This window comes from Engystomops pustulosus, chromosome 1 (genome assembly GCF_040894005.1).
Source record: "Engystomops pustulosus chromosome 1, aEngPut4.maternal, whole genome shotgun sequence".
NCBI classification, from domain to species: domain Eukaryota; kingdom Metazoa; phylum Chordata; class Amphibia; order Anura; family Leptodactylidae; genus Engystomops; species Engystomops pustulosus.
Genome location: NC_092411.1, coordinates 103,004,628 through 103,060,861, shown reverse-complemented (window position 1 = coordinate 103,060,861; position 56,234 = coordinate 103,004,628). Strand labels below are relative to the sequence as shown.

The following is a 56,234-nucleotide window of genomic DNA, read 5'->3' as shown; positions in this document are numbered from 1 at the left end:
AACATGTATCACCAGTAAACTGGCTTCATTGGGGGTTTTAGGCTGTTTAGGCAGTTTTAATACAGAATGCTGCATAGATAAACAAGAAAATATATATAACCGGTCCCACTAAATGCCATCAGGAACAATCGGTATCCAGTAAAGGATGTCCAAGCATAACAATAGAGTCATAATGGTAGATAAAGTGTGACTGACAGGGAACACCTGCAATCAGACCTTGAAAGTAGTAACAGAGAACTTCTGCTCATCTGATAATGGCGACAGAAGTCACATTACTAAGAGTCTCTGCCTGAGTTCAAGTCCATAGTGATGTATATTATGACAAACCTTTGTCATAAACAAACTGATAAGTCTGCCCCAATCTCTGATGTCCAAAATGAACATTTTGCAGCCTATCCCTTGTACAACATCCCCCACCGAGGCCTAGCCTTTTCTTGGGGCCTGGAGGCAGTTGGGGCCCAGAATACTGGGGAGGGCGATTGCGGCCTAGGGCACGCTGATGTCACGATGCTTGGTATGAGGCAGCCTGGGAGGTTTCCAGCAGTTGGTGTCTGCAAGAAATATGGAGGGTGAAGCTGAAGCAATGGTTTCTCCCTGGGGCTACCCCTGAGGTGTCTGAAGGAGGAATCCCTGGGTGATGGATGGGGAAGCCCGTGGTGGTAAGCAGCCTTTTCCAGAGATTAGACGGAGGCAATGTTGTGCAAATCAATTTACAGTTCTTTATTCAACTTTAAACAGCAGGCAATGGCCAAACGGTAGCATCAGAATCAGTAAGCTGGTGAGCTGGTGGGAGATAGCTGGAAGGTTGTTCACAGCGTGGTGGTAACTTCAGGCTGGACTGTTAAAGATGGAGCAGAGTTCAGATAGTGGACCTCTGCTCTGGGGCTTAAGTCTCCTGACTTGCCCTGGGTGCTAGACAGTGGCCTGAGGCACCTCTGCTTCCTGGTATTAGAACACTGGCTGTTGCAGCACAGACATGTGCTGTTTCTTTCCTCTGCTTATTGGAGCTGACATGTGCTCCAAGATCGAGTCTCCACTCTGACTGACTCTGCAGACCAAGACCCTGTGCTCCCGCCCACCAGGGGATTTTATATTCAGGTGGTAAAGCAAGCTTCCAGCTTGCTTTACCTTATCACATGACATATCATTGGACAAGAACATTTCACAGTGTTAACTCTTGCCTTACCAGGCAGCGGTTGCATCTTACTTAGCAGTAGCTTCTGGATGAGTTGCACAGGCTCACCAGATAGATCCTGACAAGGAAGGGCCAACCACCTTGCCTATGCATTGGCAGGGGTGTTGCACTTGCTTTGAAATGAGCATCTTGCAATTGTAGGATCTGTTTGCAGCACAGAGAGGAGTTTAGTGTACACAGAGCTGAACTTACTGGATTAAGCATGGAGGTTCAGGGTGAATTGTAGATAGCTGGGTACAGGGCCGGCTCCAGGTTTCAGTGGGCCCCTGGGCGACAGCGCCTCACTGGGCCCCTTAGCAGTGAACTCATGTGGTGGCATTAAAAACGCAGAACCTTAAGATACCAATATTGATATACAGCCCCCCATGCGCTGTTAATATACAGCCCCCCAGGCTCCATTAATTAATATACATTCCCCCCCCCCCAGGCTCCATTAATATACAACCCCCCCAGGCTCCATTAATTAACATACCCCCCCCCCAGGCTCCATTAATTAATATACACCCCCACCCCCAGGCTCCATTAATTAATATACATCCCACCCCCAGGCTCCATTAATTAATATACATCCCCCCACAGGCTCCATTAATTAATATACACCCCCACCCCCAGGCTCCATTAATGAATATACATCCCCCCCCAGGCTCCATTAATTAATATACACCCCCACCCCAGGCTCCATTAATTAATATACATCCCCCCCATGCTCCATTAATTAATATACAACCCCTCCCCCCCAGGCTCCATTAATTAATATACTTAATATACATCCCCCCCAGGATCCATTAATTAACATTCCCCCCCAGGCTCAATTAATTAATATACCCCCCTCCCCCCCCCCCACCCATACACACACAGGCTCCATTAATTTATAAAATACACATTATTAGTGGCCAGAAAAAAAATAATAAACGCTAACTTACCTCAAGGGCTGCTCGCATCTTCTTCATCTGCTACATCTTCCGAGTGACAGCAGCGTCTACTGTGCAGCAGCAGGGACGCTGGCGGCGTGACGTCATCACGTCGGCACCGTCCTGCACAGTATCAGACGCTCCGCGGCAGAAGTACATCGGCCGCGCCGATGCTATTATGTTTTGTGTGGGTCCGCTTGCGGTGCCGCCCCCTGTCAGACGCGCCGGCAGTGTGAGTGCAGCGCTTATCTCAATTACATCGGCAACAAGTATGCCGATGTAATTGAGTTTACTTATGTTGCCAGTTGGTGCCGTGGGCCCCTCTGGGACCTCTGGGGCCCCGGCACTTGCCCGGGTAAGCCGGGTGCTGGCGCCGGCCATGGCTGGGTACATGTGGGAAGAGTAGCAAGGAGGTTGCTTCTCAGTGCCCTAGTTTGGTTTATCTTGAATCCATATTACAAATTACTGGGAGGAGCTGGAGAGAACCCATCGGTCATGGTGCACAGTGTTATAGGTGCTGTATTTGAAAGGTCCTTATAAATATACATACCGTATATTCCGGCGTATAAGACGACTTTTGAAGACAGAAAAATCTTCTGTCATCTCTGGGGTCGTCTTACTGTATACGCCGGTAATCCCGCCCGCCCGCCGTGTATTCACGGCGGCGGTCGGGTCGCGCTGCATGGAGAGGGCTCATGGGCTGAGCCCTCTCCATAGCCGGAAAGTCTTTGCTGCATATTGCTAGCACCGATCGCGGGTGTTTTCACAGCGTGGGCTGCCGGCAGCCTCAAAAGGATAGTGGAGCATGGGCGCCGCCATCTTACCTGGGATCGCCGCTCCCCGTGATGTCATCGGGGGCGGCGATCCGTCTCCATGGTAGCCTCGGGTCTTCCGAAGACCCGAGGCTATTTCGTTTTAACCCCTTCATTACAATGTGCTGATAGCACATTGTAATGAATGAGGAAAATCCCATATACTGCCATACTGTAGTATGGCAGTATATGGTAGGATCGATCAGACAGCCTAGGGTTAAAGTACCCTAGGGAGTCTGAAAAATAGTATAAATAAAAATAAAAAAAATGATAATAAAAAAACCTAAAATTTCAAATCACCCCCCTTTCCCTAGAACTGACATAAATATAAATAAACAGTAAAAATCATAAACACATCAGGTATCGACGCGTCCGAAAATTCCCGATCTATCAAAATATGATAACGGTTTTTCAATGCGTTTAACCCCGTAACGGAAAATAGCGCCCAAAGTCGAAAATGGCACTTTTTTGCCATTTTAAAAAATATAAAAAAATCTATAAAAAGTGATCAAAAGGTCGTACAGTCCTAAAAATGATATCATTGAAAATATTATCAAATTTCGCAAAAAATGACACCACCCACAGCTCCCTACACCAAAGTATAAAAAAGTTATTAGCGCCAGAATTTGGCAAAATCAAAAAATTAATTTTTGTACAGGAGGTTTTCATTTTTGTAAATGTATGAAAACATTATAAAACCTTTATAAATTTGGTATCTCCTTAATCGTACCAACCCAAAGAATAAAGTAGACATGTCATTTGGGGCGCTCAGTGAAAGACGTAATATCCAAGCCCACAAGAAAATGGCGCAAATACGTTTTTACACCATTTTCATTGCATTTGGAATTTTTTTCCCGCTTCTGAGTACATGGCATGGAATATTTAATAAAATAAAAATTTAAGGTACAGTATGGTAACATTTACAGTAAAATGGACGATGGTAATGTTGTTGTTGTATGCCTTATGTTTATGAGCTACAGTTTTCCTGCTATATGCCTGCATGTCATAAGAATTTAAATTAAAAAAGGACCATGTTAAATTCAAATCTGTTTTTTTTTTAAATTTTTACCGGTGTTTTGTATGCGTTGGAAAAGGGGTAGTCTTATACAGCGAATATATCTTAAACTCTATATTTTAAACAGGAAAGTAGGGGGGTCATCTTATACACCAGGTCTTCTTATACGCCAGAATATACAGTACCATATTTTTTGGACTATAAGACGCACTTTTTAGCAAGAAGAAAATTTTCTAAAAAGTGCCTGCATCTTATAGAACGAAGGTCAGGAGGATCCAGGACTGCTAGACCCTCCTGACCGCTGTAATGGAGATCGGGTGATGCCCTGATATAGAGCTGCACCCGATCTCCCAGAGAGGAGAGCCTCTGCACAGCTCACCCCTTTCCCGGGTGTCCTACAGGACCTGCGGTGCTGTCAGAATTATGTGACTGATCACATGCTTCTTACATCACCATTTACTACTGAGAATGGGGACATGCTGCCCTGGGACAGGGTAAGAAGTAGGGGAAGAGGGAAACAGGGGAAGTGTGTGTGTGTGTGTGGGGGGGGTTGTATGTATAGCTGGGCTGTGTGTGTAACTATGGATGAAGCAGGCTGTGTGTGTAAATATATGGATGATGCAGAGCTGTGTGTGTAACTGTATGGATGATGCAGAGCCATGTGTGTAAATGTATGGATGATGCAGAGCCGTGTGTGTAAATGTATGGATGATGCAGAGCCGTTTGTGTAACTGTATGGATGATGCAGAGCTGTGTGTGTAAATGTATGGATGATACAGAGCTGTGTGTGTGTGTAAATGTATGGATGATGCAGAGCTGTGTGTGTAACTGTATGGATGTAGCAGCGCTGCATGTGTAACTGTCTGGATGATGCAGAGCTGCGTGTGTAACTGTATGAATGATGCAGAGTGGCGTGTGTAACTGTATGGATGATGCAGAGCTGTGTGTGTAACTGTATGGATGATGCAGAGCTGTGTGTGTAACTGTATGAATAGAGCGGATCTGTGTGTGCTGTGCTTTAGTGCGACCAACAGGGATTTATGTGAAAAGGACGAATGGAAGAGTGGTTTCGCAAAGGTGTGTGGGGGGGGGGGGGCTGCTCCTTTACGGTCTCCTGGTGGCAGGTTCCCTTCAACGCAAGTGGAATTATATACTTAACAAAAAAGTGTGAAACAACTGAAAATATGTCTATATTCTAGGTTCTTCAAAGTAACCACCTTTTGCATTGATTACGGTTTGATGAGCTACAAGAGGTAGTTACCAGAAAAGGTTTTCACTTCACAGGTGTGTCCTGTCAGGTTTAATAAGTGGGATTTCTTGCCTTATAAATGGGATTGGGATCCTCAGTTGTGCAGAAGTTAAGTGGATACACGGTTGATAGTCCTACTGAATAGATTGTTAGAATTTTTATTATGGCTAGAAATAAGATGCTAAGTAAAGAAAAAAGAGTGGCCATCATTACTTTAAGTCAGTCAGTCTGAAAAATTGGGAAAACTTTGAAAGTGTCTCCAAGTTCAGTTGCAAAAACCATCAAGCACTAGAAAGAAACTAGCTCACATGAGGACCGCCCCAGGAAAGGAAGACCAAGAGTTTCCTCTGCTGTGGAGGATAAGTTCTTCTGAGTCACCAGCCTCAGAAATTGCAGGTTAACAGCAGCTCAGTTTAGAGACCAGGTGAATGCCACACAGAGTTCTAGCATAATGTATATATATAAGTATACCCCAATAAATACAAGTAAGAATGGTAGCTATTCCACAGAAAAAAAACTGTTAAAATATGTCATATTAACTAAAAAATATGAAGAAAAAAATTACTGACTAAAAAGTGGGGAGATATGAAGCGATTGATATGAGATATGAAGAGATATGATACCAATTATAACATGACTCCATATGTGTTCCTCTATTATCCTTGACAGTAGGTACCTCTGGAGTCTGTTCCTGTGCAACTGGAGGTCTCCTCTTGAAATCTCGACTTCAGCGGAGAGACTGTCCCTAACTAGGTATAGCTCACAATTGTTTCTCCAGGAAAAGAGGATTTTTACAGGTATGGCGGTCAAAGTACTGCTTTTGCTTGCTCTGCACATTCTCGACCCTTGGGTCTACAATCTCTCTGGTGTCCACCAGGCGTCTCAGGTGCTCTTGGACCCCGTAAGTTTGGGGAAGCAGAGATTGGGAGTCAGGGGTGTCCATGTCCTGGGCCATATCTGCTGCCAAATGAACGTGCCTCCCGCACATAAGGTAGTAAAGGGTATATCAAGTGGACCAGTGAGTGGGGTTGTTGTAAAGGTACATAGGCTTAGGTAGGAGATTTGCTTGTCAACCCCTTTGGCAGGTGGCAGGGTCTGGTTCATCTTTTCGCAGAGCTCGTTTCCCAGTGGATGATACTCAGTGGTCCTCAGCTTCTTGCAGCTATTGAGAGCACACAACTCTTGGAATGGCTGGGACTCAAACGCTGACCTATGCTCTGTAAGTATCTTATCCCGACCCCTAGAGTAGGATGAAGCTCTTCCACAGGGCCGCCCCCGTGGTTCTGTCTTTGACTGGAACAGCCACCCCAAAATCGATGAAATGGTCTATGATGGTCAAAGTATAGACATGGCTGGACCGACTTGGCTCCAACTTCACGTGATCTAGGGCCACAATCCTGAGGGGGGCGCTGTCTCACAATGGGAAATAATGGAGCCCTTTGGTTATGTTGCTCTCCTTGATCAATGGCACAGGACAGACACTCTCGACACCAGCCTTTGATGTTATGCTTCATATTCACCCAGTAGAACCGCCTCCTGAGGGTAGCCTAAGTCTTCTGAAAGCCAAAGTTGTCCGGACTGATCGTGGTACATGTCCAGCACTATCTTGGCATCCCTCTTGGGGATTACAATCTGCTAATGTTGGTCATAGGTGTCAGGGTCCAGAGTTCTCCTCTTCAGTAGACCCTGCTGCAGACTCCGAGTCTTTCTCTGGTGCATAGTACATGCCCACTGGAAAGATAATCCATTACCTCTCTATTCGCTCAGCTTTCAGCCTGGAGACTTAACCAGAGGTCTTTTTACGCTGGTAGCACGGACCCTTCTTGCTGTGGTGCAGGTGCCACCTAAGAGGGCAAGGAGTAGACTCTCTGAGCATCTTGCCAGAAAAATCGGGCATAAAAGGCAGGCATCTCAACGTCTTCCCACTGGGCATCTGTGGAAAGTCCAGTTTCCTGGTCAGGGAGACGGGATAAGGCGTCTGTATTCTCATTTGTCTTGCCAGCCTAGTACTTGATGGTGAAGTTGAAATTATCCAGTCTGGAGGCCCACTGCTGCTCTAATGCCCCGAGCCAGGTGTTCTCGAAATGTGCCAAAGGGTTGTTGTCCGTATAGAAGGACGTAAAGACCGTATAGAAGGAAGCAGCCATGTAGTCCTTAAACTTTTTGGTCACTGCCCAGAATAACGCCAGGAACTCCAACTTGAACAAGCTGTAATTTTGGTCATTCTGTTCTTGCTCCCTGAGGGAATGGCTGGCATAGCCTATGACCCTTTCGGTTCTGTTTTGGAGCTGGGATAACACAGCCCCTAGGCCCTGTTTTCTGGCATCGGTGTAGAGTATGAAAGGCAGATTGTAGTCGGAATACCCTAACACCGGAGGCTCTGTTAGCCTTTGCTTTTGATGGGCCCTTGTTACCCCTGACCATCCTTTAAGGAGCTCCCTTTAGGAGCTCTAGTAGGGGCGCAGCAAGCTGGGCAAACTGCCGGTAGTAGCTGGCAGATCCTAAGAAGCTTTTTACATCCTGAATTGTAGTCGGAGTAGGCCAGTCATGGACAGCTGAAATCTTCTCGGGGTCTGGCTTGATTCCATCAGCACTCACCACGTGTCCTAGGTACTTTACATTAGGCTGTAGCAGATGGCAGTTAGATGGTTTCACCTTTAGACCATGCTGGGTCAGGATTTGGAACACTTCAGACAGATGTTGGAGGACAGTTTTTGGAGTAGGGGTTGAATCGTCCTCATGGGGCAACGGTCCACTAATGGGGATGCTCTATATCGTCTTGCGTCCTTAAGCAGTTAAGGCACAGTCACTATTCCCTGGGAAATTGAGCCAATATACACTTAACTTTGGATACAATCACTTCCCCCTTTTACTTCCCCAGCGGGACACACTCATCAGTAGCAATGATGGAACAGCTCCAGTGCACAATCGAGTTGACTGGTGGAGGTAAGCGTTGCTCCTCTCCGGTTGCAGGATACTAAGATCAGCGCTCTGGCAGGTGCACACCTGTTCGGCTGGCTCCTCGGCAGCATGCAACGGAAATACGAGGCACAGCAGAGCGGACACAGTTCTTTGCTGGGGGTTAATAGGGTAGGTGCTAGAGCAGTGCTCGACAGCACAAAGCAGCAGAATAACAAAGTCTGGATCACAGTAGTGGCCTTAACCCGAATAGCAGCAGGGTTAGGCATCACAGTTCCATATGCCAGTATAAGGCACAGAAGTAGATATCCTGTTCATGACGCTACTTGCAACATCCCCCACTGGGGCCTAACCTTTTTCGTGGCTTGGGGGAAGCCGATGCCCTGGGTACTTAAGTGGCTGGCTGAGTGCGGCCTAGTGCTTGTCTTTGGTCACGGTGCTGGGTACCAGGCAGGGCCGGCTCCAGGTTTCAGTGGGCCCCTGGTCGACAGCGCCTCACTGGGCCCCTTAACAGTGAACTCATGTGGTGGCATTAAAAACTCAGAACCTCAAGATACCAATATTAATATACAGCCCCCCATGCTCCGTTAATATACAGCCCCCCCAGACTTCATTTAGTAATATACACCCTCCAGCCAGGCTCCATTAATTAATATACACCCCCCAGCCAGAATACAGTAATTAATATACTCTCCAGGCTCCATTAATTAATATATACCCCCCCCCCCCAGGCTCCATTAATTAATATAGACCCCCCCCCAGCCAGAATACAGTAATTAATATACCCTCCAGGCTCCATTAATTAATATATACCCCCCCCCCAGGCTCCATTAATTAATATAGACCCCTCCCCGCCAGCCAGAATACAGTAATTAATATACACTCCAGGCTCCATTAATTAATTTACACCCCCCCCCAGCCAGAATACAGTAATTAATATACCCTCCAAGCTCCATTAATTAATATATACTCCCCTCCCCCAGGCTCCATTAATTAATATACCCCCCCCCCCCTAGGCTCCATTAATTAATATACACACACACCCCCAGCCAGAATACAGTAATTAATATACCCTCCAGGCTCCATTAATTAATATATACCCCCCAGGCTCCATTAATTAATATAGACCCCCCCCAGCCAGAATACAGTAATTAATATACTCTCCAGGCTCCATTAATTAATTTACACACACTACCCCCCAGCCAGAATACAGTAATTAATATAGCCTCCAAGCTCCATTAATTAATATATACCCCCTCCCCCAGGCTCCATTAATAGACACCCCCTCCCCAGGCTCCATTCATCAATATACACCCCCCCCCCTCCATTAATTAATATACAACCCTGACAGGATCCATTGATCCACACATTATTAGTGGCCAGAAAAAAATTATTAAAGCTAACTTACCTTAAGCGTTGCACGCATCTTCTACATCTGCTTCCTCTTCAGAGTGAGAGCAGAGTCTCCTATGCAGCAGCAGGGACGCTGGCGGCGTGAAGTCATCACGTCGGCACCATCCTGCACAGTATAAGGTGCTCTCCGGCAGAATTACATCGGGGGCGCCGATGCTATTATGCTCTGTGTGGGTCCGCTTGCGGTGCCGCCCCCTGCCAGCCGTGCCGGCAGTGTGAGCGCGGCGCTTATCTCAATTACATCGGCGACAAGTATGTCGATGTAATTGAGTTTACTTATGTTGCCAGTTGGTGCCGTGGGCCCCTCTGGAACCTCTGGGGCCCCGGCACTTGCCCGGGTAAGCCGGGTGCTGGCGCCGGCCATGGTACCAGGGAACAGAGGCCTCATCCGCAGCCTGGCAGGTCTCCAGCAGGTGGAAGTACATGAAAATGGATGGTGAGGCTGAAGGTGTAGATTTCTCCCTCGGGCAACCCCGATGGTATAGATAGGGATCCCTGATGACGGAGGGTGGGGCACCTTTGATGGTAAACAGCCTGGCACAGGGATCAGGCAACGTTGGTAAAACATTCAACTTACAGTCCTTTCTTGGAACTAGCCAACAACCACAACAGCAGCAACTTCAGCTGAATAGAGATGGCTGGTTGGATACTGGTAAGGTAGCTTAGAGCTGGAGGGAATAGTTGGCTGCTTCAGCAACAAGGTAGGGTAGACTCCTAAGGGTGGGGGTCTGCTTGGGGCCTGGTATTCTCTCACAGGCCATTGTGTCAGGGCAGCAAATGATAGACACCTCTGTTTCTCAGGGAACTCTCCTGGACTCACCTTTGCACTGAACTGAACTTTCCTGCTACAATGGCAAACTTGTTATCCAACCAGCTTTCTCCTGGCATTACAAATGTTACAACACATCCTATTGGTCAACATTATTAACATTACTCCTCAGGCAGAGAGTTATCAGCCGCATTACCATTATCTAGCACTTGAGACCTCCAGTGAGTTGATCAGGCTCCTTAGAAGCTCTATGGCATGGAGAAGGATTTAGTTTTGCAACAGCAGGTTTAATCCTTGCATTGGCAGGGTTGTTGCAGTAAAAGGATCACTCAGAGGCAGAATTTGTAAAGCATTTAACTTACAGTTTGTTTATTGGAAATCAGCAACAGCCACAACAGAAGCAACTCCACAGGATGGAGATGGCTGGTTAAATATAGTTCCCCTAGGCTGTTTCAGCAGCAGGTTAAGGCAGACTACTGGTGGTGGAGCTCTGCTTGGGGCCTGGTTTCCAGACAGGCTAAATGTGTCAGGGCAGCTTGCCACAGACACAAGTTTTAAATCTTTTGAACTGGGCCACCAGAGCCACCGGGGAGTTTTATGAACTCCCCACTGGGATGGGGAGTTCAGGGGTTATCCAACCAGCAATTTGATGGGTCAAAATACAAACTTTTGCCTTCTGGGCAGAGATAGACCAGCTGCAATACCGACTATAGTCAGTAGACGGTGACAAAACCCTGGAAATATTTAGTATGCACCTACCGAGTAAGCCGCTACAGATACAATGCTCGGGGACAGATTAGTATTGACAGGTTCTTGGATTCACCTAGTAGCTGTATCTGGCCCGTGTGTCCTTTTACAGTGACCCTGGATATCATGTCTTCCCCCATCTTGGCTTTCACTTATTTGTTTATGAGGATGGATCTACCCTTATCCGTTACCCGTAGGTGCCTCTGGGTGCTTGGGGTTGAGCCTGATGAGTTTGGGACTCATTGGGGCACATTGACTTACCCGTCCGAAGGAGTTCACCGTTCACCTAATGCATCATGCGCCCGATATCCTGCAGGTGTTGCTTCACTGCTCAGGTCCGAGGGAGTTCACTTTCTTTAACGTGGTGCCTGTAAGCATTGGATTGCGACATAATTTGAAAGTTAAATCCCATGCTCAGTCTGAATCAGTCAGATTGTCCAATGGCACGCCCCCCAATTTGTGTTGCATGGAAGCCAGCGCAGCTGCGCCTGAAAACAATTCCGCGCCACACAATCCCAGTGCAGATACCTGTTATATAACTGTTGGAGCCGTGCAGTTAAGAATCTAGCCTCCGGGGCCGCACCTCCTACTGGACGAGGGGGAAGGTGCTCCCGCCCACCAGCACCCTGCTCCCGCATGCCGACTCCATGTTCCCCCCGGGAGCTGGCCGGCACTGTGCTCCCGCCCGCCCGGTGGCCGGCACCGTGCTCCTGTCCGCCAGCTGGCCAGCACTCTGCTCCCGCCCCCCGCCACTGTGCTCCTGTCCCCCACCAGCCGGTACCGCGCTCCCACCCCTGCCCGGCCAAAAAGCTCTCGCCCTCCGCCCCCCCGACCGTCATCACCATACTTTGCCCCCCCACCTCCTCCCTGGACCAAGCTCCTGCCCCCTCCCCCACCGGGCCGTATGTATATGCAGTGTCCAATTGGCATACAGCAGCCTGAAACTAATGTGTTTGGTACAGTTATTCATAGTGTTCATAATGTTCTGTTTTACAGGTTGTCTGAGAGAAAAAATAAAAGCTGTGGCCAATTTACCACTCTGCATGGAGTTTTGTGTTTTTTTTAAAAATCCATTTATGTTAGTTAACCCCTTACCGACATGTGATGAGTAATGTGTACTACGTCACTTACCGGTAACACCCGCTGATCGCCGCCGGCAAAGGTGCCGGCGGCATCAAAAAGACGGCGGCGCGCATGCGCCGCCATCTTTCCGTGGATCGTCGCTCCCCGTGACGTCATTGGGGAGCGGCGATCCGTCGCCATGGTAGCTTCGGGTCTCACGAAGACCCGAAGCTACTTCAGGTTAACCCATTCATTACCATGTGCTGTCAGCACATGGTAATGTATGAGTAGTAAAATCCCCATATACTGCCATACTGTAGTATGGCAGTATATGATAGGATCGTACAGACACCCTAGGGTTAAAGTACCCTAGGGAGTCTGAAAAATAGTAAAAATAAAAATTAAAAAAAAGTTAAAATAAAAAAATTATAATAAAAAAACCTAAAAATTCAAATCACCCGCCTTTCCCTAGAATTGATATAAATATAAATAAACAGTAAAAATCATAAACACATTAGGTATTGCCGCGTCCGAAAATGCCCGATCTATCAAAATATGATATCGTTTTTTCACTGCGTTTAACCCCGTAACGGAAAATTGCGCCCAAATTCAAAAATGGCACTTTTTTGCCATTAAAATTTTTTTTTTTAATTCTATAAAAAGTGATCAAAAGGTCGTACAGTCCTAAAAATGATAACATTGTAAACGTAATCAAAATCCGCAAAAAACAACACCACCCACAGCTCTGTACACCAAAGTATGAAAAAGTTATTAGCCCCAGAAGATAGCAAAATCCCCAAAAAAATTTTGTACAGGAGGTTTTAATTTTTCTAAATGTATGAAAACATTATAAAACCTATACAAATTTGGTATCCCCGTAATCGTACCGACCCAAAGAATAAAGTAGACATGTAATTTGGGGTGCACAGTGAAATCCGTAAAATCCAAGTCCACAAGAATACGGCACAAATGCGTTTTTTTACCAATTTCACTGCATTTGGAATTTTTTTCCCGCTTCCCGGTACACGGCATGAAATATTAAATACCACCATTTTGAAGTGTAATTTGTTACGCAGAAAATAAGCCATCACACAGCTCTGTACATGGAAAAATAAAAAAATTACAGATTTTTGAATGTGGGGAGTGAAAAATGAAAACGCAAAATCGAAAAAGGGCCGCGGCGGGAAGGGGTTAAATGGGCCTTTAACATAAGGAGTGTTTACATGCCATCCAGTCTGTTCGCTCTTCCTCTGTTATTCCTCCTAGAAATCCGTTTTACAAGTTGGAGAGCGTTCCTTCATAATCTCACAATGCCAAATCAGTGCTGCTACCATCTAACTATGAGGGAATAGGTCACTTGAACTTCATAACACAAGTTTGTCTTAACATTTCTATGAAATTCAGGCACATCAGGATAGGTGAGAGGTCATTTTGTCCCTGAATATTTCAAGCTCTTGAGTACTAAGTACTGGGCAGCAGTACCAGCTGTTGGACAGCAGAGTGAGGCAGAGCTCTGCCGAGGAGGCGGGGCTCAGTATGAGAACACAGGAAAGAGAAGACAGCAGAGTTCCGAGAGGAAAGGACAGTGGCGGCAACTGTTTAGTAGCAGGTTAGTTACCTATAACCTTCATGTACAGGAAGTAAATGGATAGAGGGGAATGACAGCACACACCTCTCATTGTAGCAGATACATGTATAAAAGGATGCATGACATATATGAAATAGATTTACATACCTCCCAACTTTTGTGGAGGAGAAAGAGGGACAAAATGGCGGCGCGCGAAGCGCGCCGCGGCGATTTTTTTACCCACAGAAGCCACACCCTAGCCACGCCCCCTAACCACACCCCCTGGCCACGCCACTGCTCATACCTTCAACGCATCCACTGGCACCAATGTATATTTATGTATATAATTGGGGGGCATATTCCACTCCCCCTAGACAACGAGCATGCCCTCCTAGACAACGAGCATGTCCTCCCCTAGACAACGAGCATGCCCCCCCCAGACAACGAGCATGTCCTCCCCTAGACAACGAGCATGTCCCCCCCTAGACAACGAGCATGTCCCCCCCAGACAACGGGCATGTCCGCCCCCAGACAACGAGCATGCCCCCCCCTAGACAACGAGCATGTCCCCCCCAGACAACGAGCATGTCCCCCCCAGACAACGGGCATGTCCGCCCCCAGACAACGAGCATGCCCCCCCCTAGACAACGAGCATGTCCCCCCCAGACAACGAGCATGCCCCCCCTAGACAACAAGCATGCCCCCCCTAGACAACGAGCATGTCCCCTAGACAACGAGCATGCCCCCCCCTAGACAACGAGCATGTACCCCCCCTAGACAACGAGCATGTACCCCCACCTAGACAACGAGAATGTACCCCCACCTAGACAACGACCATGTCCCCCCCTAGACAACGAGCATGTCCCCCCCCCCTAGACAACGAGCATGTCCCCCACCTAGACAACGAGCCTGTCCCCCCCTGTGGCTGTGTGCCCTTTTTTGTGTGTTTGTGTTATTTTTGTCTTCCAGGACCGTGCCTGCTGTGGACTGCTTCCGATTCGAAGGATTACATCGATGACCGACAGTTCTAACAAATAAAATGGTCAACGAGGGTGTGTCTGCGTTTTTTGTTCAATAAAATTTTCTGAAAACGGTGTGATTATTTATTTTTTTGCGACACTCTTCATAGTTTGCCGTAGTAGTGGTGCCGGCTAGATGACGGTGCTCATTACTAAGGGCTGGCCTTAGTGTTTGCACTACACTAACGCCCATACCATTACCCCGGTACCCACCGCCACCAGGGGTGCCGGGAAGAGCCGGGTACAAACCAGTACCTGACCGTCTATAGATGGTCAGGTGTTGGGGCGGCTGCAGGCTGTTATTGTTGCGCTGGAATAGCCCCCTAACAGTGGCCTATCCCAGCTCAGTAATGGCAGGCTGCTGCTGCTTTTTTCTATCAGGCTGATTTGAAAAATAGGGGCACCCCATGCCGTTTTTTCTTCAAATTTTTGACAAAAATATGCGTGGGGTCCCCCCTTTGAAGGGGGCTCCCAGGCTGTTTCCCCCATTTTTACAAAAAAATGGGGTGAAAAACGGCATGGGGTGCCCCCTATTGTTCAAATCAGCCTGATACAAAAAAGCAGCAGCAGCCTGCCATTACTGAGCTGGGATAGGCCACTGTTAGGGGGCTATCCCAGCGCAACAATAACAGCCTGCAGCCGCCCCAACACCTGACCATCTATAGACGGTCAGGTACTGGTTTGTACCCGGCTCTTCCCGGCACCCCTGGTGGCGGTGGGTACCGGGGTAATGGTATGGGCGTTAGTGTGAATTTGCCAAAAAAATTAAGGCAAACACTAAGGCCAGCCCTTAGTAATGAGCACCGTCATCTAGCCGGCACCACTACTACGGCAAACTATGAAGAGTGTCGCAAAAAAATAAATAATCACACCGTTTTCAGAAAATTTTATTGAACAAAAGACGCAGACACACCCTCGTTGACCATTTTATTTGTTAGAAATGTCGGTCATAGACGTAATCCTTCGAATCCGAAGCAGTCCACAGCATGCACGGTCCTGGAAGACAAAAATAACACAAACACACAAAAAAGGGCACGCAGCCACAGGGGAGGACATGCTCGTTGTCTAGGGGTCAGGGGTAGACATGCTCGTTGTCTAGGGGGGGGGGAAATGCTAGTTGTCTAGGGGGGGGACATGCTCGTTGTCTAGGAGTCGGGGGGAGACATGCTCGTTGTCTAGGGGGGGGAATGCTCGTTGTCTGGGGGGGGGGACATGCTCGTTGTCTAGGGGGGGGGGGCATGCTCGTTGTCTTGGGGGGGGACATGCTCGTTGTCTAGGGGTCAGGGGGAGACATGCTCGTTGTCTAGCAGGGGGAAATGCTCGTTGTCTAGGGGGGGAAATCCTCGTTGTCTAGGGGGGGGACATGCTCGTTGTCGCAGTAAAGGGGAGGGGTCCTATGGAGCGCAGTAAAGGGGAGGGGTCCTATGGAGCGCAGTAAAGGGGAGGGGTCCTATGGAGCGCAGTAAAGGGGAGGGGTCCTATGGAGCGCAGTAAAGGGGAGGGGTCCTATGGAGCGCAGTAAAGGGGAGGGGTCCTATGGAGCGCAGTAAAGGGGAGGGGTCCTATGGAGCGCAGTAAAGGGGAGGGGTCCTATTGAGCGCGCAGTGAAAGCCATAAAAAACACATTTGATATTTTCCTTCCCGCTTCCCAGTACAGGGCCTGGAATATTTAATACTGTCACTAGGAAGTATAATTTGTTACGCAGAAACAGGCCGCACACAGCTCTGTACGTGGAAAAATAAAAAAGTTATTGATTTTTGAAAGTGGGGAGTGAAATATGGAAACGCAAAAATCGCTCCGTCAGAGTAATGGAGCAGACGGCCGTGTATGACCATTCTGCTCCATTACCGTCATAGAGCGATGACATGGACCTTATGTGGACCCCAACAGACCCCTTGTTTTCATGATCTATGGGGGTCACATCACTGAAACCCCCACACATCAGCAGGTTAAGCCCTGTCCTATGGATAGGGCCTAACTTGTATTTGTGGGAAAACCCCTTTAACCCCTTAACGCTCTGCGCCGTAGCTCTACGACGCAGAGAGTATAAGGAGTGTATGAAGAGGGCTCACGGGCTGAGTCTTCTTCATACAAGGTGGGGGGTTTTGCATGTTGCAGAAAACCCCCACCGCTAATAACCGCAGTCGGTCATTGTCGCCGGCAAAGTCTTTTTTACGATCGCTGTGCCCCCGAACGTCATCGGGGGCGGCGATCGTTTGCCGTGGTAGCCTCGGGTCTTCTTTTGACACGAGGCTACATGGCTTCTGCAGGTTCGTTACAATGAGCCAGAAGTATTGCAGTATATGGTAGGAGCGATCTGACCATCTAGGGTTAATGTACCCTAGATGGTCTAAGAAATAGTGGAAAAAAAAGAAAAAACAGGTTTTAAAAATAAAAAAAAATTATAAAATATTAAAAATTCTAATCACCTCCCTTTCCCTAGAACGGATATAAAACATAATAAACAGTAAAGATCACAGACATATTAGGTATCGCCGCGTCCCAAAATGCCCGATCTATCAAAATATAAAAACGGTTACGGGCGGCGGTGACCTCCGAGGCGGGAAATGGCGCCCAAATGTCCGAAATGCGACTTTTACACCTTTTTACATCACATAAAAAATGAAATTAAAAATGATCAAAATGTCGCACAGACCTCAAAATGGTAGCAATGAAAACGTCGGCTCATTTCGCCAAAAATGACCCCACCCCCAGCTCCGTGCACCGAAATATGAAAAAGTTATTAGCGTCAGAAGATGGCAAAAATTTTTTTTTTTTTTTTGCACACATGCGTTTAATTTTTGAAAATGTATTAAAACACAATAAAACCTATAAATCCGGTATCACCGCGATCGCACCAAACCAAAGAATAAAGCTGAGGTGTTATTTTGAGTGCACAGTCAAAGTCGAAAAAACTGAGCCCACAAGAACGTGACATGTGCGGTTTTTTTAAAAAATTTTTCCACATTTGGAATTTTTTGCAGCTTCGCAGTACACGGCATGTTAAAATAAATAACATTACGGGAAAGTAAAATTTGTTACGCACAAAATAAGCCCTCACACAGCTCTGTACACGGAAAAATGAAAAAGTTATGGATTTTTGAAGTTGGAGAGCGAGAAATGAGAGAAAAACCCTGCGTCCTTAAGGGGTTAAGGGATTAAGTATATGGTACAATAAAAGCAGAATAGAAGGGCACTGGGGGGGTTAGGGATGGGGGCAGGGGGTCTATGGAGGAAAGTGTTTAACCCTTTAGCTGCTGCCTGCAGTCACTGTAGAGTACCTGTTATCACACTGCAGCAGCTGCACACACTCGGCTCTGCTTCATCAGACGAACTTCAGTGAGGAGCAGGAGGAGGTGGGGGCAGGGAGCCATTGATGTAGCAGTGCTGGAGAGTTCCTGCCTGCACGGAGGATGATCCCCTGGGGCTGCTGTGCAGGGGCAGTGCAGAGAACATGACACTCTGCACTGCTCCATCCATCCATCCATCCATGTGCCTGCAAGTGGCAGCCTGAGGACAGGGAGGGCTCTGCCTCCCAGGGGAGGGGATGGGGGAGGTGCCGGCTCTGCAGCAGACAGCCCGGGAGCTGGAGAGGAGGAGGACGCTGTACCCCGCCCCCTGGCTTCTCTGTATCCTGAGCAGGACGGGGGCGGGACTCGGGGGCGGGACTCGGGGGCGGGACTCGGGGGGGCGGGACTCGGGGGCGGGACAAAACGGAAAAATCCGTGAAACCGCAAAAAAACCGGGACTTTCACTTAACGGTCCGTGCAGGCGGGACAAGGGTTAAAAAACGGGACTGTCCCGCCCAAAACGGGACGGTTGGGAGGTATGGATTTACTAAACACAATAGGGTGATGTCTTATTATATAAAAAGTACTTAAAACGAACGAGCTACACATAATAATGAAAGCATATCTGTGGCCTTCTTTCAGTTATGTTACTATGAAAAACATATCTTTATTGGAACATACACTAAAGCTCTGCCACACTGTGGCACGTAGAGGTCCGATGGACACATCTATGTGCCGGCTTATTCATGAGGGGGGTCTTCCAGGTACTGCTCTCTTTTCTGCTTCTCTCCAGGACTCCCACACCAGATGCCTCAACCCCACCCCCACCCCCTCTTATGAATACTCCGGACCGCTGAATGATAGGTGCGTCGATAGGTCCGCTACGTGTCACAGTGTGGCAGACTTTAGGGTATGTTCCGATAAAAATATGCTTTTCACAGTAACATAACTGGAGAGGGCTAGGTAGAAGCTTTCATTAGTATGTGCAATTTGTTTATTTAGTTGACAGGTGTCCTTTAAGTGTCCAACCACTGAGACCTTGCAGACCCCCATTCTCTTGAAGGTTTGGGTCTGGCTGCTGGATCCAGTAGATAAAAGTTGCACGTTATACTTGCTAAAAAGCATATAGATAAACACAACTATTCTAGACTACTTCATCAGGCATGGTATAATACAACATCTGAATAGAACAGGTTTTTATACACAAATGTACTAATGCTATGGTTGATGGGACAAGTGATAATAAATGGAGCAATCAATGTAAGGAGAAAACCCATTTCATTGTTCTACTGTAGTTTTGACAGTAAACTCTTAGGCTACATTCACACGACCGCAGGGGGACATATATGGCCACAAGCTTGCGGCTGTACATACATCCCCCATAGGCTGGCAATGGGCGCACGGAGCAATACAGTGCGGCAAGGTACCGCTCCGTACAATGGGAAAAGATAGGGCATGTACTATCTTTCCCCGTGCTACGGCGCCGTGGTCCATGTATTGCTGTGGAGAGGGGAGGGGTCACCACTTCTCCTCACCATTGAGGAGAATGGATGCCCGTACAGCTAGGGCCCGGCAGACATATGATTGTGTGATTGTAGCCTAAGGGTGATGCCACACATGGCGTTTTGAACCAGTTTTTGGTCCGTTTTTAAAGAAGTCCATAAAAAACGCATGCGTTAAAAAAACGCATCCATTTTTGACAGGTTTTTACCAATTACAGGCAGTCCCCGGGTTACATACAATAAAGGGTCTGTAGGTTTGTTCTTAAGTTGAATTTGTATGTAAGTCGGAACTGTATATTTTATCATTGTAATCCCAGCCAAAACTTTTTGGTCTCTGTGACAATTGGATTTTAAAAATGTTGGGTTGTCATAAGAATCAGGATTAACAATAAATCTTCATTACAGACACTTGTGATAACTGTTACTGCTGATCATTGGAGCCTAGGACTAAAGCACAATAAATTACCAATATCCAGAGGTCCGTTTGTAACTAAGGGTCGTATGTAAGTCGAGTGTTCTTAAGTAGGGGACCGCCTGTATCTTAATTAAAACTGGTCAAAAACGGATGCATTTTTGACAGACTGCTTAAAGGAAATCTACCACATGATATGGTAGGTGTAACCTCAGGGTGAGCTGGTACGTGCTCGGCTCACCATCTAAAGATTAAAAAGTGTTTTAAACCGTGATGCAGCGGTTTGGGACACTAACAAAAATAAGCTCCGTATTTCCATCTTACACCTACCATATCATGTGGTAGATTTCCTTTAAAAATGGACCAAAAACGGGTTCAAAGCGCCACCCGTGGCATCAACCTTAGGCCGCGGTCACACTTACCGCTAGGCGTCCGTTTATAACGCGACACTAGCGCACAGGGGGCGGTCCTCGGCCCGAACGCACATGCGTTTCCAGGGAAACGCATGCGATTGATAAGCCAATCGCATGCGTTTCTCTGGAAACGCATGTGCGTTCGGGCCGAGGACTGCCCCTGTGCGCTAGCGTCGCGTTATGAACGGACGCCTAGCGGTGCGTGTGACCGCGGCCTGAGGCCCCTTCCACACTTGCGTTTTTCAGACGCGTGTTCTGTTCACAGGAGTGCATTGCACTCTGACCCATTGTAATCAATGGGCTTTTTCAGACTTGCATTTTTTTTTCACGCACACACGCAGGTTTTAAAAACGTACCGTACGCGTCTATGAAACGCATCAAAAACGCATTGCACTCTGAGACACTTGCAAGTGCAATGCGTTTTTCACGCATCAATTGCCATAGAAAAGATAGAGCTCAGTCCTGAGTCCTTGAAATTGTAGTGAAAATGAGACACTGAACAAACTCTGACTGAAAACTGATTGAACTCTTATGTAAAATGTCAGTTTTTCACTGACCAAACCCTGATCGCACCCTGATCAGACTCTGGCGTGATCTGCAACGCAAGTGTGAAAGGGGCCTAAGGGTGATGTCAGACGTGGCACTTTGTCTGCGCTTGCAAACGCAGACAAAGCCACGCCCACCGCGTTAATTTACTGCAAAACAACGGCCGCTCATTCCCGATCGCAGGCATTTCCAAAGAAACGCCGATGCGATTGGGCCGTGGCAAACGCAGACAAAGCACCACGTCTGACATCACCCTAAGTCTAATGAGTTCAGCCGATTAAGTCCAAGTTTCTTTTTGTAGTATGCACTGACTTCTATTCTACCTACAAAAAGATGCCTCCATTATTGAACAAGTACAAAGCAGTTCATGTTTTATTGAGAAATATCACAAAAACATCTTTAAAAACGCAAATATGGAGCAGGTTCAAAAATAACTTGCGCATCATCAAAACAGACAACAACATCCCGGGGATTCGAAGGTATAGGTTTCACTTACAATAATGATACAGTGCAAAACATGGATAACACCATAAGTTCCAGAAATGATGTACGTAAACACAGGGCAAATAATTGCATAAATATAAAGGATATAGTTTCCACAGTTATATCATTAGACTGGGTGGCATGGACCCCCAATAAACCATTATGAACTCTCTCAGGCCCTTTAATACTAAAACCACATTACCAAAACGAATAACCATAAAAACACGCAGACTCTTCCTTTGTTGGGTATAAAAGAATGGTCACAGCTTTATTTTTTAAATAACAATTTCCAAAAACTCTTAAACTCGTAAAGGCACTTGATTGTGAACTCGTTCCATTGGCCCGGCCGCTGTATGCCAGCTGGACTCCCAGCTGCCAAGTCGGCCAACCGAGCCTTCACCTCCATTGCTCACTTTCCGCCAGCTGTGACTTGAGGAAACTAAAAGAACAATAAATTAACAAGAAAACAAACACACAAATAGGGCGGGAGGGCGGGACCGCTTCTCTGCCAAGCTTATGACAAAGAGGAAGCACCCACCCCTTACACCAGCTTAAATCCCTCACGCCAGTAGGCGTGAATAATTATGAGGTAGTAGGGTGGAGATGAGCTATAACCCACCCCTTAATTAAAGTGCCACCAAACCCTGACCTTAAACTTGAGTTAACCTAAAAGAGCAGCCACCAGTCCAGGGGCACCTTCCTTAATTAGTCAGGCGTACCCCGCAAAATGTGCATATTGTACAAAAATATCAATGTATTGAATGGAAATAATCCACCAGGAGGACAGACACACTAACGCACGTTTGTACTTGAACTTGATCGCTAGTGGTGGCATTTACTGTAGGTAACAAAGTTTTTTTAGTACCCATTTAGAATTCATTATAGTGGTAATGGACAATACATAGGAGGTCATTTATTTTTACTTTTATTTTCATCTTCCCTGAGCCTTTTGTGAGTCTATGTTTTGCACCGCGTTTGGCTGTTTGTCATATGCTGATTTTTTTTTTTTGAGACTTATTAGGTGCAACTTTTTTAAATAGTCCCACATGTGCCCCAAAAAATCACTAGAATACAACCAAAAATCCTGCATCAGACTACGATAAATCTGCCCCATAGTGTGTTATCAGTAACATGTACACACCACTGCCCCCTTGTGGGAATATAATAATATATCCCTCCTTTTTGTGTATGCACTGACTACATACAGATACATGCAGAAGTCCATCATATTTATTGTGAATTATTTAAGGCGGGTGGAGGTCCTTGGACAAAAAATCTGGAGGGGGCCCCCACAGGGCTGCCACCCCCTATCCGCACGCACATATCAGATCTTATACTACACCAGATGATTAATACATGTATACAGGATCAGAAGTGAAGAAGAGTGAGTGAGACAGACAGCCTTCGGGTGCATTCAGTTCTTGTTTATTTCATTGTAAGAAGGTTTCCCGACGTATCGTTCCTGAGGAGGGCTACAACATATACTGTATTCTTATACCGTGGGCTTATACAATGGCGTCTTCTGCCTATCTATCTACTTGTGTGTGTGAATATTGTGTACAAAGTGTGTTCTGTATGTGTACCTGCATGTTGTGTGTGCTGGTTTGTACATGCTGCTGCATGTTGTATGTGTATGGTGTATGTGTAGTCGCTGCTGCTATGTGTTGTTTGTGTGTTTGCTTCATGTTAATTGTGTGGGTGTGTGCTACTGCTGCTGCATGTTGTGTGTTCTACTGCATGTTGTATGTGTGTGTTTCTGTGTGGTGTGCGTGTGTTGCTCCATGTTATTTGTGTGTGTGTGTGTGTGCTACTGCATGTTTTTGTGTGTGGTGTGTGTGTGTGCTGCTGCATGTTTGGTGTACTGCTTTTCATCCCCTGGGGCTCTGTGCACAATTTTTGCATCACAGAATTGATTTCTGCACTGATTTTGAAGCAATAAGTGACTGGTCATTTCATTGCTATGGATCATGCTGCGTGTAAAGATATTTTGTGCAGTGTGTGGATGGGATTGTTATAAATTCCATACACTACAGTGCTACTGTATTACACTGCAGATTTACTGCATGGGAACACAGTGACTCAATTCCCCAGGTTATATGATACAATAGCACTAAATTGATCCCTGGGAGGTAAATTCTTTTGTACAAAAGTGTCCAGACATAATGTTACAGAAAATTAAGATATCCTTAGGTACAGTTGCATACATACGTTAGGAAGATCTTCTTTCTATGTCGCTTGTTACTTAGTTACGAACACGGAGCACATTTACAGTTACACAATTACACACAATTACAGTTACACATCCACAATTACTATACACACTACAATAGTAACGATTACAATAGACACAAGCTAAACACTCGTAGGTCACATGTCAGTGCAGCTAGCAAGTTGCTGTTTTTTGGTTGGTGGACACAGTACATTGCTACCATGGCGCCCAGTACCAGAGCTTTAAGATGCCAGTTACTGGCTACCACATCATCAATTGGGACAGTGTTCACCCCACCTAGCCCTGAAACACTGACAGCTGCAGGGTGGTCACTTACTTTTCGGTTGTGCCTATGCAGTCCATACTGGCGCTGCTGGCTACCAGGTTCCCGGCACTCTTTGCGCCCTGTAAAGCAACATCCCCCCCCCCCCCCTGCTGCAGGTGACCTTCTGGTGCCGGCATTGGGGAGTGAAGTAGGATGCCAGGTGTACGTAGACCACATTACAGGTCACGGTACAAGCTGGGATGGCTGAAAATCCATATAGGCTTTGGTGGGGCCTAGGGTGCTGTATAGAGGATCAGTTTGCCTTGTATAAGTATATTGTGCAGTTCCGAGCAATTCATTCAGAAGTTGTCTCCCTCTAGGAGAAGGCCGTTTTATGTAGTGCCGATGGTTTCATATCAGAGGGATCTGTGTGGCGTGGGCCTCGCTGTGGAGGGATCTGTGTAGTGGTCAGGTGGAGGTTCAGGCGGCAGTGCCCTGACATAATGCCGCAGGTGCGGCTCACGCTGGATAATGCTTGATGGAGGTAGGAGGTGTCAGATGGTGATATTGTGGCGCGATGCCATGAGTGGAGTTGGACTACTCGCACTACATCCATTATGCCACACCTGACGAAGGGAGGATGTGGGCCAGCACTTGTGTAATGTTCGATACAGGCCTGACTTGGAGCAGACCTGGTGAAGGGAGAATGCAGGCTGGCACTCTGTGCGACTCTGGTGCAAGCTGCTGCAATCTGTATGTGTCCATAAGCCAAAATGGGTTTAGTAAAAAAATCACTGATGTGATAAAAAAACCACCAATGTGAAACCACCCAGAGTCCAAACCTGCAGCTAAGGCAGAGGCCCCTATCTTTAGTGAATGGATGGAAGCCCAGAGGCACATGCCGACCCTGGCAAGACCTGCTAGAAGCAGCCAGCAACCGATGTAAATGATTCAGTCGGATTTAATTTTTGTTTTAAATTTCAAACACTCAATGTAAAATGTCTACTCATTCGTCTCCACAAAATGGTTTAGCCAGGAAAACAATGCAGGGTGTGTGGATATTGTTCTAGGCACAGTCCACCCATGTCCATCTTTTTCAGATATTAAGTAATATGAAAACTGTTTGCTGCACTTTTAATTTTCTACATTTGTATAAATGTATTGTATAGCATTGGATACATTGAAATTAATGTTTTCAAAACTTTTTGTACAGTAGAGAAAGTCAGTGGCAAAACACTTAACTAATATATAAAGCTGAACATATGTGTGTGTGTGTGTATGTATGTATGTATGTCCGCTAAAGGAATCTGCACCGTCGCATTTACAATCACCATTATTGCACAGTTGCTCTCTGTGACTCAGGGAACGTCATAGACTAGGTTTTGAGCCGACATTTTCACTCTTTCCAAAATCCACTTATTAATCACCATATACAGAAGCCATTGTCTGCTGCTGTTGCAGTGGCAGTTGGAAGCTGAGCTGTGATTGGTTTCTATTCTGCCACAGGTCATTAATAATAACTCTGAGTTTTGATTGGCTTTATGGGCAATGAGTATTAGACACTTATGTGTGAAGTAAGCTGGATAGGGATACAGAGATAGGGGCAGATTTATCAGAAATATCTGAGGTAAAATTGCTCCAGTTGCCCATGGAAACCAATCAGAGATTAGCTGTAATTTTATAAACCGCTGTGCAAAAAGGAAACTTAACCTCTGATTGGTTGCTCTGGGCAACTAGAACAGCTCTGCTCTCAGAACTAATAAATCTCACCATAGACAAAGTGACAGTCAGAAACAGTCACAGTCAGATACAGAGGCAGCCATTGAAAGAGACTGTGGGAGGCAGCCATTGAAAGAGACTGTGGGAGGCAGCCATTGAAAGAGACTGTGGGAGGCAGCCATTGAAAGAGACTGTGGGAGGCAGCCATTGAAAGAGACTGTGGGAGGCAGCCATTGAAAGAGACTGTGGGAGGCAGCCATTGAAAGAGACTGTGGGAGGCAGCCATTGAAAGAGACTGTGGGAGGCAGCCATTGAAAGAGACTGTGGGAGGCAGCCATTGAAAGAGACTGTGGGAGGCAGCCCCTCGGAGAGACTGTGGGAGGCAGCCATTGAAAGAGACTGTGGGAGGCAGCCCCTCGGAGAGACTGTGGGAGGCAGCCCCTCGGAGAGACTGTGGGAGGCAGCCCCTCGGAGAGACTGTGGGAGGCAGCCCCTCGGAGAGACTGTGGGAGGCAGCCCCTCGGAGAGACTGTGGGAGGCAGCCCCTCGGAGAGACTGTGGGAGGCAGCCCCTCGAAGAGAGTGTAAAGGTCAGGGACAGGGACAGTGAGGGACAGGGAGAGAGATACATATAAAATATATTTAGCTAACCCACTCTTTCTATTTTGTTATAGCTAAGAGCAGTTATTTCATATGGAACATAAACCACATTGTTTGTAGTGCATTTCATGATTTCTTATTGCCTTACAGCCAGCAAAAAATCTGAAAAAAAGTGTTCTGCTAAGACGTAAGTCAAGGTGAACTGAACGCACTGCTTCCTAGTGACCTATTATTTTCATAGTTTCAGCGTATCTGTAGGTCTACTGTCCTTTTAAGTCACAAATTCATTATGACTGAATGTGTGCAAAAGCGTTGTCCGGAGGTTAAAAAACATGGCTGCTTTGTTCTAAAAAGAGCTGTAGATGTAGAGAGATGAATGGAACTAATTTTTTTAACCTCGGGACAAAACTTTTAAAAGCCGGTTTCAGTATTTCATGTACTGCACACTTCCCTGTGTATCATAGTTATATGATGAAAGGAGTCCCTGCATACTCACAGGACAACACTGCTGTGCTGGAACTACTTATACCTGGAGTCCTGTCTGTGAAATATGATGAACATTACGGTCCATATTTTACAGACTAAACACTCTTGTCTGAAACTCGCCTAAGGCCACAATCACATGGTGTTTGAGTTACATTATGCAGCACAATTCAATCACAATGCTGATCATATATGCATTTACACTGAAAGGTAAGCGATTGGTAAGTGGCACCAGGGGGGAGATTTATCATTGCTTTTCTTTTAAGTGTTACTTTTTTGCACTTTTTTTTTACTTTTCAACGTTTGCACCACAACTCGTGGTGCAGTGTTTTTCAATGGCTTCTTTGTATTTATCTTACAAATCTAGCTGTTTAGACTAAAGTTAGACAGATCAGTGCTGTTAGCAAATACATCTAACTTCAAAAACCTTTAACCAATTTTTTAAAAAAAAATTTAAAATGTTCATTTTAGACAGCAATGTAAAAATGTATTTAAAAAAAAAACATTTTAATGTAAAATGCTTTTTATTTAGACATATCAAAAGTTGTGCAAGTTTGACATACGGACAAAACTGCTGATTGCAATTCCTTTTTTTTTTTTTTTTGGAAGGATATTTTTATTTTTAAACAAATAAAACCCTGCAATATGCAGACAATGGGGCAGATTTATCAAGCAGTCTGAAAGTCAGAATATTTCCAATTGCCCATGGCAACCAATCACAGCTCCCCTTTAAAATATTCATGAGCACTGGTGAAATGAAAGCTGAGCTGTGATTGGTTGCCATGGGCAACTGGAAATATTCTGACTTTCAGACTGCTTGATAAATCTGCCCCAATATTACCAAAAGCATTATATAAGAAAAGGGAAGATTTATCGGACAGCTGACTGTGAGACTTTTTTGCGCAAAAAGTCTCTGCTCCCTGGTGCGGAGCAGGGAGCAATGTTAGACTAACAGGCGCAATATACCACAAGGAGAATCCACCTAAGGGTGATGTCACCCATGGCGTTTTTGGGCCGTTTTTAGTTAGTGCTTTTGTCCTGTTTGCTGAATTTGCGCACTTTAAAACAGACAAAAGCGCATGTGTTTTTTACGATCTGAAAACGCACTAACTAACAATGGCCCAAAAACTACCTAAAAACGCCATGAGTGGCATCAGGGTGGTGCCACACGTAGCATTTTTAGTCTGTTTTGAATCATGTGTTTTCAGTCTGTTTAAAAACACATCCGTTTATTACTGCTTACCATGCATTTGGCTGCTTTGAAACTGTTTATCTATTAAGATAAACAGGTTATAAGCAGCCAAATGCATGGTAAACAGTCAAAAACTGATGCATTTTAAAAACGCATCTGTTTTTAAATGGACTGAAAACCCATGCTTAAAAACGGACCAAAAACGCCACATGTGGCATCACCCTTAAACAAATTAGTCTAAGGGTGGTTTCCCACATGGTGTTTTTGTTGCGTTTTTAAACACATCCAAATCGCAAGTGGGAGGAGATTTGGCCAAATTGCTTATGTATTTCACATGTATTTCCCTCATGGTGCTGCTACTTGTCACGTTCTTGGTCTGTTCTTGGTCCATTTTTAAATTGACTGAAAACGCTTGAGTTTTTATGTTTACCATGCATTTGGCTGGTTTAAATGTGTTTCACAGCTGCTTAGAAAAATGGTCCTAGAACGCACTGTGTAAGAACACCCTACGACTGCAATGACACGATCATGAGTGGGGCGTATGTACAGCCATAAGGGAAGCGCCGCTGTTTCCTATGGAGGACAAGGGGTCACCTCCTCTTCTCCTCTGGCGGCATACCACCGTGTGAATGTACCCTCTACACTCACGAGTGTGATGCGATGAACTCGCAACGCGTACTGCCCAGGTCTCCCGGCCCAAACTGACATGCTGAGTTCAGTTCTGGTTTGCAGCGTTCAGGCCAGGAGATCTGGGCAGCACATGTAACGAGTGTGATGTGAGTTCATCGCATCACACTCACGAGTGTAGAAGGGGCCAAACATGCGGTGCTTGTTACCGATCACATACATTTCATTGCATATGTGAGTGACCCAAGCTCCTCCCCGTTGTGTTTTAATAATGTTTTAAAATGCATTTCAAATACCATTTTTGAGGCCTTAGAGATTAGGGCCCCATAGGACTGAAATGCTTCTGGATATCTGCAGCTGAAATCAGGTGCTTTTTTTGGTAACTGATCCGTCTACCCTGCAACTTTCAACCATTGCATGTTTTCAGTGAGTCTACAAGAAATCATGAAAATGTACGACTGCATGTACACATTTATCAAAACATGTAAAAAATGTTTGTATAAAGAAGTACTATTTTGGAAAAATAGTACTTTGATGTTTGACACCCCATTAAGTAATCCTTAAAGAGTTAATTATATCTGTCTTTTCCATCTGGTCACCTGAATGGTTAGCACTTTGAGCTCTTACACTCCTCCCATCTGCTGTCTTCACCAGGTACACAGTCCACTTTTCCATGTTTCGCTTGTCGCTCCAGCGTTTGCTTTCGCTGTCTCACGGTGGTGGAGGATCGTACATAATGCAGAGTGTAAGGGGAATACAAACCCCAAGAAAACTGGAAGGAAAAGTCGCTCTGGTGACTGCATCATCTGAGGGGTAATTTATCTCTAGGGCATGACATGTAGTAAATAGTGGGGTGTATTTAAGACTGTATACTGTTTGACTAATTAGCAGAATACCTCAGGAGATGCCTTATACTCTCTCACCTTGTATTTCTTAACACTGCACTTCTTACAGTCTGGTAGAAGAAGTTTTTTAAGCACATTGCAGCCTCATTTACCTAAGTGGTTGTCATTCCTGATTTTCTTAATGGGTGTCTGTCAGCAGTTTTGATTATACAAAGCTGTAGACAGTTTGATGTGGTGTGCCTTCTCAGAACTAGGGTATCCACCCTAATATCTGTACAAAAAAGTTGAAACACTCCTTGTGTTGCTGATAATGCACTTTATTGAAACATGGCAAATATCTAAATATGTGTTATAATTTGGCTGTGTTGTCTTTATCAAACACGTAAGCCATGTTAGTAGCAAATAAAGTGAAAAGTGCATGAGAAGCAGCACGGGATAAAGTACAATCCCGTTCATACAGATTGTACTCCATCCAATGCCACTTCTCCTGTGCTTTTCACTTCATTATACTGTGGGCAGCCCCAAAAAGCTGTGTTATCATACCTTTGTGTGTTTTATTAGTAGCAGCAGGACTGTGAAAATACATTTATAGTCCAGGATTGTAGCTGGACTTGAAGCACTCTGGTGCACTGGTGTGTGAGATCTCTGAAATGCACTTCTGCACAGTCCCTCCCCTTTGCTATGAGTCACTGCTGTAACAGGCATCTATTTGAAAACCACACAATCTAGTCAGGCAGGAAGGGTTGCGCTGTGATCAATGCAGATCTCACACACAAGTGACCCAGGACTCTAAAACCTGCAACAATACTGGAATATAGAAGCATCAGTGTTCTGCATCCTGCTACAATCTTGGAATATAAATACATTTTTTACATCCATCCCCAATGTCACTAACAACATACATGGTTACACAGCTCTCCAGGATCCATACCTGACACCTTCTGCAATTTACTACAATCAAAACTGCTGACGGATTCCCTTTAAAAGTTGATGTGAAAATTTTCACTAAATACTTTATCATATGGAACATGGTGTTACAAAAATCTTTTGTCTGTATTTTAACACAAAGCTCTGTCTGATCCATTTCCAAAGCTGCACTGAATCCGTATTTAATATATGCAGATTCACTGCAGATTTTCTTAGGAATTCAGTAGCGGGTGTATTCCACATTGTAGTTTTTTCTACATGGATATCTGTAAGGAAAATCTGCTGCCACTTGAGTGTTTGCAGGGACCATTAGAATACATACATACGGAATCTTCATAGCATATGCATCGAAAATGTTAATGGAAAATGAGGAATGTAAAGACACGTATAACCAGCTACTTCCTGGAGCAGAGAATCCCCCTGTGAGCTACCCCATGACTTGTCCAATAAATTCCATGACCAAGCAGGAGGAGTCCAAGCTTACGGTAAACACGGTAAAATGAACTTATCTATAGGTTATATATAAAACAGCTTGGAGCATCTAGAGAGACAGAGAGAAAGAGATCCAATTAAAAACTTGTGTCCCTTTTCTCGACGGAAACAGCATTGCACTTTTGTTTTGTTTTTTTAATTATTCAAATGTTGTATGACTTTTAATTATGATGTTTCCATTTTTCATTATAACCTTTGGTAATATTTGATACACTTTTTCTTTTAGGTGTTTTGTAGCTGATTATGTAAACGCTAAAAGCTTACATGGTACATGAGCACTTTAGACTGTAGATTTTTGTGTTAAAGGGAACCTGTCACCACATTTGCACATATACAGTCAGTGAGCGGTTCCTATAGAGCTCTACTAACTGACTGACATCCTTTCTTTTAGCGAAAAATCGTTTCGCTTACATCCACATAAATCACCCTTTATCTTATATTACCTGGCATCATAGGGGGGCGTTTCCTGCTCGGCCAGCCCCTCCCATCTAAAACTCCCCATGCCTTATGACCTTACTGGTCACAGTTCATGTCATGTGACCAGAGTGACATCATCTCAAGTACTTTAACCTGCTGTGATTTCGTGTAATCACATACATGGTGTAGAGTTTACTATTATTAGAAGGCTAAAGGACCTGAGATGATGTCACATGTCATGAATGTGGCACAAGGCACCATGTAAAAAAACATTTACACAATATTTCCTGTACATTACCACTTTATATGTAATGCTTGTATCATGTAATGCTTTTACAGGATCGGCTTAGCTATTGCACGACGACTTGCTCAAGATGGTGCACGAGTTCTTATCAGCAGCCGAAAGCAACAAAATGTGGACAAGGCTCTCCAAGAACTCAAAAAGGAGGGTCTGGATGTGGAAGGGACTGTGTGCCATGTAGGGAAGAATGAAGACCGAGTAAAACTAGTGGATTACGTAAGTACAAAAGGGAGTCATTCTAAGAGAATTTTAGAAAAATAGGTTATTTACAATAAAAGCAAATCCTATTCTGAATGCCTATTCTGTATGCCAATTATGTTGGTTTTTTTAGGTGTTTATTGCAGAAAAACATATATATTTGATCCCGGCTGATTTTACAAGTTTTCTCAAAGAATGGAGAGGTCTATAATCTTTATTATAGGTATACTTCAACTGTGAGAGACAGAATAAAAAAAAATCCATATTATTACATTGTATGATTTTTAAATAATTAATTAGCATTTTATTGGACAAAATAAGTATTTGATCTCGCAAGATTTCTGGCTCTCTTAGTGCTATTAGTTTTTTCTTTTGAAAAGCTCCTCCTACTTTGCACTCATTACTTGTATCAATTGCACCTGTTTGAACCTGTTGCCTGTATAAAAGACATCTGTCCTCACACTCGAGCCATCACACTCTAACCTCTCCACCATGGGCAACTCCAAAGAACTGTCTAAGGACACCAGGGACAAAATTGTAGACCAGCACAAGGCTTGGGTGGGCTACAGGACAGTAGGCAAGCAGCTTGGTGAGAAGAAAAATGACTGTTAGGACAAGTATCAGAAAATGGAAGAACACTAGATGACCGTCAATCTTCCTCATTCTGGGGCTCCTTGCAAGATTTCACCTCGAGTAAGGATGATACTGAAAAAAGTCAGGAATCAGCCCAGATCTACATAGGAGCATCTGGTCAATGACCTGAAGCCGGCTGGGAATACAGTCTCAAAGATAACTGTTAGTAACGCCCTATGCCATCATGGATTAAAATCATACAGGGTTTGCAAGGTCCTATTGCTTATGCCAGCGCATGTCCAGGCCGGTATGAAGTTCCCCACTGACCACCTGGATCCAGAGGAGGCATGGGAGAGGGTCATTTGGTCAAAAGAGACCAAAATAGAACTCTTTAGTATCAACTTCACTTGCTGGGTTTGGAGGAAGAAAAATGATTATTACAACTCTAAAGACACTGTCCCAAACGTGTTGCCTGGGGGTAGAAATCTCATACTGTGCGGGTGGTTTTCTGCAAAGGGGACAGGACGACTGCACCATATTATAATAATAATAAATGATGATCTTTGTGTAACTCCATTAAATTCCACAGCGCTTTAGAAATCATAGGAGACATATACAAATCTAGAGTACAGAGTACAAACAGTCATATGAAACAATAGAAGTGAGGGCCCTGCTATTGAAGGGAGGATGGATGAGGCCATGTATTGCAAGATTTTGGTAAAAAACCTCATTCTCCCAATAAGAGCATTGAAGATGTATCGTGGTTCGGTCTTCCAGAGTGACAACGACCCAAGACACTCAACCAGGGCAACTAAGGAGAGGCTACGTAGAAGCATTTCAAGGTCCTGGAGTGGTCTAGCACGTCTCCAGACCTGCAAGATCTGGAGAAGATGTGTAAGGAGGACTGGGCCATAATCCCTACTGCAGTAAAAAAACAACTGACCTCTGTAATTTGTAGTAGTCTGTTTTTCTATGGTATCAAATACTTATTGCATGCAATAAAATGCTAATTAATTATTTAAAAACCATGCAATGTGATCTTTATTTTTTTTTTTTAGATTATGTCTCTCACAGTTTAAGTGTACCTACAATAAAAATTACAGACCTCTCCACTCTTTGTAGGTGGGGAAATCTTCTTCCACTTCTCCATGTCTTTCTAAGAGCTCACACACAGGCATGGTTTCCATAGCCTTGGGTATAAGCTGATTTTTCCTCACACACTAATGGCATAGGTTCCGTAACAAACACATGTTCATGTGCAGGAAACCTAACTTTATTTGTCAAATTATTTTCTAGGCAGTGAAGAAGTTTGGTGGAGTTGATATTCTTGTTTCTAATGCTGCTGTGAACCCTTTTTTTGGAAACATGTTGGACTCAACAGAGGAGGTGTGGGATAAGGTAAGACGGGTAAAAATAATAATAATTGATAAAGTAATGTCATAAATAATGCTGTATGAACCAGTCAACAGCTGCCATCTTATATACAGAGTCCATAGTGCATAGGACTGCAGAGTAGCCTGTAAGTTGGTATCTAGTGCTTGATGGATTACTAAGACTGGAGGAATACACAAGGTTGGGTAGCGTAAAGAGTCGAAATTACACGCAATTGCGGGATGTGATAGGCTGGCCTAAAGAGGTGGGTTTCAAGAAGGCGATTGAAGTTGTAATAGTAAGGTATAAGTCTAAATATTGTAGTGTAGGGCATTACACTTTTTAGATTGCGATGCCACAATCACTTATAATGCTTAATGGTGTTTTTGCACTTCTCAAAAAATAAAGGGTAAACAACACAATGTAACTTTAAGCCAATCACACTTCTGTAAATTCAACCCATGCATTTATGAAATCAACACTAATTGAGAATCAATTTTTCTATGCAACAAAATGTGCAAATGGACATCATGACTCCTTCCATCTGCTAACGCCACTCTGCACAACAGTTTTTTTCATGAGTTCATTGATGCTTTAATCCAGGTCTGGGAGGAGATCCCTCAAGAGAACATTCACCGCCTCATGAGGAGCATGCTCAGGTATTTTAGAGAGGTCATACCAGTACGTTGAGACTGCACACTTTGAGCCGCATTACCTTGTCTTGAGGGATTTCCCCTGATCAGCCTGAAAATTGATTTTGAGTATCATCCCAAATTCAGACCTCCATAAGATCTTAATTTTGATTTCCATTAATCATTTTTATGTTTTAATTTTCTCAACATATTCTACTATGAAATATTCTAGTTGCAATTCTTTATTCATAACACTCATTGAGATCTAGGATGTGGTATTTTTGAGCAGTTTATATAGCCATTAATGGAGGGCACTGCACACAAAAAAAAATTTATTGCAGTAAAAACAAGGGACCTGAAAAGTTATGTAAATCCTTAGGCTCAGGGTTTCTATAATAGAATTATAGGATTGGTATTTTCTACTCTGCAAACCTTGTTGATTTGAACTAATAAGAATCCCAGTTAGTTACCATCGGTATGGTTTCCTCCAAGCCTCACAATGCTGAACTTTGCCAAGTATCAGTATCAATGCCGATAACTCTGTATTATGCATAAAGTAGCCAGATGTAAAACCTCTAGGCAAGAAGTAAAGTATTAAATAGCAACCAGATGTAGATGTTTGAACAATATTGTCTTTATTCCTGTTGTTCAAGGGCCCTGATTGGGTTTTATTGCAGCATTTTCAAACCTACTGCCAAAAATAGAGTACCCCTGCTTCCCTATGGAACAAGTTAGTTATAAATTTTAACAGAGTAAGATTCAATACAAATTCATCATGGTCAGATTTCTTAAAAATTTGGCATTATTCTCTTACCAAACCATTTTACACCATGATATAACCCTGACGGATCGCAATGTAAAACAATGTGATCTGTGGTGGAAGGTTTTGATGGTTTCTATTTCGTGGCAGTCAGTTTCTACTGTTAAATGGAAAACAAAAAAGCAGTACCTGTAGTATGCAAAGGAAGATGCACACATGTTATAGGGGAAGTTGTGGCTGGCAGGCATTGTTATGGGAGGACCTGTGATTGACACACACTCATAGGGAACTCACATACTGCTGTGGGCTCTATTTAGCAGGCTGTAAAGGTGAGGTGTATAGATGTGTAGCCTGCTGTCGCGGGTGCTCCTGTGACCCATGTCCCGGGTTGCAGGCGTGCCCGTGTTCGTCCATGTTCACTACCATGGCTGCGACAGGCTGACTGACCCGTCCGTGCTCCAGCGCTGGCCCCTTTGTTCCGGCGCGAGCGCCTCTGCCTCCTAGGGTGCACGTCGACCGGGACTGTGAGATTTAAAGAGCCAGCGCGCTGCTAATTAGTGCTGGCCGGTCACTGACCTGATAAACAGCTGGCCTCTTCCTGTAACCCCTGCTGGATCTTTGTGCCTCATAGTCTTAGAGAAACCTTCCTATTGTGATTCCTGTGATTACCCGTTGTGACCTCTGTTTCTATTCCTGACCTCGATTCTCTGCCGCCTGTCACGACCTTCAGCTTCGTCCCCGACTCCAATCTTGTGCCGCCTGTCCTGACCCCCTGCCTGACCACGACTCTGTTTCTGCCTGCCGTTTCTGTACCTCGCCTTCGCCACTACCACGAGCAAAGTCGTGGTGGTGTCCCACCGCAGCAAGTCCACCCCGCTTTGCAACGGGCTTTGGTGAATACCAGGTTCCATTTAGCGTTAATTAAAATGTTCTGTTTTTCAGACTGATAGTCTTACCCAAATCTTACTACCCAAATTAGTTACTAATTAACATATACCATATCTCGGATTTGTGTTGGAGTCATTTTATAAGTGTCCTTTTGTTTTATTACGAGGCCAGAAAGGGCACAAATCGAACAGTATTGTTTCAAATTTTCCAGAAAATTTTAGAATTATTTTGGACAATTTTATTTCTATAGGGATTTTTGAAGGGAACCTGTCATCAGAAAATGGCCTAATAATCCACTATCAGTATGTAGTCAAGCAACTGAACAGTTTCTAGATGATGCTTCTTTCATGGCTCAGTGTGGTGGCATCATCCAGAAAATCAACTTTAAAGTGGGATGATAATCGATTTTATGAAGTCAAGGAGGTGGAGAGTTTAAGCTTTCAAGTCAAGCGTTCCCTGCCTTAAAATGCCCCCTTTAATATAATTGATGATCCGGTCCAGCTTATGATGTCAATCACATAGGAGGAGGTATTCAGACAGGGAGAGCTTGTTAATCTCTCTGCCTCCCTGACTTTATACTTCTAACTTCAAAGTATTTTCTGGATGATGCCACCAAGCTGGGTCATGAAAGTAACATGATCTAGAAGCTGTTCAACTGCTGGACAATATACTGATAGTGGTTTATTAGGCCAATTTCTGATGACAGGTTCCCTTTAAAGTTGTATTAATAGAAACCCCACCACAAAACACCACATTTTAATAACATTATCCATCAAACTATTCAAAACAACCATGACAAGCTTGTTAACCCGTTTTGAAATATTTTACAGAAATTAAAACAAAATGAAAGTTAAATTTTTTGGGGTTTCACTTTTTTATTTGTACATTAATAGGACATGAACTTGAGATCATGTGGTCACTTGTTCATACTAATACAATACAAAAACCATGTATGACAGGCAGACTGCTTGGTCCTGCCAGGGACAGGATGAAGCAGGCACATGTCGAGGACAGACCCAGGAACCTTCATTAGAGAGAAGACTAGACCACACAATCTCATCACAGGATGCTAATAGGACAAGGAAGGGAGCCCCCTCCCTCACTAGGTATTGTAGATCTTGCAGTCACAGCATTGACCGCAGGATCTAATAGGTTAAAGAGTCCAATTGCATGTCATTCCGATCCAGAGTGGTAGTACAGGTGCCCAGCTGTCATAAGACCACTGAGCAGCTGCTTTCCCATGCATTGGGGACTAGTGCTGAACGTTGGCTGGGCCGACGTAGAAACCTGTATGGGTGTTCGCTAGGGGGTTTGTATGAACCAAACATCTGGGAATCTGAAGTGACACCCTCTCTGCCGCCTCAGAAATGACTCATCTTTGCTACTCTTCTCTTGACTTGAGATTTTTTTTTATAGGTTGATTTTGGAAGTAAAGGAAATTTTAGAAATGACATTTCATGGCCTACCTGAGGGGGCTGGTAGTTTAGTGGGGTAACATTTGATTGTGACGTTCCAAACCCTCTGGAGGTACAATAGCTATTGTTTTCAAAGACATCCCCAGGACACACGGCTCCAGGAAGGCACCGGAAGTGAGAGATTAGCACACATGACCACTCCCACCCACAACCATGAAAGGTGTTTCACTCACCTCAGTGAAACAGAACTCTGTCAACTGGTATAACTGCCACCAGCCTCTCGTTAGATATAATCCAGGTTATATTGGGTCAGAAGCCATACCAGGTAGGGTATATATTAGACTGAGAACACAGACATGTATATTTGTGGATCAAATAAGATAAAAGAACAACCCAAGGTAAATATGTGAACCCAGAATAAAAATGGAAATTAGTTAATTGTAAAATAATACTGATTGAAATTAGAAAGTACCTTCAGATACCTACAACTTATTGGTGTCAAAATGGCACCTGGTGTTAATTTCCTTAAGTAACTGACAAGCTTTATTTAACCCCTTAACGACATGTGACAGATTAGTATGTCACACATCGGTTACCGAAATTTGGTGAGGGCTCGTGGGTTGATCCCTCTCCATACAAGTTGTGTTTGTTGAATATGATGCAGACACCCACTGGTACCACTCGACAATCGTGCTTCCGGCAATGGCGGTGGCACGCTGTTCACAGGTCTTAACCCTTTGATTGCTTCCAGCAATGGTGGCGGATCGCTTATCACAGGTCTGAACTTTTTGATTGCCTCCAGCAAAGCCACAAGTGGCAGTCGCCATACTGGCTTTGATTGTCGCTCCCCGTGCAACATATAAAAAGTCACCAAAAAGTACAGTCTCCAAAATGGTAGCAAAGAGAACGTCAGCACATCCACCAAAAATGTCACCGCCTTTTACTTTTTTTTTATATGTATTAAAACACAATAAATGTATATAAATTTAGTATCGTACTGACACAGAGAATAAAGGAGACGTTCCATTTGGGGCGCACAATGAAAGCCGTAAAAACCAAGGTCACAAGAAAGTGACATAAATGTTTGCCCTGTGTGTGATGTGCATGAAAACCAAACATGCTACTTCCCTTGCTATATATTCCACACTGATGACAAAGTCCCTGTAAATAGCAGATCTATTAGACTGGATGTGCCAGTTTTCTTGTCATACAGTGCAGGGTGCGCCAGATAATTGAATACTGGCGTATTGCCTTCCTATTGTTAAATCTGGGCCATTGTGTCCGTGGTGTGTGAAAGTTTCTGGACAATTCTTTCTGTGACCTACAGATTGTCCTAAGGTTGGACAGTGCAGAGTTAGACTAGACAGCCTTATTCTGCATCAGTGTCTGATGCTGGATGATAAGACTGTCTAGTTGTACTCCTATTCCACCTCCTATTAGTTGACTTACTTTGCTAGAAAGTTAGGACACAATTCTGTCGGGTTAGCAGTATTTATGGCGCACAGACTCCTTTGATGCGAGAACACGCCCCCTTTTCTTAGGCTACACCTCTTTTGTCAAGCTAGTCGTAGGAGAGCCAGAAATCTGTCTAAAACCTTTTATAAATGTGGTGGAGACAGGTTTTTTTTTTTTTTTTTTTTTTTTTGTGCAAACTATGGCAGAATTCTGTCGTGGACAGATTAATAAATCTCCCCCAATGTACATGCCATATGTTATGGCACGTGAACTTAAAATAGTTGCAGTAGTTATTAGTAACTGATTACTCGTATAGTTACTCTGCAGTTTTTTTTTCCCCTCAGATTTTGGACATTAATGTTAAGGCAACATTTTTATTGGTGAAACTCGTGGCACCTAAAATGCAAGAAAGAGGGTAAGAATCTTTGGATAAAAGATGTAATTTTCCCACACGTTTTAAAGAATATTTTACGAGGGTTTGTGTGTCAGTGTGGGGCACGACTTCTGTGGTCTACAATTTTTTTTTTTAAATTAAATCATAATAATATGTAAAATTTACCACACTATTACAATTTGCAATCTATACATGTGTAAAACATATTGCCCAGTATGTGTTCAGTTAGGTTACCTAATCATGATTTACCAATGACATGTACTCATAGACCCATGCACTGTGACTGTAATCTTTTTATATTTCTTATACATGGCCTCCTTCCATCTAAAATCAACTTTTACATTTATTCTAATGAGTAAGAAGGGATAGGAAATAACTGCTTTTAACTATAACAAAATAGAATGGGTTAACAAAAATATTCTGTATGTATCTATCTCTCTCTTTGACTGTCTCTCTCTGACTCTCTCTGTCTCTGACCGTCTGTCTCGACCATTTCTTTCCGTGGCTGTCTCTGTATCTGACAATGACTGTCTCTGACTTTCACTTTGTCTATGGGGAGATTTATTAGAAGTGTTTGAGAGCAGAGCTGATCTACTTGGCCATGGCGACCAATCAGAGCTCAACTTTCATTTGTACAGCTGTTTATAAAATTACAGCTAATCTCTGATTAGTTTCCATGGGAAACTGGAACAGTTTTACCTCAGATATTTCTTATAAATCTGCCCATATCTCTGTATCCATATCCAGCTTACCTCACACATAAGCATCTTATACTCATTGCCTGTAGTAACCAATCAAAGTTCAGACCTCATATTAATAACTTGTGGCAGAACAGCAACCAATCACTGCTCAGCTTCCAACTGCCACAGCAACAGCAGCAGACAAAGGCTCCTGTATATGGTGGGTAATAAGTGTATTTTGGAAAAGCGCAGGGTGAAAATTTTGACTCAAAACCGAGTCTATGACATTCCCTGGGTAACAGAGAGCGGTAATGCAGATACCTGTAGATACACACACAGGCACAGACAGACATAAACTCACTCACTCCCTGGTTTATCATGCTGGATTTGATGGTATATTTTCTTTAAAATGCAAAACTAATGGGATTACAAAACTAAGAATGTCATCCAGGCCCTGGGACCTGCCAAACACTTCCTCAGAAAATAAAAGTAATATTATAAATGATATATGGTGACACAGATTTTGCATTAAGGAGCTTCAGATTACATAATTTAATTGAATGAATTGTCTTCTGTGGATCTTTATAATTCCACTTGTGGCTAAATGCTTGACTTGCCATGGTTATTCCATTTTCCCCATTGCCTTGCACTACAGCAGAACTTTGTTTTTCTGTTTCCACAGAGGTGGTAGTATCGTAATTGTCTCATCTATAGGAGGGTTTGCACCTTTTCCAGTAAGTAAATATTCTTTGCAAGTGTTTTTTTGCTATTGTTCCTTACAAGACATACCTAAGAGAGGGAAGAGTCATATCATTTCCTTCTTTTTAAATACAATTGAAGTTTGGTTTCTTAAAAACTGCATTAAATACTGCAGTTCATTCCCAAACTCACATAATCCTAATTTTCTAATGATGTGCTAAATTCAAGATACAAGTCCTAGTCTGAGTCTGGAAAACTATAACGCTATGACAGGACCGGGAAAAGGCATTTTGTCATAAATATATTTCAGCAATGAATATACCAAACACATAGATACTAATGACTAGGCCGCACATATAAATATTCACCTGCAATGAATAAATGGCACAGATTAATATCCTGTACTTATAAGTGTAAAACAAAATTTTATTTACTACACGCAGCAATATATACCAGCATTACATATACTACACACATCAATATATACCAGAATTACATTTCCTACAAACATCAATATATACCAGCATTACATGTCCTACAAATCTGGGCTGCACTCGGGCACAGACATCACTTACTGTTAGGCTGCCACTGTTTCCTTCTATGTCAGTGTTGGACTGGTCCAGCCTGCTTTTCTTCTAGTAGTCTCCTCCTTGTTGCCAATCCTTCTCCTTCAGGTAGAGAATATCATGGAAACTTTTCCAGGCTGTGTCTTATCTCTGCAGAATTTTCCACCCAGGTGATTGTGGCCCCTGGAGAACATCTCCACACTCAGTCCCTGAGAAAAATCACAGACAATATAATGTCCCCTAGGAAACAGCTAAGTGCCCCCTGCATAGTAGCCCAGTAGCTGTAGCCCCAGCACACTTCCCCAGTATATAGGTAGCCCATGCCTTCAGTATATAGCTAGCCAATATACATCCAGCCAGCCCCGTAGTATATAGCCAGCCAGTCCCCTGCCCCCAGTGTATGGCAAGTCAGTCCCCCCTTTAGTATATATTCAGCCTGCCACCCTGTATTATATAGCCAGCCTGCCCCAGCTGTAGTATATAGGCAGCCTGCCCCAGCTGTAGTATATAGGCAGCCTGCCCCAGCTGTAGTATATAGGCAGCCTGCCCCCCCTGTAGTATGTAGGCAGCTTGCCACCCCTCCTGTAGTATATAGGCAGCTTACCCCCTCCCTGTAGTATATAGGCAGCTTGCCCCCTCCCTGTAGTATATAGGCAGCTTGCCCCCTCCCTGTAGTATATAGGCAGCTTGCCCCATCCCTGTAGTATATAGGCAGCTTGCCCCCTCCCTGTAGTATATAGGCAGCCTGCCCCCTCCCTGTAGTATTGGGCAGCCTGCCCTCCCCGTAGTATATAGGCAGCCTGCCCACCCCTGTAGTATATAGGCAGCCTGCCCCCCCCTGTAGTATATAGGCAGCCTGCCCCCCCCTGTAGTATATAGGCAGCCTGCCCCCCCCCTGTAGTATATAGGCAGCCTGCCCCCCCCCTGTAGTATATAGGCAGCCTGCCCCCCTGTAGTATATAGGCAGCCTGCCCCCCTGTAGTATATAGGCAGCCTGCCCCCCCCTGTAGTATATAGGCAGCCTGTCCCCCCTGTAGTATATAGGTAGCCTGCCCCCTCCCTGTAGTATATAGGCAGCCTGCCCCCTCCCTGTAGTATATAGGCAGCCTGCCCCCCCCCCACTGGTAGTATATAGCCATGCCCCAAAAAATAATAAAATAATACTCACCTACCTGCGCCCGCTGGAACTGCATGGTCCATCCCGTAGCGTCGGTGTAGTCTCACTCTATGACCAGGCAGCGTCTGAGCAGTGACATCAGCGGCAGCCACGCACCTAGGTCTTAGAAATACACATTTCGCTGGTCGTTACCGAGGGCCGGGACGCCGCCCCAGGATGGGAGGCGAGTGTAGCGCCCTAGACTTCCTTGCCTACCAGTCATCTCGGCCCTATATTTTGAGTCCAGTTCATGAAGTTCTCTTTCATCCAGGAAATACTACCAACATACATACCATGTTTCCTGGACTGCGTTATGCATTTTTTTGTTTTTTAATGGCTTTGTATTAAACATGTGGGTCATATAATGCAGATATATGTTTTTTGTCAACCCTAAAGGTTTCTTTTAAGAGCATATGATGACCATAGGGGACAGGGACCCAGGGACATTTGTTCATTGATCCAGGCACTCAGACTGTGGTAATCTTTTTATATTTGTTGTCCATTTCCAACTTCCTTCTAAAAAAAAGTTTACAATTATGCTAATGAGCATGAGGGGCTACTCTAGCCCTTTTGTGATCTGGCTTTACAGACTGTTCGTGTTTTATCCTCAACCCTGAAGGAAATGATCAATGCACACTTTCTGAGAAAGCAGAAGGGAGGGGGGGCAATTTAATCAACTTTTAAAACTATGCTAATGAACCAGCTGGTGCTCTGGCTTTATAGATTGTTACACTGTCTCACCCTCACCAATGTTCCCTCAGTGCTTGCATAGTGAGCAGGAAGTGGTCACCATAAAGCCATATCAAAGACGACTAGGGTATTAACATAATTTTTCAAGTTGATATAAGAGAGGAGACCATGGAGAACAAATATAAGATGATTACCACAGTCACAGTACTTAGATCTACGAGTAAAGGTCCTCTGGTTTATCATGCTTGATAATTATGGAAGATTTCCTTTAACTACTCAATCCCATGTGTTTTGTGATTTCCTACTCAGGCTCTGGGTCCCTACAGTGTTAGTAAAACTGCATTACTTGGTTTAACCAAGGCCCTTGCTCCAGAATTAACAGCTCAGAACATTCGAGTGAACTGTCTTGCTCCAGGCCTTATTCGCACCAAGTTCAGTTCTGCTGTAAGTATATTATTATGGTATAAAGAGCTGAAAATTATTTATGTATAGATCTGAACGTTATGTCCGACAACCTAACAGTGGGGGCCTATGTAAAACAATCGGGAGAGCAAGAAGTTTATGATTGATGGATTGTATAGACAATACAAAAGCCGACTGTCTTAGCTGAACTCTGAATCTAGAAGTTGACCTATAAGATTTATTTTAGGATATGGAAGTTTTTTTTGTCTTTTTTTAGGCAAACCCCCTCTAGACTTAGATATACTTAGAAATATTGATATTTCTCTTATATTAGACTTCCTAAATAGAAGATTGGAAAGAGGCTTAAGTTACACACCCTGTTTTCTCTAAAATAAGAGACCCCCTGAAAATAAGACCTGGTCCAATTTTTTTCAAGAAATATAAGGCCTTCCCTAAAAAATAAGACTTAGTGGCAGTCATTGCTACAGCGCCCCCAATGCCATACATTAGTATTAGAAGATCAACTAGAGATGTTAACATGGACTAAGAATTCATGGGATAAAATGAATGACTGTTGCATTGGAAATGCGCTATGAGCAGCTACCCTGACAAGAAGTGAATGAAGGTGCTAAATATGAGAGATTGTGGGCACTGATTTTAATAAAAATGGATTCACATGAAATTCAGATTTTGGAGAGTTATTCTATGTTAGAGAAGCTGATGATTTTTTGTTAAACGATAAATGGGAATTCTTGTTCATGGAAAAATCCCCTGACATCCCCTGAAATTAAGACCTAGTGCCTATTAAGAAGCAAAAGTTAATACAAGACATAGGTGCTTATTTACTATGGGTCCCGCGGGCGCATTTCTGTCGGGTTTTCCAAAGTTTTCGGTTATCACGCCACTGGAATAGGTATTTAGTAGGCGATTGTGTCACACCCAATCAGATTTAGTCGCAATCGCGGCAGCTTACATGCGACACAAATCAGGGGGCGGGCTGTCGGACGATCCAACGGATTCGGACAAACCGTGGGATTTAACTTAAAAATTGTGTCGCAAGCCATGCACTTACATGCACCGGGAGGAAGATGGTGAACTCCGGCAGTCCTGAGCGAGGAAGCGACTCATGCAGGATAATGGGCGCTCAATCTTCTTGAATCACAGCACAGTGCATTGTCGTTGGATAATGCACTTTCGGGATCTCCTCCGCACCGGGTGAGTAAATGTGCCCCAGAGTCTTATTTTAGGGGAAACGCAGTATTTCATCTCTTATTGCATTCTTTCATTACAGGTTAGCTGAGTATCCTTAGGATAGTTGGACAAGGCAGCTTGTAGTATATGCCCTAAATAAGATGTATTCTACAGTTACCTTGTACATTTGCAAGATGGATTACATAGACACTAGATCGCCTACAAGTGTTCAGGAATTGCTCCTAACAGAAAAGATTTGTGCCCATTCTACGCAGGCAGTATCTGCAGCTTGGGCATAATTTAGGGATGCTTCCCTAGAAGATATTTGTAAAGTGGCTATGTGGTCCTCTTCACATACCACCTTCAGAAATTACTGACTGGACATGTCTGCTGCTTTTTGCCCTTTGGCAGTAAAGTTATGTCTTTTACTTTTCTTGGTGGTTTCTGTCGTGGTGAACAGGAAAACAATTAATTACTCTTAGCTGTAATGTTGTTTCGGCCAACTGTAACGAGAACCACAGGTTTTCCCATCCAGGTGTCTGATTTGGTAAAAAAAACACTGGGTTTGATAGAGGTGTGTCCTTTCTTTATACCCTTGATGGGCACACCCTCTACTCTCAGTGGGTGCGTCATGGTTTGCTGTAGCAAGATTACTGGAGAGAGTAAGTATTGTTTTCTGCCTACCTGACTTTATGCAAGCAATTTTACATCTCACTTCAAAGTTGATTTTCTGGATGAAGCCATCTAGCTGGGCAATTAAAAAAAAATACCATGATCTTAAATGTGTTTCAATCAATGAAAACTATTAATGGTTGCAAGGGATTTGTGCAAGGCTCTGTTTAAAACCCATCAAAACACCTGACGAGATGCATTATCCCACATATTGGTACTTTTTCACAGCATTGGATATTCACTTTTCAAGTTTTTTCATTAACATCTTTGTTTGTATTGCCAGCATAAGAGTTGTGGTGCAGAATTAGAGCATGATGAGATATATTTAACCAAAAGTCTTCTATTTTTTTCTGGCAGTTATGGAAGGATGAATCAGTGTTGGATCAACTAAAAATTAAACTAGGAATTAGTAGGTAAGTGTTGGAGTAAAGTAGTAACTGCTTAAACTTTTTTTAAGGGAACAACCTTGATGTGTAGCACTTTGTGGGTTAGGATCCAGCTACAGGAATTCAGACATCAATCTTTAAAAGTTGAAAAACTCCATGTCTTTATTGACGGACCTTGGTCGCAAATACAAAACCTTTTTTCTGGCGTAACAGATTAAAAATACATCAGCAACGCGTTTCAAGCGCACTATGCGTCCTTCCTCATGGCTGTATAGTATACAAAAGACAACTCACGGACTAAATAAGAAAGGAGGAAGTGGATTGCGGTTGTATTGTTTCCACCTGTTCATTGTTGCACCCTTTCCTCCCCGTGTGTTGTCGCATGCTTAGAATTAAAACACAAACGCATATACATTTTTAAAAACAAACACAGAAACAAACTGTGTTCTCTACTCGGTTGTGTCACTGGAAATTCTAATATTCGAGCCCATAGATGCCCGAACCAATTAATCTGCAAATTATACATACATACGGCATTATAATTGAACATATAGGATGATAGCACCATTTTCCATTCGTGCATCAGGTATAATATAACCCCAATAATTAACGTGGCACAATTATGTGGCAGACTGTTGATGCCGCAACCCCGGCATCGTTCTTATGTGTGTACACGTCTCTAATGGGTTTTGTATGTCCGTTTTGTGCGTCATGGATATCTGTCAATCCTCATTTGCTGTCAGCTGAAGGCAAGACAGCAACGCATGCGTGGTGACCATCCTGTGTCAGATTACCGGTGCCTATGAATAAATGAATGCACTTTGTTAAGGGCCCACAGACTAAGTATCTACAGAAACAGTTGGGTGATGGGACATCCACAAACACAAGCAATACATGGGGCCAAAAACGTAGGTGGAACTTATCAATAATAGGCTGTTTTGTAACCAGTGTAATCCACTGCAGAATGCAATAGTGTGGAGAAACAGGAAAAAGATGTCCATACCCCATATCTCATATCTCAAAAGTCCTGCCATTAGTAAACTAGATGACAGACACAATAGATATCCAACCCCCGTATCATATGTATCCGATAGCCCGCTGTAATCATACCTACTAACAGGTGAGTTTTGAAACTTGGCACACTAGTCGGTATGCCATTATAACAGATTGTAATGATCAATAATGAAACATCATTTCATTTTTAAAATTAAGTCCTGCGGGAAATCTAGTATTGAGATGGAATATCCAAAAGAATTCTCGATCTCGCAATAATCTTTCTTTGTCCCCACCTCTAGTATTCGTATACACCTGTTCAATGGCATATACCTCTAAACTGTTAGTGTTGCCATCATGTCTATCAAAGGCATGTCTTGCTACGTTGGAAACAGCTTTAGTAGATTGACCTGAGTACGATTCCATACATCTCATTCTTAAATATTTAATATCATTCAGATGCTCCAAGAATCTCTTTTTAAGCTGCCTGATGGTGCTACCGACATACATTTTGTTGCACATAGTACACCTGATTACATACACCACAAACGTGCTGTTACAATTAACATGTCTCTTTATGCCGAATGTACGTGTGTTTGTTTTTAAAAATGTATATGTGTTTGTGTTTTAATTCTAAGCATGCGACAACACATGGGGAGGAAAGGGTGCAACAATGAACAGGTGGAAACAATCCAACCGCAATTAACTTCCTCCTTTCTTATTTAGTCCGTGAGTTGTCTTTTGTATACTATACAGCCATGAGGAAGGACGCATAGTGCGTTTGAAACGCGTTGCTGATGTATTTTTAATCTGTTACGCCAGAAAAAAGTTTTTGTATTTGCGACCAAGGTCCGTCAATAAAGACATGGAGTTTTTCAACTTTTGAAGATTGATGTCTGAATTCCTGTAGCTGGATCCTAACCCACAAAGTGCTATACAACAATCTCCAGTCCAGGAGTGGATCTACAGCACGGAGGACATATCTACAAGCAAGATCCGGTGAGCAGACTGTGTGTGTTTTTTACTATTTCTAACAACCTTGATGTGCCTTATGTTTACAGTAGTATGTTCACACTACTCTGTACAACCTGTCCACACTGTATATACCTATTTTGTACATTATGTGCTTTTTAAGTCTACAAGTGATACAGTGATGCATTTTTTTTGGCCTTCAGAATTGGGGAACCAGAAGAATGTGCTGGAATTGTGTCTTTCCTCTGCTCTCCGGATGCATCTTACATAACCGGGGAAACCGTGGTAGTTTCAGGAGGAGGGAATTCCCGTCTATGAGCATACATGAGAAATATTTCACTGGATCTTCTATTTCTATTTCCATAATCCTTTCAATTCACCATGGATGTAAAACTGTAGTGGCTAATACTATGCTCAACAGGGAAGCCATGGATGAAAGTCAGAAGATGGCAGGCAAACAAACTCTCAACTGACTCTAACAAATTAAAAATAAAATGAGGATTTTACAGTTTGTTTTTTTTTGAATAATAAAGTAATGCAATTAATTATTGCTATTTCTTATCAACTTATTTACTGTAAGAATCTATACATATAGAGTATCTGGATATTTCACATTATATTGGTATATTGCTTTTCATAATGCAACAAGCTCAAGCCCAAACTACTAGACCCTTCCACTTCAACCATTTTATTCTATACAGCAGTAAGCAAACCTTTTCACCCCAGCAGATTGCCTTTATTGTGCACTGTTATTATTCATTGACACCAGGATTTTATACTAAAGGTCTGGCTTTTAACATTGAATTTAACTTCACTAATATTTATTTTACCCCCAGCCATCTACTCTGCTCAAGGGCAACAATAAGCCATTTTTGGGCAATGGGGCTAACCCCCTTAAGTGTGAAGTATCACATTCTGCCAGACCATAGCTGTGCATCCTTTTTATTGGCAGGTCCAGAGCCTTATCAGCCCCCTCTCCCCCAAACCTTGAAGATTGCATCCACATTCTCCTGATTCTGAGGACCTTCCCTTCCTTACATCACTGCTGTAAGAAGCATTGATACCCCATACTGTTGACATCCACTCCAAGATGCCAAAAGAAATGAGCAGGTGGGTGGAGGATACTCCTTTTCTCGTACAGAAGCATGTATGGCCCCCAAAATATGTACTAGCAACGCATGATCCACACCAGTCCGATCCTGCAGTATGCAAAACAATGAGACAACAGGACTGTGCACACACCCATACGCAACCCTAGATAAAAAGGCACCATCTTCATGTTCTAGAAGAAGACCTCCTTTCAAGCCCCCATAAGCCCAGAGGCACGCTGCTGGACACCCAAGCACCCCTGGTACTTCAAACAAAACCACTTTTTTTGCACACTACACAGGCAAGCTGCACATAGCGGTTTGCACTGTTCTTAGTGAGTGTGCCCCTATGTGTGTGCACTGTCTGTATTTGTGTGTGTGACTTCATATGTGTTCCTTCTGTGTCTATATTTTATGTGTCCTTTGGATGAGTAGCAGACAGTTTTACACTGTCCAAATTGGAGCTCTCACATACATATAGATATGTATGGTATGAGGCAGGGAGAGTGCGGGTCTTGAGAGACAGGCAGGGAGAGTGACCGAGGGACAGGCAGGGAGAGTGACCGAGGGACAGGCAGGGAGAGTGACCGAGGGACAGGCAGGGAGAGTGACCGAGGGACAGGCAGGGAGAGTGATCGAGAGACAGGCAGGGAGAGGTCACTGTTTTTCCCCACATTGCAGTGGTTTACATAGCCCAGCATGTGAGTAGGCTGCCTAAAATCACAAAACTCAGAGCAGGTCCTATAAACACTTTTAAATTAAAATTTAAATGCTATTTTTTGTGAAATAGCAAAAAAGTGGCAATTTGAACGTTATTTTCCATTATGACTTTCACTGCCGGGAATAATCTGTTATACATTTTCATTTTGCGATGCATAGATCCCAAACATGTTTATGATTATGCTTGTTTATATTTGTTTAAATAGTTTTTATTAGAATTTCCTTAAAGGGGTATTCCGGGAATATGAACGTCTGACACAAAAACCCTTGATGATATAAATAAATGAATACAACAATACTCAATGTCATTAGTCACAAAACAGAGCTAAAATAATATGATTTTATGATTTACAAAATTTATGGCCTCTCTAAAGTAGGTGGAGTTATCACTAAGATGGCCGCCACTGGAAACTACAAGTTCCATGATCCTTTAGTTCTCAGTAACTCCTCCTCCTCCCTCTTATGCTCTGCTAACAGTGATGATGTAACAGGTTTTCTTGCTCTGTTACCATAGTAATGATGTGTAACTGCCATCACCACAACACTGACCATACTGGATGCACTGCAACCAACCGACTACAGACAAACATAGTGGTGATCACATGACCTGCCCAGGCAGGTACAGGACATGTGATGTGGACATGTGACCAGCGGCCATCTTCTTTTCTGCGACGGACCGCGCGGAGGAAATTAACGGACTGATTAAAGGGCCGGTAGCATTTTAATTCTTCATTACAGTCTATGTCACCAGCGTTTTCTGCTAAGGGGAGCAAAATTTTAAATAACAACTAATTACACATTAGCTTATATTTTGAGTGCCCACTTGTATATGAATTATGCTGATTCCTGGAATACCCCTTTAACAGTAAATATTAATAAACAATAGCAGGAGAAAGCTTCTGGATGTCAGGGCATCAAATATTGGTCATATCAAAAACATTGCCCATATAATAAATATGTGATAACATATGACCAAGTAGAGAAATAACATATAAAACATGATAAGAAACAAAAACTTAGAACAGATATTCCTGTCTTTTATTTTTTACATTTAGTAGAACAGGGAGGGGAGACAAAAATCTGAAGCGGATGGCACAATTATCCATGTGTGGTGAAGTAAAGATGCTATGAATAGAATACAAATGGTGAGTCTGAGTTAATAAAATGTAACTTTTAATAAAGTAATTATCTAAAATCTATATGTAGAAGCTAACCAAAACATACAAGCACAAATGACAAACTAATGATTCAACAAAAGTATGTACCTCTAGTGGATCCACGTACCTTGTCAGCCCTACTTCTAGTGAGTGTCCAAAGGACTGGAAAAGCGGGTACGCCCCAAAAGGTTATAGCTTTCCACATAAAGGTTAAGTGCATAATTCGAAAAGATACAAGTAGAAGGGATAGAGCAGTTGGGTGCGGTATGGGAACACCAGTAACAGGGATATGTAATGATGGGCAGAAACCCTATCTAACCCTATAATGGTGATGGGGACCTGTCAAGCCCTAAAATCCTCACCTCAGAGCCGCAGCCCTAGATGGCTGCCACCTTGACTGGAACCTGTCCCTTTCGTGGGCACACTATCCCTAAACTGTCCAGGCAAAGGAACAGAGATAGCAGCATGCCCATATGCTGGGAAAGATAGTGTATGATATCCTGGTCAAGGTACCCTACATGCCAGGTTTCGCCTGACAACACAGGCTCATCAGGGTATATTTATTGACCTTTTGGACAAACAAATAAGTGAGTGTATCTAATACCATCATAGCCCAAATAAACCATACACCATAATATTTCCAAAAAATCTTTTCTTACCACTATGTCTCATGACAGCGATGTAGTTGAAGACGGCAGATGTGCCCATACGATCTAAACAACATAATACTCATCATAAGTAATCTCACACAAGGCAAAGCAGCCAATAAGAAGTGGATAGGCAGCAAACACCCACCGGTAACACCCGCAGTCGGCGCTGTCACTGATCGCAGGTGTTAATCATTTAAATATATTGTATTTGATCATGAGGTCAACAGAGGGTGGGGGATCAGTTGCTATGACAACTTTGGGTCATATGAAGACCTGAGGACATCTCATTTTAACACAATCATTATTACCGTATATACTTGTGTATAAGCCGAGTTTTTCAGCACTAAAAATGTGCTGAAAAACCTCACTTCGGGTTATACACGAGTCAATTAAAAAAAATAAATTTTAATACTCACCCTTCCGTGCCCGGATCCACCGGCGGCGACTCCCGAAGTTCAGCACATTAAATAAATAAACTTAGTTCTCACCTTCCGGCGATACTCACCTCCGATCCACGGCGCCGGCTTCCGATCCTCGTTGGTGGCTCTTGATCCCCGGCTGCGGCTGTCTTCTTTCTTCTATAGCCGGCGGAGTCGCGTCCATTTGATCTCCCCGCCGGCGCTTACTATGATGCGGCGGTGTGACGTCATCAGCGGCGACACCGCCGCATCATAGTGAGCGCCGCTGGGGAGATCGCATGGGCGCGCCTCCGCCGGCAAGAGAAGACAGAAGACGCTGCCGGGGATCGAGAGCCACCGCAGAGGATCAGGGGTGAGTATCGCCGGAAGGTGAGAATTAAGTTTATTTTTTTAAATGTGTTCAACATACGTGGGGGCAGGCTGGCTGTGTACATGAGGGGGCAGGCTGGCTGTGTACATTAGGGGGCAGGCTGTATACCACTTGGCGCTGGCTGTATACTACACCCTCGGCTTATACTCGAGTCAATAGGTTTTCCCAGTTTTTGGTGGTAAAATTAGGGGTCTCGGCTTATACTCGGGTCGGCTTATACTCGAGTATATACGGTATGTGGGATTTGCCCAATGTAATAAATGATGTGGTAAATATTACAGTATGGCAGTATGTGGTAGGATCAATCTAACAACCTAGAGTTAAAAGTATCCTAGGGGTCTGAAAATAGTAAAAAAAAATTAAAACGTAAAAAAAAAAAATGTAAATTACAAAACCCCAAAAATTCTGTGTGTGAACAGTGCACAATAATACCTAGATTGTAAAGGTGCTTGAATAGTGCGCAATAATGCCTAGATTGTAAAGGTACTGTTGTCAGTGAATATCTGTCACTGTATAGTTCGGTACTGCAGGTCTTTTAAAATTAAATGAGGGAAGCAGGAATTGACAGTGACATGGCTGTGTTGCTAGTAGTGGTGATAAAGCTGTGGCTACAGGGAGAAGATTTGTTTTGTATCTACCTGCTCAGAATTTCTCTGGTGCCAAGGTGTACAGCGTGTACTGATAGCGCCCAATAAGCTACAGAGGGAGTTGAGGCATTGGTTAATTACATGGCAGACAGTGCCTCAACTTCAGTGGGATTATCTTCCCCATGCCCAACCTCAGTTGTAAGTGCAGAGGTCTCCAAGGCACCCCTGTTCAAAGTAACAAAGCCGTTTCAGCCACAAGAAATTCAACAGTCACTGGGATTGTGTGGCCCATTCACCTGCCTCTGCTCCAGTAACAATCATAGAGTTTCAAGATTCACAAGAACTTTTATTGGAGGATGTGGACGGCGGACCTCCAGAAGAGACCTATAGTGGGTACGGAAACTATTCAGACCCCTTTAAATTTTTCACTCTTTGTTTTGTTGCATCCCCCAGTAATCACTATATACAGCCCCCCAGTAATCACTTTATACAGCCCCCCAACAATAACTACAGCCCCCCACCAATAACTATATACATATCCGCCAGTAATCACTATATAGAGCCCCCAGCAATAACTATATACAGCTCCCAGTAATCACTATATGCACCCCCAGCATTAACTATATACAGCCCCTCCCCAGCATTAACTATATACAGTCAACTGAAAAAAATATATACAGTACCCCTATAATAACTATATTCAGCCCCCCCCATAATAACTATATACAACCCCTCCATAATAACTATATACAGTCCCCCTATAATAACTATATGCAGCCCCCTATAATAAATATATACAGCCTCCCTATAATTTTCATATAGAGCCTTATACCTGGAAATATGGAGATCATCCAGAAGAGCCACTGACCAGGCAAACTCCCACATGCCAGACAGTAAATAGTAGAAAAAATGTCAGTGATCTACTCTGTATCAAAGACAGTCAGTATTCAATCTCACAACCTCTTCTGGGGTTAAAGACTCGAGGATCCCCTCAGCTGCACAACTCTTCTGTTTTGTATCCCAGCTTCTTGTTTCAGCGTGAACCCTGTTACACTTCGTGCTCGTGATGCACTGGTGATCCTAATAAGGAGGCAATGGCAGATAACCGAGGCAGAGGGGAAAATTTTTTTATTGGATATGCTCACAGGCTCATAGTTAAAACATGCATGTAACAAATCTTTAAAATACCAAACACCGCCCTAGAATAACTATATACAGCACACTATAATAACTATATACAGCACTCTATAATAGCTATATACAGCCCCCCAATAACCATATACAGCCCCCTGTAATAACTATATACAGCCTCCTATAACTATATAGAGCAGCCTATAATAACTATATACAGCCCCTCTATAGCAGGCTGTATATAGTTATTATAATAACTATATACAGTCCTAGGTAAAATAATAAAATTTACTACCTTCAATCGTTCTCCCGATGCGCGTTGACATCCTTCCCTTCCCTTGCAGTGTCAAGACAGTGGGGCTCATTTACTAAGGGTCCGAATCGCACATTTTCGTTGGGTTTCCCGAATATTTCCGGTTTGCGGCGAATTGCCCCGGGATTATGGCGCACGCGACAGAAATGGGGGGTGTGGCCGTCGGAAAACGCGGGCAATTAAAAAAAAAATTGTGTCACAAGAATAGGACTCACACCAAGAATAGGATGGTGAACTCCGACTGACTTCAGCGCAGCAGCGACACCTGTTGGATATCGGGCGCACGACCTTAGTGAATCCCGGAAAGCTCCGAATCAACGTCGGCCAACGCGCTGCGGGATCGCGAATGGACCGGGTAAGTAATTGAGCCCCACTGGATATTGGAGCTGTACCAAGATGATGTCACGCTTTTGTATACATCCGATCGTCTATGGCAGGGAGCATCTGCGGGATACGGCCCAGGGAGCCTGGACCCAAATGCACTGTGGACGATTCGGGCAGCCATGCAACCACACAAATTGCCCACAAGTGGTGGGGGCCCCAGGGCGCCTCCCCCTATAATCTGGCCCTGGTCTTAACACCCAGAGTGTCTTTAACTACAGTAAGAGGAAGGGTTTGGGGTTTTCCCATTGTTTCTTTTACTGCAGAAGGAATAACTGGGTCTAGACACACAGAGCACCTTTAACTGCAGTGAAAAAAAGTTTTTTTTGGGTTTTCTTGTTTTTTCCATTACCCTAGGGAGAATAACTGGTTCTGAACACCCAGAGCATCTTTAACCTCAGTGAGAGGAACAGTTTTTTTGTGTTATTTTATTTGACTTCATTGGGGTCTTATTCGAGAATTCCGGGTCCCGAACAGAATTTTGACCAACTCACTCATCTCTAGTTTAGTGATGAACACTATTCCCGAGGGTTTCCTGGACATTGTTGTTTTGGACAAACTCTGCATTGTTAGAAATTACAAGATCCTTTATGTGGGATCTTCTATGAGCTGCCCCATACAATTATCCTGCAAAAAAAAGTTGATACAATTTCTCCCTTTTACAGATCTCCTATGATGTAAATACTTTTGTGTAAAAACTACAAAAGTGTTTAAGGAATGACACCTTTATTGACTAACCAGAAAAATTATATTTGTTGCAAGCTTTCAGGGCACACAGACCCCTTCATCAGACATGGATACAAATGAAGCACTGAGAGAAAAACACAACATTTGAGAGATGTTACACTGAGATATTTAGTACATATGGAGAGACCTTTGGGGATAAGATTCTCCTTTTTGCATCTGGATAAGAAGACGATATTGCTGTTCAGTTCTGCCAGTTTCTTCAGTTGGTTCTTAAGATCCATTTGTGTTCAGTAGATTGGGGTATATAATATTTCAGGTTAGCCAATAAAGGTATGCTTCCCTAAGCACTTTTATAGTTTTCACACAAGAGTATTTACATCATAGATGTTTTTTTCCTGAATAACTTCTACACTTTTCTCCCCTTTACAGATAAAAATTGATCTCTTTATATGGATAAAAGCTCCATCTTTTTATATGGGTGACCTCCATGTCCACATTGATATTGGGGGGAGTCTATAGATTCCACCAAAAATATATTTTTCAAATCTCTCCTGGCTTTGAATCTCAACCCACAAAGCATCAACCTACCTACACTCTTCATAGACTATTGTCTCTTTCACACTCACTTTCAAGTCTCTTTTGACATATAAAATACACCACCTCCTCTCCTCTTTGCCCTGTCTTTCCAAAAGAGTATAAAGCCTTGAAGACTAACACCCCAATCATGTGATTCATTTAGCCATATGTCAGATAAACCAATTTTATCAATATATGCTTCTAGTAACAAGGCTTCAAACTAACCAGTTTTGCTTACAATACTTCTGGCATTTGTGACTGCCTCCGGCTAGTGGAGCAGGTTGAGGATCTGTGGAAATGGCACTGGCTTCTTATAGGCGAAGTAACCAGTGAGTGCCGTCTGTGATGTGAAAAATCTTAGTAGCTGTGACTCTTGGTGTGCCCCTTTTGAGCCCTTTTGAGCCCTGGCAACCAATATGCAAAAATGCTTCAAAGAACCAAAGCCATCCAAATCAGATGAAACTCGATCTGGAAGAGAAGGAGGGTTGTGAGTGTGTTGGCCGGTTTATGGTGCTTGATGTGACATCCAACTTAGAGGCCATAATATGTGAAGGAGGTGGCGGTAGGATGAGATCTAACACACCCTATTTCAAAGTACCTAGCAAAACATCCATCATTTTGTAGAATTCAAAGAGGGTAAACTTTGTTTTGGAATATTTTA

General features: G+C 43.7%; 1 protein-coding gene across 4 annotated transcripts; it reads left to right on the top strand.

The window, feature by feature from the left end:
• Window positions 1-13,575: 13,575 nt before the first annotated feature.
• LOC140128943 (dehydrogenase/reductase SDR family member 4-like) lies at window positions 13,576-48,044 on the top strand. Of its 4 annotated transcripts, none has more exons than XM_072150636.1 (10): window positions 13,576-13,701; window positions 26,268-26,304; window positions 29,074-29,232; window positions 31,440-31,617; window positions 33,469-33,570; window positions 39,038-39,108; window positions 40,450-40,501; window positions 43,188-43,322; window positions 45,501-45,556; window positions 47,698-48,044. In XM_072150636.1, exons 1-10 carry the CDS (start codon window positions 13,629-13,631, stop codon window positions 47,810-47,812), a joined length of 978 nt encoding a protein of 325 aa, XP_072006737.1. In that variant the 5' UTR covers window positions 13,576-13,628; the 3' UTR covers window positions 47,813-48,044. The 4 variants fall into 4 exon arrangements, with proteins under 4 accessions (XP_072006737.1, XP_072006741.1, XP_072006727.1 ...); XM_072150626.1 differs by lacking the exon at window positions 13,576-13,701 and adding an exon at window positions 18,673-18,879 and having other exon boundaries at window positions 26,268-26,314; XM_072150630.1 differs by lacking the exon at window positions 13,576-13,701 and adding an exon at window positions 18,673-18,879 and having other exon boundaries at window positions 26,268-26,314; window positions 31,440-31,621; window positions 33,473-33,570.
• The last annotated feature ends 8,190 nt before the right edge of the window (window positions 48,045-56,234 follow it).

Coding starts and splice junctions, on each gene's coding strand:
- LOC140128943 (XM_072150626.1), top strand. CDS start 18,688: ATGGACACATCTATGTGCCGGCTTATTCATGAGGGGGGTCTTCCAGGT. Junction 31,618..33,468: donor GAGTAAAACTAGTGGATTAC/GTAAGTACAAAA, acceptor ATTATTTTCTAG/GCAGTGAAGAAGTTTGGTGG. Junction 40,502..43,187: donor GAGGGTTTGCACCTTTTCCA/GTAAGTAAATAT, acceptor TTTCCTACTCAG/GCTCTGGGTCCCTACAGTGT.